The sequence below is a fragment of the Artibeus jamaicensis genome, unplaced genomic scaffold (genome assembly GCF_021234435.1).
Source record: "Artibeus jamaicensis isolate MK-2021 breed Jamaican fruit bat unplaced genomic scaffold, CSHL_Jam_final scaffold_833, whole genome shotgun sequence".
NCBI classification, from domain to species: Eukaryota; Metazoa; Chordata; class Mammalia; order Chiroptera; family Phyllostomidae; genus Artibeus; species Artibeus jamaicensis.
Window position 1 is genome coordinate 18,484,395 of NW_026522056.1, and position 56,175 is coordinate 18,540,569.

The 56,175-nt window shown below is 39.8% G+C and overlaps 2 protein-coding genes and 1 long non-coding RNA gene across 6 annotated transcripts; 2 read left to right on the forward strand and 1 right to left on the reverse strand.

The window, feature by feature from the left end:
- Window positions 1-617: 617 nt before the first annotated feature.
- Window positions 618-2,412, forward strand: LOC128626633 (uncharacterized). Its single transcript, XR_008390623.1, has 3 exons — window positions 618-830; window positions 1,405-1,549; window positions 2,353-2,412. It is a non-coding gene; the product is annotated as an uncharacterized LOC128626633 (long non-coding RNA).
- Window positions 2,413-2,424: 12 nt separating this feature from the next.
- On the reverse strand, window positions 2,425-21,212 carry CNOT7 (CCR4-NOT transcription complex subunit 7). Of its 3 annotated transcripts, none has more exons than XM_037128864.2 (7): window positions 21,125-21,212; window positions 19,452-19,663; window positions 17,478-17,671; window positions 12,715-12,876; window positions 9,783-9,927; window positions 7,366-7,476; window positions 2,425-5,818 (listed from the first exon to the last, which is right to left on the reverse strand). In XM_037128864.2, the coding sequence occupies exons 2-7, from the start codon at window positions 19,566-19,568 to the stop codon at window positions 5,690-5,692; spliced, it is 858 nt and encodes a 285-aa protein (XP_036984759.1). In that variant the 5' UTR covers window positions 19,569-19,663; window positions 21,125-21,212; the 3' UTR covers window positions 2,425-5,689. The 3 variants fall into 3 exon arrangements, with proteins under 3 accessions (XP_036984759.1, XP_036984758.1, XP_053516027.1); XM_037128863.2 differs by having other exon boundaries at window positions 20,976-21,143; XM_053660052.1 differs by lacking the exon at window positions 12,715-12,876 and having other exon boundaries at window positions 20,976-21,147.
- Window positions 21,213-21,232: 20 nt separating this feature from the next.
- Window positions 21,233-49,599, forward strand: VPS37A (VPS37A subunit of ESCRT-I). Of its 2 annotated transcripts, none has more exons than XM_053660049.1 (12): window positions 21,233-21,632; window positions 29,280-29,354; window positions 31,181-31,295; window positions 31,878-31,978; window positions 35,782-36,007; window positions 37,726-37,796; window positions 42,478-42,605; window positions 42,686-42,744; window positions 42,818-42,886; window positions 45,965-46,108; window positions 47,361-47,441; window positions 47,892-48,992. In XM_053660049.1, exons 1-11 carry the CDS (start codon window positions 21,508-21,510, stop codon window positions 47,439-47,441), a joined length of 1,194 nt encoding a protein of 397 aa, XP_053516024.1. In that variant the 5' UTR covers window positions 21,233-21,507; the 3' UTR covers window positions 47,892-48,992. The 2 variants fall into 2 exon arrangements, with proteins under 2 accessions (XP_053516024.1, XP_036984756.1); XM_037128861.2 differs by lacking the exon at window positions 47,892-48,992 and adding an exon at window positions 49,008-49,599 and having other exon boundaries at window positions 21,234-21,632.
- The last annotated feature ends 6,576 nt before the right edge of the window (window positions 49,600-56,175 follow it).

The window sequence follows — 56,175 nt, forward strand, 5'->3', positions numbered from 1 at the left end:
TTTCAAAGGAAAAGAAAAACTGCATCTAAATACAGTGACGAGACAGTCAAGGAAGTGCTGATCCACAAATTCCCTTCTGTCACGTAATAAAGTCTGGTTGATCACCTTCAGTAGTTGTCTATATGATGTCGCCTGCACACTGATGATCTGAATCTCTTTACAGATACACTTTTCCTAGTAGTCGGCCAGAGCTGGCTGCTCCCGGCAAAATTCATGCCTACAGCCTGGTTGTAACGCAGGGTTTTTTTGAGAAGTATGACCGGAATTTATGACCGGATGGGGTCACCACTAATTAGTAGTTAAATGATTCTGAGGACACTGGAAATGGGTGGTAAACTCGAGCACACTGTGATCAACAGACAAGTCTTAGAAATACGGCCGATATTTGACAAAACTATCTTCACTAGGAAAGTCAAATACAAAGGGTTTGTAAACCATATTCATTAAAATTTAAGCTAGTGACTCAGGCTCAAAAGAACCCATGAAAAACCTGGTAACCCCATTATATTATAAGCTAGCAAATTTTCCCTATATTGATATGCATGTAAACTTGCTGATTCTGAAGTGACACAGTTTACTTTAGTAAACACATATTATCAGATATTTACTTGTAAAAGTGATAGTTCTAATAGCATTATGAATTTTTTACAAAAAACCCACAAACGTACACAAACCACGTAAATGGTAAATGTAGTAAGACCACTTGCCTGTAAACCAGAATGGTGTTCAGTATAACCCTCCCACCTACCCAGGGACTACACATTGGATCGGCTAACGTTTTGTCCACACGGCACATTTGGATGATGGCTTTGCACAAGTCATATCTCTAGGTAAGATCCTTCTGTAGAAAGCCTTTACGCTCCTTTTCCACATAGCCAATTTTGAACGTATTTCCTGTCACATGTGGAAGCAGACCACATACACCTTAACTGTTTGTTTTTCTTTTTTCGGTATCCTATCTTCATATATGCTGGGGTACTGTTGGCTGTTTGCTCTGCTCCTCCATAGATCGGCCGGGTTTTCCTCCCATGTGTCGGGAGGGGGGAGTGGAATCTGCTCCCTCCTGCCTTGCCACCATCTTCAGTTTCTAATCTGTTATTCTTTTACATTGGGACCACTAGAATTTTTTTAAACCTCATCTTGGTAAAAATTCAAATTCTGACTTTCGTTGACATTTTAGCCATTTTTTTCATGTCACTTATTAAAAGCATTCAGTACATGCTGACATTAAAAGTTTTTGATTTTAAAACTAAGCACTCTGTTCCCTCACTGTATTTCCTTTGGAATTACCAAAAAAAAAAAAAAAGTTTTCCCCGAACACAGGAAATGACGTTATACTTCATAATGGTCCATGACTGGATTTGTGGTTCTCTTTGCCATGATGGATTTGTGGTTCTTTTATAGGGTTGTATCCAGTGGCCATCAGTGAAGGGATGAACTCAAGTAGGCTTGTTTCAAAGGAACTGCTATGGATCAAAATTAGGATGTATCCATCTCCCAGCGTAGGAGGCGGCTCTGGAGTGGGGTTTTTCTATCCTCAAAAGAGGAAGTAAGTACAGATCCTCTGCCATAATGCCATCTAGGTTAACTAAGGGCTCAATCTCCGACATCCTTCTAATTGTCCTTATACCAGCAAAAGATTGAATATGAGTCTGGGCACTGCCAATAGACTTGAAACCACCTGCAGCCTTTTCTCAGTGAAGTCACAGAGGGGACAAAACTGGTGACAAATGGCCCAGTGGTAGAACTCTGATGTTCTTGTTCATAGCTAGCAGTCAATATTTCTGTGTTTAGTTTACAGTTGGCCGGTGGCGGGGGACAGGTGAGACCAAGATTACTTATCGGTTGACTTATTTCTGAGTAGCGATTAAACCAAAGGGGGGCCTTTTGATAAGTGACTTTTAATTCTGGTTAAGCTACATAAAGGAGCTCATTGCTCATAAAGGACAGACAGTATGATTTCATGATTTACGTTATGTCTTCCGGGGAAGGTTTAACAGTGTACGGAGCTCAATCCTGACAATTTATTAATATTTAATAGTTCTGACAGATAAAGGTGCTTAATTACATTGAGAAAAAAACCATAATTTTCCAAAGTAGAATTCTGCTAATGCTGAATTAAAGATCTAATACCATAGAAAGCTTCACTTTTTTTAAAAATTTAGCTATGAAAGGAAGGTTATTGCCCGAGTTCAGAATTCATGTCTTTTTCTATCAGTATGTGGTCATATTAAGAGCATCTTAAAATGGGCTAATCAGACATTTGTCAGTATTAAAAAAAGGCAACCTTAGTTACATACCTAGTCCTGGTATAACATGTAAGCACATTGTAAAGCTCTTTAAAAACTACAGCTGGCACGACGGAGAGGATGGAAATGACCCACAGAAGCCGTAGAACAGCAACGGAAGGAAAGTCTGCATACATAGAGCTGAATCATGACTTTATTGACTTTCTACATGATCTTTGCAGTAGTAAGACACCAGCTAACAATGAAAATGTTAATTGCTGTTCAGAAGAAAACAAAACAAAGGAGTATGACAGAGTGAAATGGGGGCCTACCAAGCCCATACACCTTCAGTACACTGTCACGAGTGTTTACACGGGACCAGCTGTTTTCTGCTCTGTGCGTGTTTACCACCGTCAGGCGCAGCATCTCGGTGGATTCCGCTTCCGGCCGTACTGACTGGCCAGCTCCTCAACTTCTTGAAAACATGCGCACCTGTCGTCATTCCACAAAGACCATTAGTACAATGGAAACCGATTCTTCAGTCTCTTCAAACTAGGTGCTGGTTTCTCAGATAAGAGCTGGACAGTACTGACTCATCAGGGGCCAGAGAAAAACACTCAAAAGCATTTGTCTGGTTTTAGAACTGCCTGCTGATGTTGTGAACAATGGCCTCTCTCTTCCAGCAGCTGTTCTCACCGAAAGGCTGAAGTCTCCTCTAGACACCTTTCTCTGGGCCACCACCCTGAAGAAACCTGGGTGCCTCGGCATCAGCGAGCACCTTTGCTCGGCCACCTGACGGGCCCCTCGCAAGTGTCCTCTGATGGCAGCTGCATTTCCATTTTTTGTTATTGTGAAGCAATGCTGTGACGAGTTACTCCATTTTAAAATTTATAGTTCTCTTAATTGCTGCTTTCCCATGAGTTGGCAATATCGTGATGACACTTTGGCCCGGTTATGTCAACATTCGATGTGGGTTTTTTAGCGTATCATTTGATTAGATAATGCATACTTCAATGTGCCTCAACAGCACACCATTCAAAGTGCGCTTAAGACACAACGGGTATGAATCGGTAACAGAAAAATACTGTGGCACACCCCAGACGCTGTCAGGTCCTGTGCCCATGTCACCGGTTTGGGAGCATACCACGGGAAAATGGGAAACGAAGGGACGGCCACAGGCAGTTTCCGCAGCAGCTGCTCTGCTTCCCCACCACGCTGCGGCCCGTGGACACAGCCCGTGAGTGAGAGGGGCTATATTGCAACTGAACTTGGGGGCACTAAAATGTAAATATACTTTTCACATCGTAAAATATTTTCTTCCCAACAATTTTAAAACAGTAAAAAAACATTCTCGCCAACTGGCCACACAAACAGGCATTAGGCTGGTTTGGGCCTGCAGGCCTTGCTCTAGCAGATTTCAGAGAATGGTGAGCCCAGAGTTAACGGCTTAGGACACTAAAAAGGTTCAGCCCAGGGTCTTATCCACAAGCCAGATTGAGTAAAGGTTATAATGTTCCTCTTACCATTGAAGTTATAAAATATTATATTGCTTACAGACAGAAACCGAAATTGATACAGACTATGAAATTCAGCAACTATGTGTCTATTCAAAAGGCAATCTTTTATCATTTTTTGAGGTGATGATCCAAATAAAAGGACACCAATTACACATCTGCTATATTGCATCAGCTTTAAAAAGAAGCCACATTAAGTTACTCCAAGTGCATTTACTTGGCAAATCTTTCAGAATAAATGCATCCCTGGAGAGACAAATCAGTTAACACCCAGGTGAGGTATTCATGAAGAATAAGCCAACAGCGTTGAAATGCAGAAGGCTCACACTGATTTTTCAGTAATTAGTGATAATGAAGCTACTGAGTTCTGTTCAGTTGCCCAAACCTTTAAAAAAAAATCCTCCAAATAAATATTTCCAAAACAAAATTACCAGTCATCAACATATATATGAAAACATTTCTGAAGCCTTTATTTACAAAAGCTTTAAAAACAAATAATACCCTCTGTTTTGCAAATAATGTTTTGTTTAAAAAGGACCACCCAGTTACAGCACTGTAACATCATGAATAACGAATGTACAAGAACAAACCAATCTAACATTTGGAGATTTGCTAATATTACTGATTGAAGTGCAGAGAACATACATCATAACTTCTAGTCCATAATTTCCGGGTAGAATTAATGATTTCCAAAATGTCTTCCTACACATGCTCTGGTCTAGTCACATACTCTGTATGGCTAAATATTTCACAGTCTCTTTTGTCAATATATATAAAATAGATTGCAAAGATATACACAAAAAATAAACAAACATTACACTCCTCAGGTAATTTTAATATCTATATAGTAGCTGTGTGTATATTATATCAACATACACCAGCTAACACATATATTTTTGTATTTTATTGTTGTGCACCAAATCTCTCCATTCTTTATCTTTGTAACAACTATGCAAGCACGATTTTTTGTCTCCTAATTTAATTTGGTACAAAATATACCTAAAGATTTGCTATCTTTGGACTTTAATGAAATTGATTTGTGGACTCAACAACAAGAGCTCGTAAGTATGGCTATAAAATTTTTAAAAATTTAAAATAAGGGTGAACACTGATGGAAGAAGAAGAAGCAGATAAGGGAAGTATACTATCATAAAACTGCAGCTTCAACATCTCGGGAGACCAGTTTCCTGGCAGACCATAAACATCCGATCACAAACGAGGGGTGTTCCTGAAGGGTGGAGAGCGGGTCTGACAAGCTCTCCAGTCTCAGAGCAGCCGCACGTGCGCGTGACACACTGACACACGCTGGATGTGCTCGGAAGATTAAACACTACGTACAGAAACAGCAGTGGTTAAGCTCCTCAGTCATTTTTTTTGTCTTTTTTTTTGTAGTCTTGTAGAGTCACCCATTTGCACAATGCATGTGCTGTATTTCACGGGTCAAAAACAAGTAAATACTTTGTAAATTGGCAGATGGCCATTTTTCCAGCTAAGAGCAAGAAAATTTTCTGCTAAAACAGAGGATCTGAGTCAGAATCACTCTCTAAAGTGCAAAGTTGATGGTCCACAATCTCAAATAGCTAAAACTCTTACAGAATGGAAGGGACACATGAAACAGGGAAATAAATTACAGTCAGTGCTAGTTAATTTAGAAAAGGGGAAACACAAGCCAAGCTCAAGTCGGTCAAGTTTATATGATGCAGCTTTCCCACTCTGTCACACACGCCTGCGAACAAGTATATTAAGGCCAAATTTAACCTGAATGCTTTTCTAGTTGAGCTCTGAAATAGGATGGTCATACTTAGTACTGAAAGACAAAAAATAAAATGGGATATGAAAGGAAAAAAAGTACTGTCTGTTGTTCAAGAGATTCAACCAGAGATAAAACCTATATACAAGCATGTGTGCAGCCCAAATAAAATAAAAATAAAAGGACTATCTTTCATGTCATGACTGCTTGTTGGCTTCCTCTTCATATGCATTCCCTGTGCCATTCTGTACATAGGATGAACCAGAACCGAGGCCATACAAATGGCCACAATATTTGGCATCATCAATATGATCTTCAAAGAACATCTAAAAAGGAATTTTGGGGAAAAAAAAAGATAATTTTAACCAAAAGGTACCACTGGTAACGTATATTTCAGCAACGAAAGCACTGCCTGCTCATTAGCTACAACGACAGCTCTTCTCTAGGGAGCACCTTTCAGTTCAGGAGGGCTGAGGTGCTCAGGAGCACAGAGCTCAGGCAACCAAAGAGAGAGACTACAAAAAACTGTACACACATCTTCCCTTTGAACATTTAGAGCACTTTTACAAGAATCTGTAACCATGGAAAAATGGCAGACATTTCCATTCCACTAATTTAACAGTACTCATGTGTGAGGATGAATGAAAACGGCCAACAGTGGGGGGTGCAGTTTAGGTAGCGGCCTTGAGTCTCAGTGCGAGGCTAAGTTGGCTGAAACACTCAAAGCCTAAACGTGTTCTGGGCAGTAAAATCTGAACGCTCACACTCGGTTACTATCCTTGAAGGAGCCAAGACAAATAAAGGTAACAAATTAGTAGCAGAGAATACACCATTAACTGAACCATTAGGGTATGTTTTAAATGCAAAACTGAAACTCCAACAGGTTATTTAACTCTCTACTGAGGCACTGCAAAGAAGTACAAAGCATGGAAAGTATTTCCTTTCATAAACAGAGTTCAAATCACTTCTGAATCAACACTACTTGGCAAAACAACTAGTATGCTTTCTATTATAATACATTTGTACAAAGTCTTAAACTTCCAAACGATTTCTTAGCCAATTCTTTACTAAGAGGATATACTAAAAAGAATTTAGTAAATACTTCCCCCAAAAGGAGAACTTTGTTAGCCAAACTCCACTGTATTTCGTTTTTGCACAAAAAAGTGTTTTTCTTTGCATTTTACCTATAAGCAAAGCTCCAATTAAATTTTGGTTTTCCATACATAACTTCTTTACATTTGAAGAATTTATCTCTGCCTTTCACCACTTAAGGAGGGTCTGCTCAATACAATTTCTAATTCAATTACTACTTCAAATCTTACTGAACCCCTTTGGAATTCAAAAGTCTCCTGGTAAGACTTATCTACTAAAAAGCATGAGTCCTACTCTACAGATCCTCACAGCACTGAAGAATGGAATGAGCAAGTGACATTTTTACCAGCACCGTAATGCCCAAGGTAACACAAAGCCGGAGGAAACAACATACTGATGGATTCCTTGAACTGACAGGAGCAGCCCTGGTACGGTCTATGGAGAGAGGTCTGCAGTTCTCCCAATAGTAACGTACATGACTTTGGATAAAACTCACTAGCCTCTGGCCTGTTTTCTCACCTAAGAACAGTATGTTTGGACATACAAGATTGCTAAGGTAGTTTAAATTATGTATTTTAGTCTCCAAAGAAGTTATTTTTTCATTCCCTTCTGAACTATATCTCAAGACAACTTCCTTTTAAATACTTTCATTCAAGTGTAGTAAATATGACCTATATGGTCCTCTAATGATATCTTTACTTAGTGCCCCAAAACTTTGCCATGAGATTTTTAATGTTCTCAACCTAACAACTGAGAGAAAAAGGCACGGATGTCTTCATACTTCTCTCATTTTGAAAAAGGCCATTCCTGTGAGCAATGAATCAGATCCTGCCTGATGCTGCGGTCCTATCCGTTCCAGCTCTAACTGTTCAGCAACTTCCTGTAAACCACCCTAGAAGACAGAAAAATTGCCTGTCAAAAGAGAGACATTGCAATGCCTGAATTCACAAGTTATACAACTCAGACAATGACCAAAATATCAATGAGCTTTCAAATGTATAGATGGATCTTACGGAGAATGGAAAACAGTATAGAATGTGAATTGCTAATGTATTTTTGAAAGTGGGTGCAGTTTATAATTTAATAGAAAATTAGAGCTTGATTGGACAAATTTATTTTTATCATATGCTTTAAGGCACATGATAGCAAATAACTTTCCTAAAGCTATGGGGGAAGCCAAGCAGGTACAAAGTGACAGATATTAAATTAAGTATTTTAGTCAGGAGTATTTCAATGGTACCTACAGGGTAACATTATCGAGTACATGCAGTCTGTCCACTGATCAATCATTATAAAACTGACTGTAGGGAGTTGCTTTCACATTTTCTTAAGCTTCTCAGTAATCTATCTCTAAATAGTTTCATCTAAATAATTCGTGTAGAACAGGCTATTACGACTAACCAAATCTTAAGAATTCACCAAGTGATCAACTATGGGTTTGCTGGTTAAAAAGAAACACATGTTTTCGTAATTCAACTCCTTAGAAGGGTGTGCTAACAATCTGCTCAGATCAATACCGACAGGACTGAACAAGAAGGACAGTGAGAGTGGAAGGAAGGGAAAGAGAAGAGCAGATGAGGGAAGGGAGGAAGGAGTGACAGGGAGGAAGGGAAGGGTAACAATGGGGGACAACGGGAGAAGAGAAAGTACAGAAAGCAAAGCAAGATCAGGAAGAAAAACCAGGCAGAAAGACATTCCTCTTTAAATTGTTAAGGCCTCTGCTAGCAAACCAGCCCTTCCATTTATCAGGCTTAAAATAGTGCTTTGCACAGCAGTTGCTTCTGTGCTAAAAATAGCATGAGGATTAGGTGTCATTTACTGCCGCTTAGGCGAACAGAACAGGGTCATTCAGTGTGGTGGACTAGAGGTCAAAAAGCACCTTTACCAGGAGCCTAAATTTTATCACACCAGGATATACTCAGAATATCTGATATACTTAGAAATTTTCCAAAAACATATATACTAATAATTTGGTTCTCTGCTTGCAAAAACTGTCATTTTTACCAGTATCAACTTTAAAAAGCATCTTCAAAGCTACACTGAAGCATTCAGGTCTTGGATTCTCAGCATGTAATACTCTCAGGGTGCAGAAAGATACTGCGGAACAGGAAGAATATCCTACTGAAAGTTCACTGGAGTCACAGCTAAAAGTCTGCTCAAACTGTCCAGAATTCTGCTGCTCTTGGTGCTGCAAATGTTAAGTAATCTTTCCTAAAACCTTCCCAAAAGATTCTTTCTCTTACAACTTTCAGATCTGTCAAAGCTAAGTTTCCTATTGAATTCCTGAAATCTTTCTGCTTAAAAGTAACATTTTCAAAGTTTTTACTGTCTCCTAAAAGAATAACTATTTGCACTTTAAAACCCAGTGAGGAGAAAACTTGATCAAACTTGATGTAGGTTCTATGAAACCAGCACTTTACCCAGTTTCCTTTTTTTGTCACAGCTTCAACACAACTACACCTGAAACAATAAAAACACTGTACCCCTTATGGGCCTCCGCCCTCACAGGTGAATTCATTCTCAAACTAAAGGAGCACCTTCCCTTAATGAAGAAACTTCTCTTTAAAAACAATGTTCAAAAGTAACAAACTATTACATATATTAAAGTGTCAGAATGTAAGTTGCTGTCCAGATAGGGCTTTTATTTACTATGGGATTTATCACTAACAGGTCAGCATCCTTGGGCTGGAGAGGGGAAAAAAATGCTTTCGGCTACGTAATTTAATCCCCGGAACACGAGCCTAGGATTGGATCCAACAAAATAATCTCTGGTGAAGATCAGCTGCAGGAGGGACTTGCACACTACTGACTGTACTGCACACCGCCGGCCACCCTGGAGTCTGTCCTACACGGACAGATTACGTGCATGTTGGGAGTGTGTAGACTTGCACTTTTGTGCATGAGAGCCTCACAGTTTCTGTGCTGGTTTATCATTTTCAATCTGGCAAGCGATGACAAAAATCTTATCCTTGGTTTGAACTTCACTGAAAACGTATTCTGCCAATATATATTAAAACTTTGTGAAATAATTTCCTAGAAAGCATTATTTATGCAAGAAAAAATTAATGACCAGATAATATAACTGCACTTAATATAAAAGTAAAAAATACGGTCTGAATCAATATCCTAGCTTAGGACCTGCCAGTCGCTCAGTCTCATTTGTGTACTGATTACAGATAAAGCCACTGAGAACCTTACTTTGAGATTTTTGCAGCTCTTCATGAGGTACTTCACATCATAAATGACAGGAAAAAACAATCGAAGGATCTCAAAGAAGTCAAGTTCTTCTTCAGGCAAGTTAGAGTTGGTCAGGATTTTGATTAAGTAGCCAAAGTCATAACCACTATAAAAGGGTTAAAAGAATACAGAAGGACTGTAAGTACCACAGAGATGAAAAACCTTTTCTGGTACAAATTTTAAGAGAGTCACACTGTAGGCAAAAAAGGAATCGACAAAAATAAATTAATTAAAGGTGCACAAGGACAGAAAATAAACACTCACGATTACAATGGGAAAGTCATCCTCTCACACAGACCCTGTCATTCCATCCCTTGGACATCAACCTGCAAACCTCCAGCACCACCCCAAGCCCGTTGTCACTAAGCTACTTGGCTGACCTTTGTACAGAGATGATGTCTAAAAAATTCAAGTAACTACAGAAAGGAAGAAATAACAATGAATGCAAAGCTGGCCAAAACATCAAAAGGCAGCAAGAGAAACAGCATTTGGGAGGCAAAAATAATGCAAATCTTCCCATCTTTTACAAATAAAAGAGGTCACATACATAAAAAATCCAAAGAGTTAAATTCCCTGCCAAGGTATACTCACTTCCTTTACCTGACTTTATTAGTAAGTACCCTCTTCTCTCAAAGTTCTGTGCCTATCTCACGACAGCTCCCCAACAGACACTAATGGGGACGTTGCACATAAAGTGAAGGCAGCAAAGGCCAAGAACTATCTAGAGAACAAAATACAAAGCCCCTCTCAAATCAAGGCCTCCTGCAAGTCGTCTGTCATCGTCTGGCTTTCCCGCAGCTTCACAACTCCCTGCAGGCCCGCACCACAATCACACACCTCCTTTCCTGTCTACCTTTCTTCTGAGGGCCTCTTACAGATGCCCTCCCTGAAGAGCCCAGCTCCCACAGATTACTCAGACAAGTTGCTTTCTTGTACTACCCTTTAAAATGCATGTGTTGTTTTCTCTGCCAGTTTAAAGGGCGGAAATCCTATTTAAAAATATTTTTTCTTGATTGCACATGGCTGGAACTCAACATTTGATGAGATATATTATTAACTTATCTTCTGAGGAAGATAAAAATAAAATTTCCATTTAAATTTAGAATTTTATTTCTATTGGGGGTTTGGGGGTGGGTGGAGGTGGGAGAGGGTATAGGGGAGATAAATAGTAACAGAATACAATAAAAACATGTCAAGATTTTTACTTATCTAAAAGAGAAAAAAAAAAAGCTTTAGCACTACAGACCACTTAGAAATATCAAGGTATAAACAATAAACAGCAGAAACCTTTAGATTTCTGGTAACTGGCAAGAAAGTGCTCTGCTGTCGACCTAAAATATAAGCCAACGTGGCCTCTGCCTACTGCTAGTAGAAGTAAGATTATGTTGGAGTTTAGGATTTATAGATTTCTTAAATTACTAGAGATCCTAATATGAAGAAAATATTTAATGACATTTTCTAGAATAAAATCCTAACACATGGTGAGAAGTATTCAAATACAGGAGTCTGGTCTAGACTACTCTCTAGGACAACATGGACCCTTTCTGTTTTTGTTCATCGTACTACCCCCAGTGTGGAGTACACAGTATCTGCTTACAATATTTTTTGAATGCAAAACCATGTAATATATAGTAAAAGGGCAGGAGAATTCTTCCCCATTCTTTTGTATCCTTCTGATCAGGAAAGTAAAAGAAGAACTCAACATTCCTCAAATTAACAAAGACTTAAATCTCGTTTCCTGAGATTCGGGCTCAGATGGAGCGAAGAGAGGAAAGGTGACAGGTGGGAACAAGCGTGCTCAGTGTCTCCAACTCAGAAACCCGATCAGCAACGCGTCCGCATTCACAACACAAGCAGTCCTTCTCTCTGATCATTCCACAGGTCAGAGCCGAAAATGGTCAAGTATGTGGGAGACTCTTATTTAAGGGGGAAAAAAAAATTAAAAACGGTCAAGAGGACCCAGTGTAAGAACATAAACACCTGCATAATACAACACTTAAAGAAAAACGTAACAAAAGGCCCAATCAAACCATAACCAATGCCACTTTTAGTCCCTAGGATGCCAATTTAATTCGTTTTAAATAGGCCTTCTCTTTCTCTTATCCAAAGTCTATTTTTACAAATGAAACTAATTTCCTTACTGGAAATTCTCAACGATCTAGTTTTATTTTCTAATAACAAAGTATTTAAAATACAGTTTCTGAGAATTTACTTCAAGTAAAGCACTGGTTTAAATGTCATTACTGATCTGTCCAACACACCAACCCCTACCATTTTGGTTTTTTTTCTCCACAGGTGCTTATCACCATCCAATGAACCATAATACAAACATCATCATTCAGCAAAACTGTGTGCCTACTCCCACCAGAAGGTAAACTCCATGAATAGAAGGATTTTAGGGTTTTTTTGTTCGTCTCTTAATCCCTAGAATTTTATCACAGTACAAGGCATATGGTAGATAATATTTCTTAATGAATGGTTTCATTTAGGCTGGGTAATACTAAATTATCGTAGGTAACAGACTCCAAATGGCACTGCTGCTTAAGTCAAGGCCCACTTTCCTAGCCTGTACCCTTTCCGCTATGCAGTGCTCTCTCTTGTGGCCCCAAAATGGACCCCGTATTACTAGCCTTTAAATAGACAACGTTAGTTCCTTAAGAGTTAGGAGACAGCTATATGGTGGCTGACTTCTAGAACTAGGCCTGAAAGTGCTGAACCAGGGACCCACGCCAAGGGGGAAACAGCCAGGAAAGGGTAACACATATGCCATTTTCTTTTTTTGTTTACCTTTCCCATTAATTTAATTTAATTTAAGCATTTCACTCAAAACTGTTGCAGTGTGAGGCTTTCTGTGGCGAAAACACACACGCCATTGTCAATGCAATCTTTTTACCTATGAAATGATAACCATTTGACCCCTTCACAGAGGACCACTCCCGAAGTCATGAGGAGTTCTGCAAAGTACTGGGTCTCAATTCCTTCCTCTTCATGCTTTTTAAACTGGATACCAGATGTTGTTAGTAGCTCTATAGAGTCTTGGGCATACATGTCTTCCCTGGCAGGAGAAGAAGAAACACAACATTCAAAAGTGCCATACTTTAAACTGTTCTTCCCAACTTACAGCCACAACTACAATGCCACAGACGAGACAGAGCATTGGCCGGGGTTCAGTTGTTTCAATGTTTCTCACATATGGAAATAAAGTACAATTTAAGTATAAAGGCCATTATTTCAGAAAAGTGTGCACATGTTAAATAACCATACCAAACAGTCAAAAAGTGAGATTTTAATCTTAACTATGAACTGAACTTCATTAGTCTTTCAAAGTTAAACAAATTTAAGTGGGTTTGCAGGAAAGGGTCTTCTCCCCACTAGCACCACAGACTCGTCCTCCCCCAGGGCTCTCAGCCACTGTCAGCCTTAATGATAATCAAATGGCCCCAGTGTGCAGTCAACTGACCAAAATAAAGGACTCTGCTACCACAGTGATCATTTCCTCTTTTAACAACCTTACTCTTAGATTATCTCCCAAACTTCAAGCCAGGAAATCTAAATATAATGAACCAATCCTTCAAGACTTGACTTTCTAAGTACACACAGGTATCCAAAATACTGAATTAAATAAGTGATCAAAATGAAGGTATATGTTTCAGAGAATGAAAAGTATTTTATACACTGTCCATTAGACTGTTCTTTTTATTTACTCTTTAAATGGTAAGAATACTGCTCTCCATCATTTAGCAAGAGACCATCCTAACAAAAGCTTTAACAAAACTCATTAAACGGAAAGCAACATCACACTTGAACCAAAATGTATTCTTACAGTCTCCTCTCTGGAAATCAATTTGCTTCCAAATGTCTTTGAAAAATAAAACTAGCTACTGAAATATTTAAAAACAGAAAAAAAGACAATTACTGTCAAAATTCCCCCTGGAAAACCCTTTAGGAAGAATATCTGAATAAGCCCAATACAAGCTTTTTTCATTAAACAAGAGCCATCACTGGTCTTCCTGTACTAAAAGCATCTCTTACACAACCAGACTCTCATTCATCAGGCTGGGATCCTCACACAAGAGGCATGTGTTAGCAGCTGGAACCAACCCAAGGCTTACCCTTCTCCAGACTCACATTATTCTGGGCCATACGTTTGCTTTTAGTTTACTGTCTCTCTCTCTCGACCAGAATGTAAGCTTCAGGAGGGCAATCATTTTTGTCTGTTTTGTTCAATGTTGTATCATCAAACCAAAAAATATGTGAGGGGGAAAACCTCATATATGAAGTTTCTTCAAATGTCAGGGCTGCACTATTTAAGCCAGCATCTCCCAAACCGGCCCAATGATAACAAACCATCCAGAGAGCTAACCAGAAATAAAGACTCCCAGCATCTCCCAAACCCGCCCAATGATAACAAACCATCCAGAGAGCTAACCAGAAATACAGACTCCCAGCATCTCCCAAACCCGCCCAATGATAACGAACCATCCAGAGAGCTAACCAGAAATAAAGACTCCCAGCATCTCCCAAACCCGCCCAATGATAACGAACCATCCAGAGAGCTAACCAGAAATACAGACTCCCAGGTCCCACACCTAGACCCACCGAATCCAACTCTCAGGAGAGACTGGAATGACTACCTGGGGTGTTTCACGATCAAGCTGGTGACAATATATGTACACTAATTTTTTCCCTGCATAGTTCATATAGCACAGTTCAGGTAAGTTAATGTCATCTAAACTTCACTGGGCTAAATATTTTGTCATTTGTTCATGATTTGTAATACCTGTAACCAGAAGGAGAAAGCTGGGAGCCTCCAACTCTGATAAAAATGTGCACCGAGTGGTAAGGGAAGCTCCCTAACTGCCATGACTCAGTTCTGTACATCAAAAGACTGTCCCTTTTCCACGGTGACCACTGAAGTTCTGAAACCATTCCACCCTGACTTCCCCACCCTAAAAATCCTAGCAAATACAGGAAAATATTAAAATGCTAATCTCAAATAAGTCACCTAATTATTGTATACACGTTAGAACCGCTTTGGCAGCCAGGACTGGCTTCCGGATAAAATCACTCTGTTCCGAACAGCGACGAACAGTAATGTGACACTGCCCCTAACAGCCCCTAACACTGATCAACGACTGAAGTTTATGCTGACGAAATACCCAGCTGTGATAACCGAACAGAAATGAAAGCCATGTACAGATCTCTAAAAGAATTCTTCCAAAAAAGAAGTACAACACTGTCCATCTTAAATAATATCCTAAGGTCAGAAACAAACTCAACTAGGTAGGCTGAATTCAGTGAATGTATTGAAATTACCTCTACCTACAATTACAAACAGAGCCTGCCATACAAGCTCGCATTTTTAAACACGCAGGTTAGAGATTTTACAATTCAGGAATACCCTCCAAACTCAGTACACACCTGGCTCACCACCAATTTCACTTTTTTGAATTATGCTGAAAATCATGAGTAAGAGGTAAGTAAACTGTGGAATACAGATTGATGCAAGTACAGACAATTACTAAGCTTAGTATTTAATGAACTCAAACTGGTAAGAACACCAAGATCCTCCCAAATCTGCAAAGGCTGTGAGCAGCCTGCAACTCCCAGGCCAACAACTCTGCTACACCCTTTGAATCCCTGTGCACTACCTGTAACACGAGAATACGAGCCATCTTCATCCCTTCTACTGAAGGTCCTGTCCACCTCCTTCGCAAGCCACTCTCCTTAAACGAAGTCCTCCTTTCCGTTACCATGGAAGCCATAACCCCCTTATCTCTAACACAGCATTCAAATGATTCTGTAAACACCAAGAATCACTGTACTCGACAAACTGATGACTCTCTAACAAAGTCATTCTCATCCCTTCTGACCTGTCAGTGGAACCTGCCCACAGCTCTCGTCTTCCTCTCAGCTCATCAGTATCCCACTTCAGTTTTCACGGACATCTCAACCCAGATTCAGTTTGGAGATAATGTTCACACATCACATCAGTTTCCAATCATTCTAATGCTCAGACTTTAGAAATAGGGAACAGAGGGAAGAGGTGAGGGAACACTGAGTTACAACGACTGTGATTACATTTTCTCAATTCTACATCCCTGATGCCTGGCTGCTAACACATTCGTTCTATGCCCTTAATAAAAAGTGAATGTCCATCTTTTTCCAAAATATCCAACATTCTGTTCAAAGTGCTCTGTCTCCACATTAGGTAATACTGGTTTTATCTTCCAACTGACCTTTTCTACCTAAGTAGTGTTTTTCATGATATCCTTCCCCTTAAAAATCTCCCAAGACGTTAACACTGGTAGAAATGGTACAGCAAATGTACAGTAGCCCTCTCTATGAAAGAAAAATGTCTTTCAGAGATTGTAAACTTGAAGGGTCACCTCCTACTTATGTACTGAGATCACAACAGCACTTTAGTTAAAAACTATGTTCTAATAATGACCAGTTTGGAAAAAAGTAGCATGGAACAAATGAAATGATAAAGAAATAATTTTAGAAGGCATTGTTTTGGGAAGAGGATAAAAGCCACTTTCTGTATTTCAGAGCTATGGTACTTATAAAAGGTTATCATCAGTTTTAATAGAGACAAGTATTTTTTTTATTCTTTACAAGGTTCTGGAAAATACTTTTTAAAACCCAACAGAGCAAAACAGGGAGTTGGGCTACACACAATGCAATTATAAGCCATACTACTGCAATGCCGACAGAGTCCCCTGCAAAACGATCCATCCTCTTTTCTTTACATTGTGAATGCTAAGTGTCACAGTGTCCACAAAGACTGGGACGTCCATGCACTGGCACCACCACCAACTGTCTCACATCTCCTCTTCCTATTTTTCAGATCAGATGTTACATTACATTACACAAGTGCACACTGTCAAATAGAATACTGCAATATACTCTGAATGTATTAAATATTTCCCCAACTTACAGTCGGTTTGTAAACAGCCCTTGGCCCAAACAATCTACATTTCCCTAAGCTATCAAGACTACTCTTACCCTTGAGAGAGAAGGATTACAAGGAAGGAAACTGGGTTTTGACCCAGGGGTTGAGTTATTCAGATTCTGGACAACAATCTGCCCGATTCTAAACTGTTTCTGAAAGAAACACCAGGTTAAAGGACACTATTACTTCTACTACATGTTCTAAGAGGTTTTGTGAGCTGCCCTGAGAATGTAACCATTATATAACATTGCTTTGAAAGGAAAACACACCCAAGTTTCCAAGAAATACCTTATCACCTCTGACATACAATCTCATAAACTAGAGAATGACTGTTGTAAAAATCTCCTCACATGAAGCACAATTATTAAAGTGAAACTAATGTTCTAATTATTTTTTTCTATTACATATTTTCAACACCCAAGTTTTCCAAATTTCAAAAACACAGCAGTTACACTTTTCATGTAACATTTCTGAAATTCAAAGTACATGAATTTAAGAGTGTTCTTTATTCAATTTCTTTTTTTGCTAATAAAAAGAAAAAACTTAACCTTTGAAACTAGGTTTTAATTATTTCCAGGATAACTATAGTATATTTTCAGTTAGAATTTCATTCACTATACTTGAGGCAAATCAATTCCAAATTAAACTTAAAAAAAAAAAAAAAAACCCAAGAGTTTGAATTATATTTATTTCCCACTTACGTCAAATTAAATTTAAAATTAAACTGCCAAGTTGAAGTTCCTGGAGGGTATTCCCCTTGCTCATTCATAAATGTCAGTCCCAGCTGAATTATCTTTAACAGGTCTACATTACATCGCAGTAGTTGGTACTGATAGTCGGCATTGCTCCTGAACTCTCCAATGGGTCTTGCAACCACACCTGGGAACTCGGTGTCCTATAAAATAGTTTTAAAGTTCATTATTTACTAAAAACCACAGTCCACAAATTCCTAGAATAAGTAACCAATTTTTGGTAAAAATCAAAGAATCCTGTTATAGATAATATTCTACACATATTCCATTACAAAGTACCTTTTAACTAAGAAGAGCATTGCTTTTTGGAACCATAAAATGAAACTCTACAAACTTAATGAGTTTTTCTAACTTTATATACCGTATCAGTAAAAAAATTACTATGTATAAGATACACATGATAAATGCAACTGAGTATTCTTATTCCCCCCAAAAAGAAAAAATCATAAGTTGGTATTTCTCAAGGGTATGTAAAACTATTCTATTCTAATGTTAAAATCAATAATGAACTGGTCAAAAAGGGAAAAATGCATCATACTTTCCAATCACTTTTCTCAGGCAAGGTTTCTCCAAACATCAAACCCCACTAATTTCTTCAGCTAAAAGAGCACTCACTCCACACTCTAGAGAAACCCTGTCACCAAAAACCGCATGCCAGCCAATCAGGGCTGCAGAACGTCACCACACCTCTAACGCTGTCACTCCTTACCATCTGCGGAATAAGTGATCGCTAGCAATTTCTGCTGGGTTAAAAATTTTAATTCTAGCTATGAGTACGTACATCTTTATTATTAAATTAAACATTATCTATGTACACTCAAATACTCACAGTTTAACCAATCAACTTGTCTTTCTCCACAGAAGCATATTTACTTGTATTAACAATAATGAGAAAACGATACGTTAGTTTAGCATTAAAGTTCTAATTAGGAAGCCAAGAGCAATGTCTAAATACCAACTCACTACAAACAGTAAGGCCATTAAAACTTTTTATAATTCAGTCCAAGTCAATAACCACTTTACTGGAAGCTATGTGTTATGCTAGGTGCTTCTCAAAGCTAACTGGCTAGAAAACAGTAGAGAAGCTATGACAGATGTACGAGATACAGTAGCAAAAAAGCAAAATAGTTAACTAAGACAGTCTAGGCAGACTGAATAGTACAGGCAAAAGCAGAGATGCTTAATAGCAGTGTGTTCAAGGAACTCTCCTGATAATTTATAAATAAATAAAGCACTGCAGATCAACAGTGTTTCACTGGGAGAGCTGATATATTTTTTTGTTTGAGAAAGATATCAGGAGTTTCCTAGCTTACAGGAGCCCATCTGGAATGATCAGTTAGGCCTAAGTACAGCGAGAGGCTGACCTGGTACTCAGCTAGGTTCTTCCAGTGAATATAAACAAAGTCACACTTCAACATCAGACAAGGCCACTCTGTAAGCATGACTGCATATGGACAAAATCACAAACATTGTCCAAACCACAAAAATGGCCAACACCCTTCTTTCTTGGTTAATTACTGACGTGTTGCTTCTTTACAGCTTTGGGCTTACTCTTGTTTTCTCTCATTCTTAGTTAAGACGTACTAAGAAACCCTATCCTAGAATTACCCAAGCTTCCCGATAACATCCAATCCAGATCAAAGCCCTGCTTCCTTAATTCCTAGCTAAAACCACCTGACACAAGATTCCCCCTACAGTATGCATTTTCCCTCATTCCGATGAGGAATAAACCCAACTTGTCACATTATAGGTGTGTTCCCAGTGATCTATGGTTGGAGGACACACACAAAATTTTCTTTGAGTAATTAAATTAATCCCTAAAAGAAAACAAAAATCAACCACAAGGGTTGAATTCTAGACTTTCAAAATCCCTCTTCCCCTTTCATAAGCAGCATTTTAAGGATTATTTGATCATAGGCATACCATAGCAACGTAATTATATTTTCGAATAACCTGACGAATTTTCTTCATCTCTTCATCCAGGTTACAAGCCCAAACTTCACAGATTCTTTGGCTATGATCTACCGTTGCTGCTGGCATAGTGAGGGCACAAGGAGTCTAGCTGCCAAGCATCAAAATGTTATACTTGATTGAAGATTCTGTTTCATAAAATACTTTATCCTTTATTTGTATACCTGTGAAAATAAAAACCAAAATAAAATCCAGCTATACCAGAAATCAGACCTACAGAATAACTAAATTGACAGAAACCAAAGAAATTGCTTGTTTTACGTGTGCATACTAATCGTTTCTCACTAATTAAAGACTGCTCTGAATTCCAGCTCACTCTGTAAATAAAAATTGGTAAACACAGCCATTTTCAGACAAAAATGAAAAGCGAAATACCAATACCCATGTGAGATCAGATATTACTAGGATAGAAGTACTGTTTGCTTTTATTCCTTATTAACAGAACACTCAGAATCTGATTTGATTTAAAAAACCTCCTTTACTGACATCTATTTAAGACGGATTGGAGGGGACAAAACCAAACCAAGTTAAAAATCTTTCTGAGGAATAAGTTACACAGAGATCGTCTGAATGTCAACAACTGCAGGAGGGAGAAAGACATTTCTGATGGTTTCTCTCTAATTTCCTAAAAATCAGAGCAGTTTCTCTGGTTACCAAACACACGTCTCACATTTCTGGACTATAATACACTGGTTTCATGGTATACAATGGGAAAGACCAGTATTTTGATTCCTCAACAGGGAAATGCTCCTTCCCTTTTCACAGTTTGAAAAAGAAGCATAACAAAGGAATAAAAAAAAGATACTACGAACTCCCCCAACCCTTCTAAACTCAGCAGTCCCGAAAGTTACCCGATGCTCTGAGAACAGAAACCGGATCCAGGAGACCCCTCCCTCATAACCTTCCCCGCTGTGCTGCACACACACTTTGCAAACGCCCTGCAGTGGAGGACTGCCTTTCTCTACCTCTCTCTGCTGCAACTCCAAAGGCGAACAGGCATCAGAGACCTCATTATTTCAGGTAGCATCTCCGTACTGCAGGCTCCCAAAGAACCGAGAGAGCAGTACAGGAACAGTCAAGCCATAGCTAACTCTCTCCCCTGGCAGAGAGCCAGGGTGAAGGTGCTGATAACCAGTACCGGAGCCAGATTGACTCCCAAGCACTGCTGGGTGAAGGAATTCGAGGGGCGGAGGACTTAGGCCACCGCCCTCCACTCTCAATTTTCCTCCCACCACACCGAAGCCCCAGGTACAAAGCCTTTGCGTCATCATTCCGCGCCACCCGACCCCCACCCCGACAAACCCCAGTTACCATCCCCCCGCCGCCCCCCGCTCCGACCCGCTCCCCAGCTCATTGCTTCGCCAGCCGCACTCCAGCTGGCGCCATCGCGCACCCTCTCAGGTTCGCTGTCCCCAACCCCTGTCCACTTCCCCAGCCGCCCCTCCCCCCGCAGTCTGCGGCAGACGCAGGATCTACTTGTGTCACTGAGCTCGCGCTTCTCCTCCTCCTCCTCGCCATAGAGACAGCACCCAGCGGCGGTGGCGGGAGCGGCGGCGGCAGCGGACGCCCCATAGACACCTCTCGCCCAGCAAGGGGGGGGAAGGGGAGCCGGAGCTGCACCGCACCGTGCTGCGCCGTCCTGCTCGTACGTCCTGGAGGGGGGCTCTCGCTGATGACGCGCCACGCAGAGGGGGCGGGGCACGCAGGTGACGGAAGCTGGGGTTGGTGAAACGTAGGGCGGTGAGGTTGCCCGACTGCCTGGTTTGGCGTCCGGGCCTTGGAGGTAGAGGGGCGGCCCGTCCCAGGCCGCGAGTCTCCTCTCTACGGCTGCCCGCAGTCATGTCCCTCAGGACCCGAGGACTCCCAGCTGGACTTGCTTAGAGAAGACGCGGCCACCCAGCATTTGGGTCCCTTGCACGGTCGGCCGCTGGAGAATCGCCGGGCCGAGCGGCCGGGAGAAGCAGGCCACAACCGTCGTCTAGGGCCTCGGCCCGGGGACCCGTGGAGGATGAGCTGGCTCTTCCCCCTGACCAAGAGCGCCTCCTCCTCCGCAGCTGGGTCCCCCGGCGGCCTCACCAGCCTGCAACAGCAGAAGCAGCGCCTGATCGAGTCCCTCCGGAGCTCCCACTCCAGGTGACTGCTCGCTCCCTCTACGACCGGCGCAAAGAGCGGGGCGGGGAGGAGGACTGCCGGCTCCCCCCACCTGCCTTATTTGCTTAGACTGGGGCTCCACGGTCTTTCTCCCGTCTCTAACCCAAGTTCAGGATTTCCCTCTGGATCCTCCGCACCCGCTCTTGCCCCACTCAGTTCTTACAGTTCTGACCCGCTCATCGGCCCTGACACACGCTGCTGACAGTAATCTGTCTCTTAGTCTTCATCCAGTATCCCTCTCCGTGCCCTGCTTCCTCGCTATACTTTCCCTTTGGACACCTGATTGTCACTTTGGTCAAAATGTACTTGGTTAGAAAGAAATGTGAAGAGTAATACCTAAGTTTCAAAAGAGTGGAAGATTTGGGATGGGAGGAGCTGTTGGAACATCAAAGGAAAGGCAAGCTGCAGTTTTCATCAGTGAATTCTCTGGGAGTGGCAGCATCAATCCTCTTAAGTGTCTACGTTAAGGTTTACCCTGTTCCAACAGCCTTCCCTCCCTGGCAACTACCAGCCTCTCTTACTGGCAACTACATTTCTCACTGTTACTCTTGTTCCCACACTCAGCAATTGTCTTACGTTCTTCCTAATTGTTCTGTTGTCTTCATATGAGGTTTTCGTTTTCAGCCCGGTCAGATTAGAAATATTTTGCAATTCAAATTATTTCAGCTGTTTTGCTTGTTTATTGTTCCTTTTTTTATATTGAAAATATCTCTGGCCTCTAATGGTTTTCAAAAATTAGTGCGGCCGCCTTATGTTATAGTATGAATTATGCAAGTATATTTTCTTAACAGTGCCATGGCATATAATTTAATGAAAAGATGTTAATATCCTTCAGCCCTAACCTTTTTAAAATGATAAGTCCCATTGAAAAACTAATGGCCATTTTATCTGTTACTCTGTTTTTCCAAGCAAGTAAGTTGTGGTGTGGAATTGTTTTAAATTAGATAGATTGTTAAGAGAAATATTCACTGCAAAATCAGCTTGGCTAAAATGAGGCCTATTGGTGATTGAACTTCAGATGTTTCTTGGTTCTTTGTCTCAATTGTTCTGCTTGTTCAGAACTTTCAAAAGGTGAAAATTTGTGATATTTAACTGGAAAGAGTGGCGTGCTATTTGATGTAATGGTGGCTTTCCTTTTGGAAATTAAGTTCATAGAATTCTTTTTAAGTTTTTTTTCTAAAATGTATTCTGTACTTACCTGTAAGAGCTTCTCTTACAAGATATGCTTATAGAACAAGATGACTTACTTTTAACAAACATAACAAAAGTCTGTCCCGTTAGAAAGTGTCACCTTGTAAGACTATTTATATACTAAATTAGTACTACTGTTGCCAAAATACTTTTTAGAACCACACTTTTGGAATTCATTGCTTTAACACCTTTAGTATATTCTGTTAAACATTCTCACTGCTGGCAGTTTTTTATTCTTCAAGTTTGGAGTTGAATTTTTGAAATACTCCAAAGTCTCTTGCTGCTAGGGCTGGTAAATACAGGAAGCGATTGATCTGTAATGTATTGGGGAGGGGCAAATACCGCGAGATTCTAAAGCAGCTGGTAAAAAACGATCTGTCTCGATCTGTCTCTGCGGTATACTGCAGCTTAAAGATGTTTGTTTAGACAGACACTGATTGGCTATTCTGAAGGGGCACTGTGCAGAAGTTGCAATGTTTTGAATAGTATTTTAATGAATAATACAAAACGTCCAAATAAACTGCCCACCTCATTTTTCATAGCTATCTTTTCACCAAATGGAAGGTCAACAGCTCTTCCTGACAGTGAAAGTATCTGATTTTTTCTGCCTTCCTTCAGAACCCCCCACCCCCATTCTCTCATCTAAGAGAGATGAGAGAGAATCCCCCATTCTTCCAACTCTTAATCATCTTTCAACTCTTCATAATTCAAAAAAGTTTTATTTTAGGGAAGAATCTGTTTCTCTATGGGTGTGAACTTTTTTTGTTACCATAAAAATTCATCTTCCTCAGGCCTCTCTTAAAGGTTAGATGAGTTTTATGTGTATTTCCTCATCTAAGTCTTACTGATTCAGGCAGGCAAATGGGAAACTATTTAACCAAAGCATAGTAACATGTTTGTCTGCCGTGAAAATGGAAGTTGAAAGTTATGTAGACTGTACTCAAGTAATATAATCCACCTCTGAGTAACAATCATCCAGTGATCGACTTGCCACTGGTAATGCCCAACCTCTGGGCAGGAATAGAACCATTCTGTTGTCTCTCCCACTTTCTAAAGAAGCTCTCTGGAACGCACGCTGTTGTGTTCCCCATCCAAATGCACGTCCCCTGACTTCTTGGAAGAACACCTGTTTTTGTCTGGGTTCCCCATCTGCAAGGCCGGGTGCTTACTGTAGGTTGTGCCCTTTCAACCCCAGTAAGTAAATAAGGGTTGTTTACGCTCCTTACCATGCTGTCATTCCTCCTGCTAGTTACTGTGAAAGCAGGGCTCTCAGCCTACTTTTGGTGAGTGGCAGGTGGAGCAGAAGTCCGCTGGGGAGCTAGCTGTTCCCAGCCTTTCCTCAGTAATAGAGATGTCAAAATGAAATGCCTCTAATGTTTTGGATATTGTACTGTTACATGGGACATCTCGAACTGCTTGGATAGGGAAGGAAGACAGGCTGACTACTGAATGTGGTAGAGTAGAAAGCTGTAATGTCTGTGATAATATCGTGATGCTGAATTGCCCAGTTCTGGAAACTTTCTGCCTTGGGACTTCTTCCTGTACGAGATTAATAACCCCTTACTATTTAAGCCATTTTGGGCCTGATTTTTCAATTATTGTACAATAGTTGAAAATATCCCTAGTGATACCCACTAGTCCCAATATTTAAAGATTCTTCAGAAGTGAAGCAGTTAAGTATTTCCCTCCGTTTTACCTGCAATCAGAAAATATTAAAAACTGATGGTCCTTAACAGTTACCATTCTTTCTATCCTAGTTTCTTCTCTTTTAGTATCTGAAAGTTAATTATCTCACTTTATTTTTATTTTATTTCCTTAGTTCTAAAACCATAGCTATATTATAAATGGTAATTATTGTAATTAACTATGTAAATTCAAAGTTATACAAATGGTAATCATTTTTTATTACCTTTTGCTTAGGGATATCAACTATCTCAAGTGAAAGACTTCTGCATTTATTTTAATAATCAAATACACAGTAATTCTGATGGTATTTTTATTTTCAATAAGGAAGTCTAACTTGGGAATTATACTTACCAGAATTGCTTTTTGTTTCTTTTCTTACACTGGTATGAATAATAGTCTTAATGAAAGAAGCCATGTACCCAAAGGCAGGAGAATCTGATGTGTCAATAACCGGCAGGGCAAACTTGGGTGTTCACATAACCTCAGTGAGAGGACTGGCTATCTGAATTCTTCCTGCTCTGACGACTTTGGAAGGCAGCTATGCTCACCACTATACCACCAACGCCGCACGCTCTGACGACTTTGAAAGTCTGCTGGTTCCTAGAGTCTCTCAATGTGCATATTCTATTAGAGATAAAAGACAATAAATTGGAGCATCATAAGTGGAAATAAGCAAAAATTATCGACCTGAGAAAACAGCTTTCATTAGGTGAATGAAAACTTTATAACCAGACTGTCAAGGATTCCAGTTCTGGCTCAAACATATACTATGTTCTAGCAATAGGACCACTTGGCAGGCTACTCGACTTTCCCGAGCCTCCTTCTGTAGAATTTAGGAATTGTGATTTCTGCCATGTGGGACGGTTGATATTTAGTAAGTATAATCAGGTATTAGTGCATCTGGCATATAGTAATAACCATATGACAAATGACATCCTTTTCCCACTGCACTGAGTCAGTGTGCCTGTAACCTTTGCCTCTTAGCCCACATGCTCAATGCCTCTTAGCCCGAGCTTATTGGTCAGGAATCCTTCAAGTCTGCCTGTAGCTCGTGTATCTCTGGCAGGGCTACTTGTGACTTTCCATCCAGAAAACAAGTTCCTTCCGGAGAGTTTCTACACAAAGGCGATGTACCTCTTCTAAAGGAAGTTAAATATAGCACACATAACTAATCGAGAATATTATCTGGCACACAGCAGATACTCTGTAAATTGCAGTTATTTTTATTTTATATTTTAAAAACATTAGTGCCAATCTTCATCACCTTTAAAAATTGTTTTGAGATTTTTCTTTTGCTGCCAGTCCCTGAGTACCATTGTCAACATTTATAATTTGAGGTTTTTTCATTAAAGTTTCCAAAATTCCCATTTAAAAAAAAAGTCTTTATTATATAGAGCAATTTCAGATTCACAGCAAAACTGAGCAGCAGATACAGAGATTCCAATATGGCCCTTGCCACCTCCAACTTTTCTTTTAAACTAAACTAAACTCGAAAGATCTGGAAAGATTTGGTAACAGTTTCCACATAGCAACATTAGCTTTGAGCTGAAGAGGAGCTGTTCGCTTTGTGGGGCTGTGGGGGGCTCTTTTCCATTTTACTAGTTTGCAGTCGGCTCCCTGTTGTACTGCAAGCAACTGCCTTCATTCGTGTGCATTGTCTGACAATTATAGGTATTTGAGATCAAAACTTCCTCATGGAAGGAAATCTCCTTGTTGCAATAAAAAAAAAAAAAGTCCAAGAATCTGCTATGCCTTAGCCTATTGAAGCTATAGAAATCTACAAAATATCAACATTTTGAATCTATAAATGGATGTTGAGCTCATAAAAAACTTTAAAGTTATGTATACCAAACAATCTGTTATTAAGTGATTTTTAATTTGATACATTAAATCATATAGTCCATTTATAACCAGTGATTCATAGTTATAATTGTGGAGTATATGACACAGTAAAGCATGCTACCATTTAAGAAAAAGTTTCCTAAATAGTATCTTAACAGTTCCAATGCTAATTTCCCCTTTGTAGTCTCAGTCAGTACCTACCTTGAAAAGAAATGTTACCATACAGGCAGTCATTTCTCCATTGCTAGTTAAGTCCAGCCATAACTGCCTCTCCCCTCCCACCTGTGAATGAAGAAATCAATCTAACTATCTAAAAGTAGAGAATAGAGTAAACAATATACTAGAATATTATGCTAATAATATTTTAAAAATTTAAAAAGGTTGTAAAATTACACTTATTTAGAAAGGTAATTACAATAAATTACTGTGGGGAAAAGAGCAAGTTACCAAACTGTATATGTGGTGTAATTATATTTTTGTTTTAAATAAGACTGTGAATATAGAAAGATGATTAGAAGGTTATATACCAATGTGTTGGAAGTGCTTACCTGGGGCATACAAGGTCCTGAGTGATGTTTACATTCTTGTGGATGAAAAAGGGGTTCTATGTAAACTAACCCCACAGGGTAGTCTGATCATACATTCATAACTGGACAGGTCACGGTAAGTAGTCATGCCCTGGGCCTATATAACTGTTTAGTAAAAAGCTTATCTTTGCCTTAAGCAAGACCCTATCCAGTATTTTCATATTCTAGGTTAACACACCTTTGAAATACGTGTAACCACCCTCAAGAGGGGACATAATCTTAACTGTCTGTAATTCACTTCCTACCTGGCTTTCTCCCACTTCCATGTAGTCTTCCTTACGTTCCCTCCTTAATTTCAAGTGCATAAATCAAGCTGCAAAACTCATTCTCCAGCATTTGAGACCTTGCTTCCCAGTAACTCGTCAGTCTGTGCTCAAATGAGTTCTTACAACATTTTGTGAAGGTTTGGGTATTTCTTATGTTGACATTCTCTTTGCTTGTTCTATTTCAGTGAGACTGAATTATTTTTTAAATCAGTTTTTTTAAAGTTATTAAAAATAGCAAGAACTTCAAAATCACATTTGTGGTGAATATTAAGGGAATGATCCTTGGATTAAATAAGTAGGACAAATATCTCCATTTTGTCTAATGCAGCTAGTATAGGGGAGGACAAAGTTTTCCTAGACACTTAAAAGACCCTGGCAGGGTCTGAAAATTAAACTGACAGAGTCACAAGAGAAAAGCACACAGATTTTTGTCATCTAAGTTATACCTGACACAGGAGCCTTCAGAAGGAAACGAAGACCCAGAGAAACAGACCTGAGTATGTTATGCCAGATTCGGTGAGGAGGGGATCAGAGTGGTGGAGGAATATGACGAGGAGTTAAGGAGTTAAAAAAAACTGTGTCGATGACACGGTGCATTTGAGGATGCTATCAGTTTCCTAGTCCGGACGTGATCCCCAAAGAGAAACGTTCGTAAAATTTTTGTTAAATTCCAATGTTGACTCTCATCTTGAGTCTCTTGTTACTTGTTTCTTCTCTCCAGTCATAGCCCCATTCTGTGGATGTAAGGAGAGAAAGCTTATCAACATCTACAATTTCTCTAAAACTGTGTCTCAACACTTTCGAACCTTTCAGGCTACCTAAAATTTACATATTGTAGAGGCTAGGTTTTTATCAAAGGCCAAAAAATGAAGTAGTTAAAAAAATGAGGGAAAGGAGGTTTTCTACAGCTATTGGTTGAAGAAACCAAAACAACAAAAAATAAATTATTAATGTTAAATGCTACACCTCTTTCAAAGGTATTCATTCTTGAAAAAGTTTATGTCAATCATGACTCATTAATACTACTTACCATTTTTCCCTTTGGAAATGTTATGAATATTTCTTAGAATTCCATGTGAGCCCCCCAAAATTTGGCTGGCAAATTATAATTGTAATAATGTATGCCTTCTAATTAACAATAAAATAAAATTCTGAATGTAGAATGTTAAAATATAAGGGACTTAGAGTGGTTGGCAATTATGTCTAGCTGCTAGTAACAAAGACTCCCAAAATAGTGACTCACACCCAGTAAAAGTTCTCTCGCAGGAGAAGACTCAGTTTAACATTTCCAAGTCATCAAGAACCGGTGCTACTTCCTTCTATCTACTTAGCTCTCCCCGGTGCCTGCCTTCATTCTCAGGGCCACCAATGGTTCCGTGATTAACTTCAGAGCTGTCTGAAGTCCAGCCGTCAGGTCCCAGAAGAAAGGGCAAATAGACCCTCATCAGGTTTTTGTTCCTCTTTAAGATGCTTTTCTGGAAATTCTAGCCCCAGCTTCAGTTTTTCTCTGTCTTACTGGCTGACACTTAAGTCTATGGCAACAACCAGCTGCAAGAAAGACTAGAACATTGCTGCTCAGAATAAAAGCGGGCCTCTCTTTGGAAGAAGGGGGGTAATTTGGTTTTGGAAACAGCCAGCAGTCTCCATCCTGGAACTGCAGGAGACTTCTCATCCAGATGTTTTAGGTACCACCGGTTGGCAGCAGGGTTGTAGTCAGAACGCGGATATCGTGCTAATCTGTATTAACTAGAGGGTTCACGATTGCTTCTACTAATAATGAATTGGATAAAGTGATATAAGTCAATCTAACAAGTGTTATTCTTGGGCTCTGCCACAACATCACCCCTCACCGCACACTCACACAGTGGGTGTTGCAGAAGATTATCGCCTCTTATTTGATAAACCTTTCTGTGATCATTTTCCCCTCAAAATACAGGTTATATTGGCCATCTAGAATCTGGTTAAAATTAAGAACAGTTTTGTTAGGCTCTAAAAGCATTTAACGTTTGTCTTTAGTATTAATGGTTGTATAACCTCAGGTACATTTCCTCCCACAGTATAGCTGAGATACAGAAAGATGTGGAATACAGGTTGCCCTTCACCGTCAACAACCTGACAATAAACATTAATATGTGAGTAGAGTCGTACCCCACTTTTCTATGTGACATGACTAAAAAACTTGTTTTTGTTTCTTAGTTGTTCTTAGAAATAAACTCTTTAAAGTGAAGTATTTGAACTATAACTTATCAAAGTTACACAATATTGCAAAATGAACATTTTGTATATTGCTGTAAGAAAGAACTATGAAAGAGGAAATGTGATAAACAGATGTGATAATAATCGTTAATACTGTGATCAGTTTCATTAATTTGTACTCAAGGCCTAGCTGGACGTAGGCTGAAAGAGTAAGAATAATAATAAGAATCCATGAAAGGGAGCGTGCATGGAAAACCGTTCGAGGTATATTCAGCTTTACATCTGAAAGAATTTAAAATATATTAGTTTTCGGAAGCATAAGCTACATCAGTCAGAATGTTCAAGGCTGAATTTGATCTGCTGGTTATTGTTAAAGAAAAAACAAAGTCAAAAATGCAATTATGAGGTTAATTTACTAAGTTATAAAGAGAAAAGCTGGACAGTGATTGCTGAAGTACCCATTTAACTGTAAGTGCAGTTACAAGTCTTCAGTCGGAAGGAACTGAGTTCTGACCTCCGATGGCATCAGGTGGCTGCCTTCTACAGCTGGGGGGAGGTGAGGCGGCACCTGCCTGGGAGGCAGGCCCCATGGCTCATTGCGCTCCCCATCCTCGTCGCCTAGCATGGTGCCTCACATAGGGACCTTTCTAAATCCTGGAGGAGTTCAGGGGACTAAAGCATGACTGTATGACAGTGCCAAGCATTGTGCTATGTTACCTTCATACATAGCAACTTTTTGAGTCCTCACAGTAGCAAATGAGGGCAAATTATAGATACGTAAGTAGTGATCCCATAGCCAGGATACAAATCCAGATTGGTTGGGCCCCCAAGGCCATTCATTGCCTTTTTTTACCAGACTAGTTTAACATCTTCAACTCCATGAGTTAAGTAGTTGTATTTCTCTTCAAATGTCCCATGTACGGCTTTAGTAGGAGAAGCCATCAAGGACCTGGCTTTCTTCTTGACATTGGACCAACAGATAGTTTTCTGAGCCCCCAGCGGAGCAGAGAGGCAATTTAAAGGGACACATTCTTCTGAGTTTTAGAGATTTGGCAAACAGTTTCATAGCCAGTAAAATCCCATTTTTTAAGACTTTACTCCCTAGTCTTTAATTTGTAATGATTCAGAAAAGGTTGGGATTTTCACTTTTTGTGTTGAAATTTACTGTTTTATTTTTAAACCACGTGATTGACCTCAAAATTGGGAGAGATGTGTTAATTGGGACATTTAGAAAAGAGTCATAAAGAAGTAAGGCATTGTGACAGCTATAATGTTTCATTTCTAGTACTTTCATTTACTCTTTAAAAAGTCAATAGATAGTGAAATAATTTTTGGCAGCCTTTCAAAGGTAGGAAAGCCACAGGTAAAAAAAATAGTTGGCCAGACCTGTGGCCCAGTAGCTAAGCAGGTGGGTTAATATGGCCCGTCTGCTACAGGCGCCTGCTGTGATTTTCAGTGGAGATGTTTATAGTTTGGTACATTGTGTGTGAAAGCAAGTAACTGTCACGGTGTGACAAATATTCCATAATTCAGGGCACCCATGTCCCACATTAAGAAGGTTTTCTATGGAATTACTTGTATATCCTTTTGTATATTTTCAGTCATTTCAACAACCTAATAGAGCACTAATTACTGAATGATTAATCCAAATGAACATATGAAAATTTAATTTGCTTTAGCTAACTTTGTTTTAGGATTTTTACTATATAATGTAACATTTGTTGTCTTTGTTTTTGTTTTTCATCTGTTCTACCTTTACCAGATTGCTTCCTCCACAATTTCCTCAGGAAAAACCAGTGATCAGTGTTTATCCACCAATACGACATCATTTAATGGATAAACAAGGAGTATATGTTACCTCTCCATTAGTAAACAATGTATGTTTATGGTATATTTATTAACAGGTGTATTACTTTTCTACTAAATATTTTAGAAATCTAAAATGCACTTAAAATCTCAGTCTGGAATTAGTAATTTAAAAAAATTCCACTATGATAGCACTGACCCGAAGGTGGTGTTTCAGTGGTGAGGACCTGTTGGTCTTTGAACTTGGGTTCACAGCAGCTCCTCCGTAGTTGTTAGGGAGAAATACAATTCAGGTGTGAATTGAAGTTCTTGGGATACATATGTGATTGATTAACGTGAGGGATGGAACTATGTGTTCTCAGCATTTACCTTCGAACCTTCCAATTATTACAAATAGTGAAGTTGGAAATGTTTCAGCTCCATCATTGATTAAATAGACTATTAACTTGATTTATGGTGTTGATTTTACTAGAAAAAATTATAAGTTGTGGATTGCTAATATGTTTACTTGACACAACATCCTTTGCTTTTTATTTAATTCTTTACTTGCAAATGGATTTAATACTAAGTTTTAGAGTGAAGTCATGCTAGTGAGACCCTGTAATCTTTTTCTGAAAGTGATTTTGATCATCCTGTATTGCGGTTATTTTCAGTTTACAATGCACTCAGATCTCGGGAAAATTATTCAGAGTCTGTTGGATGAGTTTTGGAAGAATCCTCCAGTTTTAGCTCCTACTTCAACGGCATTTCCATAGTAAGTATATTTATAACAAACGTTTGCATATATGTAGTTTAATCAAATTAATCAAATTGTAGTTTAAAATTCAAATGATGTTAAAAAGCAGTTCTCTGTTTTCTACATCCCCATCATCATAGAAATACAGTCATACTTCTCAGAGGCAACATTCTTCTTCTTTTATCTGCTTCTCTGATTTTTATCTTCATCTTTATAATATACACATACTGCTGACTCTCCTGTTGTTTTAGACATTATCCGTTGACTTCCTATTATGATTAATGAGAACTTTAGTAATTGTTATCTTTCACAGATCTTCCTTTCTCCTTATCTTCCCAGTGAAATTATATCATGATTTTTACTTAGATTTACTTTTGGTGTTTTTATTACTGTGACTCTCTACAAATTTACTGTTGCTGAACCAAACACATGATCATAATTAACATTTCCCTGTTACAACTTTTTGCTTTTTCTGGAGTTAATTTTATTTGCATTTTTCATTGGTTCTGTTTTCTTAGATCTCTTTCAGTTTTCCTACTTAACGGTCTTTTACACTCTCCTGGGGGCACCTCCAGCTTTCACTTCTGATTGGCCGCAAAGCTGCGCCTGTGTTTTAGATTTTTTTTTTTTTTTTTTGGTCGTAGTGTCATTCCACTTCCACGTGCTAAAAATCTTTTCTGGTTCCTAAGGCTTCATAACAAATTAGCCACAAAATTGTGGGCACAATGAAAATAATAAATCCATTTGTCATGCTCTCTAGTCTTCAATTTAGGAAGGGCTCGTCAGAGCAAGCCCTTGTCTCCTCTGCTCATCACAAGTGGCTGCCGATGTCAGCAGGTGTAACTAGACATGGTCACTGGGTCCCGGGCTTCCTCATAGCGTGATGGCTGATGTTCAGTAGCGTGTGCATCCTGGGAGACAACCTATGAGAAAGTCGCAGTGAAGTAGTTGCATGAAGTCTTTCCCTTCTGCCTACATTTGATTTTCTGAGACAGTTGCAAAATCTCGGCCAGGTTCAAGGGGAGGAAAACGAGCTTTTCCTCTGATAGCGGAGTGGTATGGTTCTGCAAGAGCAGATGGGACCAGCAATAATGCTGCAAACATTTTCATAAAATACAACGTGGACGTTTGGAAGTCCATACATTTTGAGACATTTTTGTAAATCTGTAAATACTTAGTAGTTGGTACAGGTCAGTATCTAAGTTGATGTGGTTTTTTCCTCTCAGACCTGTTTATATATGACTGTTGGTGCTAAGATGTCCAATGCTATTTAGATTTTTGATCTTTGTAACATGTTTTTGTCTTTAATGTTCTGAAACGGCACGGTGATGCAACTTCTTGTTCTTTTCTCTTTCCAGAATACTTCTTGAATTTTTTGCCCAGTCCTTCTATTTAACTGTAAACAACTTTTTCTTGGTCACAAGTCAAGGCACCTTCAAAAACGCCAGGGCATCCATCTGCTTAGCTAGATTATCGGGTTGACTGGGCACATCAGCCCAGCCCTCATCTTTGCCTCTTATGTCTGTGTCCTGGAGTCACGGGCCTCACTAATATTTTTGTTTGTTTGTTCTCTTTATCTGTTCATTTTCAAAGAAATACAGAATACTTCACAAACTTGTCTGTTGTCCTTGCTCAGGAGCCACGCTCATCCTCTCTGTGCAAACCCAGTAATAGCGCTGCCAACGTGAGCACGCACAAGAGTTCTTTGTCTAAAAACTGTGTCTCCTGTCTCCTGTCTGGATGGGGCTAGATATTAACTCATTCACTCTATCTGAACATAGAAGCCAGCAGGTTTATCTGTTATTTCGAATAAGTTCTACAATAAAGCGCACATTACTAAAAAGCAGGTTTGATACATCTATACTACAAGGTCAAAATAAGGCAAATTGGTTCAGAATTATTGACAGTAATTCAAGAATAGTACAAATATTTTCTCATGCTGATCATATTGTTTTAAATAACTTATGTTATATCTACAGGTATATCACTTATATTCCTATAGATAAAAGTAAATTTTTAAGGTAAAGATGAGAGCTTCTTTGAAATAAACAAGCTCATTAGAAAACATTTCAACTTAATTTTTTAATCTATAATATAGTCATTTAGAGTAAAAATAAAAATGTATAAAGGAGTGTGAGGTGGAAAGTCACCCTGCCATTTTTATTTCCCTTGCAACTTAGTTCTTCTCATTGGTGTCCAAAGTTGTTTGTTTGGCTGTGAATGTATAGAATTCATACAAACATGAATGGCAGTCAAAATATATAGAGATTTCATGCATATATAAGGAAATACATTCATGTAGTACTGTATTCCCTCCTTTTTTGCACAAATGGTAACACACACCTCCCCCCCCCACAGTGGTCTAGCTTGGAGAGCTTTCCATGTCGGTCACCTATAAGGCACTTATTCGTGGCTTCAGAACATTTGGCTGATACCTACAGTCCCATACTGTAGTGACACAGGCTTCAGTTGCCCTGGATACTAGTTCTGGGCAATTTGGAGGTGTCCCCTTGGAGACAGTCTCAGAAGTCAGGCTCCAGATGAGTGTACAAGCTCCTTTCTGGGACTTAGAGCTGGAGAGAGGCAAGGGGAAGGTGCGAAGATGGCAGCCACCACCTACGGTCCCTGACAGCACTTTGTCAGCCCCTGGAAGTGCAGCAAACCTGAAACCTGCTCGTCAGGCCAAAGCTCCCGCACAAGCAGATAGACCTCTTCCATAGAAAGACGGGGCGGGTGGTTCTTTCTGCTGTCTGCACAGGGCCATAGGGATGGCAGTCTGCCCAGACCCATCCTGTGACTGCTGCCGTCCCACTGGACCCAGGAACCCCAGCTCCCCTGGCCCCCAGAGCCAGGCAGTGAAAAGGCGTCTCCTGCGTAGCAGCCATAAAAACAGGGTGCACCAGACCCGAGCCCTTGAAAAGCTGTTTCTCAGTTTGCTGCAGCCTTGGGGAGCTTGTGGACTCAAGTCCCCTTGGTTTTCATAGCTCAGCGACCAGATGGCTCATCTTCCAGGGCTGGTCTTAAAAGCTGTGCCCAGTGTGGGGTTCAAACCCTTGGCTCCTCAGGGAGAAATTGTGGGTTTTGAGTTCTCTCCCCATTGCGGGTTGCCCCACCCAGGGGGTGATTTATGGCAAGATTGTATCTCGTCCTTTCCAACCCACTTCAGTGTGTGCTTTTTCTTACCCGGTGTGTAGCTATCACTCAGCTTTTAGGATTTCTTTTGGAGGAAATTGTTCCACATGTAGCTCGAAGATTCAGTGTGTTCAGGATCTTCCTACATCACCATCTTGAACTAAAACCCATATTATTATCTTACAAAAACATTGTTTTCTGGTTAAATCCCAAGTACATACTTCTGTACTTCTTTTTCCAACACACGCTTGTTTTATGGGTGCATCTTGTTTTTCGTATTGTAACGTTTTTAGCAGCTCATCTGTACATTTACTTGGCCTTTACAAGTTTTAGAAAATCATTCTTGACTTTTGATAATTTTGGTCAACCTCCACTTGAGTAAATTTTCTGGATTAAATGTTATTCACCATTCTCTCTGTGAAAACATTGATTGATGCCAGTGGAATGTGCAAAGTTGAATTGTATATTGTATACTTTCTAAAACATTTTTCTTTTTCATGGGAACCAAAAATTGGGGATGGTTCATAATTTATCAACTTATATAATATTTTATTTGGTGATATAACTAGTCTTACCTGGTATAAGTGTATTCCATCTATAACTTATGACCATCGTTCGTTAGAACAGTTTAGGAACAATTTTACAAATTTACCCGTAAATTCTGATCTGATGTTTCTCTCTATCTTTAGCCTGTACAGTAACCCAGGTGGGATGCCTCCTTACGCTTCTCAGGGTTTTCCATTTCTTCCTCCATACCCCCCACAAGAGGCTAACAGGACTATCAGTTCTTTATCTGTTGCCGACACTGTTTCTTCGTCAACGACAAGTTACACAACAGCCAAACCCGCGGCTCCTTCATTTGCTGTCCTTTCAAATCTGCCGTTACCTGTTCCTACAACAGACACTTCAGCACAGGTCGGTATCTTTGGTTAGCTAAATTTCGTGTCTTTGAGACATTAATTTAAGTAACAAACACTTATTATGTGTCTCCTCGTGCCAGCCACTAAGTTAGGCACAAAAGATAACGAAGATTATTTAATCCCATTTTCAACCCAATGAACAAACTCAGAAAGTCACCAACATATAATGAAATAATTGTAAATAAGGAACATAGACTAGAGTAGAAGACATAGTCTCGAGTTATGGTGAAGGCGCATTTAAAAGAATGGTCAGTGCCCCCAGGGACCAAGGTAGAACGAGAAGGGAACATGGGAGACCCTGCCCGGTGCAGATACTAGGTGCTCAGTTAAAATGAGGCGGATGAGAGTGAGTGAATTTATGTTCTGATACATGGCGATGAATTTGTCAGAGTGACAAGTGGTTACATAAAGCACTGTGACCTCTGTGAAGAGGTAGCAGCATTAACAAAGGCATGGAGGCAGAAACTGGACCATGTGTTTATGAATCTGCTGTAGAAAGATCTCTGGTGTTCTGTCATGTAGGGCTTAGCAGAGGCTCAGGAGACAACCCTGTAGGAGAAGCAGATGGAGTAGCAGCAGCACACTGGCTGCTGCAAGCGTCCCATTAGTTTGAAACATTGTGTGGTCCCTAATTAAGCTGGTAACTTGCCATGTGGGACGTTACTGAGGTAGAGACTGATAGTCAGCATTTAATATAAAAAGGGATTTAAAACCTCCACTTTTAACCCTTAGTATCACCCAACTTTACTAGCTTTAGTGTTCGTGATCATTTAGAATATAGACCCAAGCGGACATTGTTTTCCAAAATCGCTCATTGTTCAACCCAATGAGCAATGAATGTATTAATGAATACATTCATTGAATGAATGAATGTTATGAATACATTCATTGAATGAATGAATGTTATGAATATTCATTAATTTGATGAATGAATATTCATTCATTCAATGAATTATTGATAAATATTATGAATTCAGTATTAATGAATATTGTGAACAACTACAGTTAAAAGCATAAACAAGATGACAGAAAACTTTTCATGAGTCTTCAATTTTAAAGTCTAATACTTTCAAAGATTTTATTTGTTTACTTTTAGAGAAAGGGGAAGAGAGAAAGAGGAGAGAAATATCCACTGGTTGCCTCTGCTCCCAACATGGGACCTGGCCTGCAACCCAGGCATGTGCCCTGACTGGGTAATGAACTGGCAACCTTTTGGTTCGGAGGCTAGTGCTCAATCCACTGAGCCACACCAGCCAGAGCAGGAGTCTTCCATTTTAAAGTCATCTGTATTCAAACGATGGATAGACTTTTCCTTATCTGCCCTACTGTCTCATTGAGCTTAGTTTTGTAACTATTTAGGCTTTGTCAACTTAATGTTCTCTGATATGTAATTCTTTTTGTTTAAGAGAAATGTATTAATATATTTCAGTGAAATCCACAGATAATTTGCCACACATGTACCAGATAGACTTGAGATTTATATTATAGCCTCTGTTGGCCCAAGAGACTGAACAAGGTACTCACATGACACCTGTCCCCCCATCCTCCCCTCAAAAAAGCCAGTAGCTCTATAAAGATACACTGAAAAAAAAATACAGTAAAGAAAGCAGGCAGAGTAAAGAGTAAGAACAGTGTACAGTGTGAAGATGAAGATGTGATGAAAACAATAAAAAAAAATGGCTGAAATTCAATACCATTTCAAATTTTCTTTAGATAAACCAAAATGGTTTTGGTTACAAGATGCCAGATGTCCCTGATGCGTTTCCAGAACTCTCAGAACTAAGGTAAAGAACTTGGAGAATAACATCATTTCTCACTGTCTCTTTTATTTGTAAATGCAAATCAGATCTTCATATTACTCAGTCAGTTTTATGTCTTACGGGTTGTATTTACTGAGTGACTAGTATTTATCCAGGGACTTTTCCAGGTGCGGGGGATGATACAATAATGACCAGGATAACAATGCCCTTTGTCTTGTGTGGCTTACAGTCTTGTGAAAATTATTTCTTAGTACATTATCCCTGGAGATTTCAAAAAATATCTTGGCCTACTTTAGACCTTTCCATCGTTCCATTAGTAGACAGACATTTGTACACAGAAAAATAGATTAGAGTTCTCTTAAAGTAATAGGAAGGTGATTTGATAGAGCCAAATTTTATTCAGTTTTATGGGAAATAAGTTCGTAGTATTCAAGTTTAAGGTACAATTTTTATGGAACACTTCTCTTAGACGGTCCATGAAAAAACCATATTTTGTGGCCACTCAGCTTTGGGAGACATTGCCTCTTTGCAGTCCCCGTTGAAAGTTCACAATACTCATAAAGCTCTTCTTAATGAGACTACCAGATTCCATTTAAAAATTTTTTGCAATTCTGTCTTTTTTAAAATCATATTTTACTGATTATGCTATTACAGTTGTCCCAATTTTCCCCCTTCTCCCCCCACCCAGCACCCCCCACTCCCTCAGGCAGTCCCCACACCTTCGTTCATGTCCACTGGTCATTCGTACAAGTTCTTTAGCTGCTCCATTTCCTATGCTGTACTTTGCATCCCCATGGCTGTTTTGTAACTACCTGCCTGTACTTCTTAATCCCCTCACCTCTTCACCCAGTTTCCCCCAAGTCCCCCTTCTGTCTGGCAGCTATTAAAATGTTCTCCATATCCATGACTCTGTCTTGGCTCTTCTTCTGTGCTTAGTTTGTGTTTTTAGATTCAATTGTTGATAGATACATATTTATTGCCTTTTTATTGTTCGTAGTTTTTATATTATTTTTCTTAAATAAGTTCCTGTAACATTTCATATAATAATGGCTTGGTGACAATGAACTCCTTTAGCTTTTCCTTGTCTGGGAAGCTCTTTATCTGCCAGCTCTGTGGCTCCATGTGGGGTGGGCTCAGGAAAAGAACAGTGGCCTTTGCCCTCATTCTGTCTGGTAGAAAGCTGTCCCCACGATCTCACCTTGAAGCCAGACACTTCAGTTCCTTCCCTGACCTTGGTGCCTTTCAAGCTGCTACCCTGGTGCTGGAGTTCACAGGGAGTAAGTCTGAGTAAGTCTGTGTGCCGGTTCTATAAGAGGAACTACTTGGGACTCCAGAAGTTTCTTCCAGCGACTCAATGCCCACTGGTTTTGCACCCAGAAGCTATGGGGACTTATTTCCTGGGCTGAGAGGCCTGGTGTGGGGCTGGGACTCCTTGCTCCCGAGATATCCCTGATTTTTATCCACCACGCATGGGTGTGGGACCAGGCTGTTCCATGTCTCCTCTTCTACCAGCCTGAATGGATGTGGTTTCTTTATTTCTCTAGTTGTCAGACTTACATTTAACTTGATTTTTGATGATTCTGACTGGTGGTGGTTTGTAGTTTAGTTGTAATTTTTATCTGGTTGCATGACGTGGCGAGCTGTGGTTACTATGTCGCCATCTTGACCGAAAGTCTCTTTAGACTTTGAAATATAGCCCATCAGGGTTGTGCAGCCAAACACCCATAAGAAATAGTATAGTTAAAAAAAGAAATTTAGCTTTATTTCACCCAATGTTTAACTATCATTTTAAGGGAATAGTAACTTCTTATTTTCTGCCGATGCTCATAAATTAGTGAACATTTACAGTATAAATGACATCCATGTTAAGGGTTTATAGGCATTGTAATGCTTGCTACAGCTCCACGAAGTAGCTAGTGTTACTGCTGTCACATTACAAAGGATTCTTTTTTTCTTCCTTCTTTAAAAAACTACTGTGAAAATATCAAAAATACAAAAAGGTGAACCTCTTTGCATGACTTGCTTCATATACCATTCTTCCAGCTTTACTTTTAGGAAGTTTGGGTATGGGTCATGATTATTTTAAACCAAATATCAAATATGTCATTCTTACCTACAACTTCTTCATTAAATTTCTATACCAGATAAGGACTTTATCATAATCCAATCTACATCGTAGTCATACCTAACAAAATTAATGGTAATTCTTTAATATTAATCTTATTTCCTCAGACTCTAATAATCAAATCTTTTTGTTGGTAGTTTCTTTGAATCAGGATTCAAAAGAAGGTCTACCTATTGCGTTTGCGTACTGTATCTCTTACTAAGTTTCTTTTAACGGTGCACTGTTTTTCCCCATCCTTTTATACACACAAACACCCCCACACACACTTACCACGCATATACAAATATACATAAACATAAATACATTAATATAGATTGCACACATATTATTACGTATTTGTCGAAGGATTGGTGTTTTTCCTATGGGAGCCCTCAGATCCTGTTCCCGCCTGATTGCATTCTTGTGGTGCCATTGAAGACGTTTGTCTATTTCCCATATTTCCTTCTGTTGGCGGCTATAGCTAAAGTTTTTATTAGAGTTAGATTCAGTTTCAATCACATTGTGTTGTATACCATAAGCTTACACAATGTTACATGTCAGTTATCTCATTAAAGCTGAAAAAAAGATTGAGGTTGAAATCTTTTGGCAAGTTTCCTAACATCATAATTAGTGCCTACTTCCTTGTATATTACACAAGGCCGCAGTGACGTCCAGTTGTCCTCTTTTTAGGGACATTAAGTCACGACCACGTTGACAGTGCCTGAAATCATGCTTATTCAGTACTTCATTAAGGGTTGCAAATGTGACTTCCTACTGCCAGAATTCTATGAAAAAATTTCCTAAATCGGCTATTTAGTTTTACTGAAATGTAATTGCAGGAAAGACAAGATAAATGCTTGATTTTTTTCCTCTGTTACCAATTTTCACAGTCATGAGTTGTTGCATAAGCAATCTCCAAAGGTTCTGATAGGCGAGGGTTTTTTTTGTTTGTTTTTGTAGATGTTCTTGTGTTACTAAGAACTCATACATTTTAAAAAGTGTATTTGATTGTTTCAGTCCATTGCAGTCATTATTCTTTGTGGTAAAAGTCCTATCTTTAATCAATAGGAAACTCTTCAAGTTGGCTTCTGTATCTTTCTGGCAAAACAAAGATTCCATGGGCTCACTCTGAACATTTCTTTTCCCTGACCTGAAGTCAGCCATTTCTCTGAAAGCTACTTATTCTTTTTCAAAATAACAATACCAGCCAAAAGATGCCAGAATTACTCTTACACTTTCTTTGGGAAATCAGTCTGGCAGAAGGGTGCTCAGAGCAGTTGGTGGAAGCCAGAGTACGCTCTAAGTGGGAGAGAGGGTCTCAAAGAAAGGAGGCGGAGACTTCCAGAGGAGGCGGGGTCCAAGGGAACAAGATCTGACTTCCTAACCCAGAGTTTACTGATGCGACTCACTGGAGTAGCAGCTCTTTGGGACTTGTGTTACGGATTGTGGGTCGTTACGCTGCCAATGTATCTGCGGTTTGAAGATTGTGGTTTTAATGGCAAACTCTAAATTAAATTGAGGTAAATTCTCTGCAGTCTTAGTTTTTGAGCTGTGCTTGTAGGAACTCAATAAATGTTTGTTGGAATCATTTATTCATTTAGTCACTCATTTATATGTTCAATAAATGTATACTGATGTCAAAAAACATCAATCCCAATATTATTACTGTGAATACCAAATGCAGGATAAGATTTTGATGATTAGTTTTTGTTTTTACACTTCTTTTGTCTTTAGGTTATACCACACCAGAGATGTGTAGCCAAATACTATTTTTTAAAAGTCTCTTCAAATAATATTTTTCTGGATGATTATGTAACGTAAGAGAAAAAAGTTTGCTTTGAATTTTAGAGACAACTTTTTCCTTTAATCTTGACTTCTAATCATACCTTGCTTTTACATGGATTTGTAGTCAAAACTAAAAGGTATATTTAGAAAAGTTTAGATTCCATTCTTACCCAGCTGCCTCTTTGACCCTGTGGATACTAAGGTGTGATTTGTTTTAGTCTTCTAAGCTTAAATGTGCAACACATATACTGATCTTTTATTGTGACAACCACATGGGCTAAACTCGGGAGGTTGAATCCTGGCCAGTGTGGCTCATTTGGTTGGAGCATCGTCTTATAGACTGAAAGGCAGAAGTTTGATTCCCAGTAAGGGCGCATATCCAGGTTCAGGCTGGGGGTTCAGTCCCCTGTTGGGGTGCATGTAAGCATTATCTGATTGATATTTCTCTCACATGGATGTTCCCCCCTCCACCCTCTGCCCCCCCCCCCATTCCCCACTCCCTCTCTATCTTCCTTCCTCTGTAAAAGCAATGAAAAAATGTCCTGGAGCAAGGGTAACAGAAGCTTAGAGTTTGACCTCATATGGCTGTTCACGCACCCCGGTCTTCATAGTCCTGTAGGGATTTGACAATACATTCAGACTACTTTATGTTCTGTGATATTTTATTTGTTTTTAAGGTTATAATTTCTCATGTGTGTATGCATAGTGCAAAAAATCATTTCGAACCCTATCAGCTGAAGAAAAGTGAAAAGTCATGAGTGTTTGTCATGATGCAGAACTGATGACGCTCGTTAACACATTTCCGTCTGTTTCCAGTGTGTCCCAGCTTACGGACATGAACGAGCAGGAGGGGGTTTTACTGGAGCAGTTCCTGACTTTGCCGCAGCTGAAACAAGTTGTGAGTGACAAGGACGACCTAGTGAAAAGTATTGAGGAGCTGGCAAGTACGTCTTCCCTTGTTTCTTAACTTGCTTAAGAAACGTGTTCTTTTTACCTAGAAATAAAACAGAAATTTACCTTACAGGAAAAAACTTGCTTTTGGAGCCCAGCTTGGAAGCCAAAAGGCAAACTGTTCTAGATAAGGTGAGTTCTCCTTTTGAAGAAATCCGTGTAATTGAAACATAGGAGGAAACAACCTGTTTGCTTTCTCTTTCAGTACGAGCTGCTCACACAAATGAAGTCGGCCTTTGAAAAGAAGATGCAGAGGCAGCACGAGCTCAGCGAGGTAAGGCGGCGGCGCCTTCCCGCACGGGAGCGCCTTAATCTGCACGTGTGCCGGCCACCTGCTCACTGTCATTCGTACCAGGAAGCACGTGTGAGGAGTCTACCTCTGTAGGGCACGGCACCTCAATGCTCGTGAACAGCCCTCAGTTACCAGGTGTTGTAGGTCTTTTGTGTTCATGCAAGAGCTTCTTTGGTTCCAAAACAGAAGAGTATTAAAAGCCCCTTAAATAACTTTTCAGGGAAAGTTATTATAGAGCTGGTTTAACTCTTGGAATAAAATGTGGCAACAAAAAGACTTTAACTTTAGACTCACTTGTAAGCTTCTGTATAGATACCTTAAAAGAAAAGTGAGCAGCTAGAAAAAATACGTAAATGTATAATTCACCACAAATAATAAATTTAATGCTAGAAACCTGGTTACATGAAAAATCACAAGCATTTTTAAAACTCCACTCAGTTTTGAAAAACAATCTGTAAAAATAAAAGAATAGAGAATGTCATCTGTATGTCATATCAGTAACATCATAGTTAACAATATTCTATTTCCTTTAAAACCGGGGTTTCTGGAATGTAAATCCAATGTAATAAAACAACAGGAAAAAATGATGGTAAAATAGAATATAAATTCTAGATTTCAGATGTGGTCATTCTTTAGAATTAAAAAAATAACAGCTAACATTGAGCAATTATTATGTGTTTTGCACTGCACTAAACAGTTGACATATTGTCCATTATTCTCCCCAGACCTCTGAGGTGTAGGTATTACTGTATTTCTGTTTTACAGATGAACCGTGGAGAAGGATAATAAATAACCCCCCTGAGTTCTGATAAATGGAAAGTATCAGAGTCAGGAATCAGACAGTCCTCCCTCCTCTTAACCCAAAACTCGGAGAGGCCATTGCAACCCTCCTAGATGCACATAGGAGCTTGGTAGATGCTGAGGAAGCTTTCACAGCAGTCAGCATCATTCCTTGTCTAAACTCTCCGCAAAGTTAGGAAACTTCGCCAAATAGCCCAAAAGAACACTTGAGTAAATGAAGTAATGTGTAATATTCATGGACTGAAAGATTTAATATTATAAAGATTCCATTCTCTCCAAACCTAAAAATTTAATCTCCTTACAATAAAAAATCCCAAGGGTGTGTTTTTTTAAAAATTTTCACTGATTTATTCTGAAGTTTATTGGAAACACCAAATGGGTAAACATAGGCAGGAGAACTTGAACAAAAAACGATGAGGACGACTTCCCTTTCCCAATATCAAAGTACGCAGTAAAACTGCATCGTTTAGACAGTAGTTTTATAGGAAGAGAGAAACAGTTCTATGGAACAGACTCGTGGGTTTATGGGAAATTGGAAACAACTGAGAATTTAATAAATATACTTGGCCCTCCATTTAGGAGAAAGATTCCTACATCATACTATCACAGTAACATACTCTGCAGGGGCGTCCAACCTGTGGCCTGCAGGCCACGTGTGGCCCAGGATGGCTATGAATGGGGCCCAACAAAAAACCTTAAAGTTACTTAAAACCTTTTTTTTTGCACCAGTTTTTATTAGTGTTTGTGTATTGAATGTGTGGCCCAAGACAACTCTTCCAGTGTGACCCAGAGACACCAAAAGGTTGGACACTTCTGCTAGAGTATTTAACTAGAAACCGTAAAATTATGAAAGGCAACTGTCTCCTAGGATTTTTTTGAAAAGGTTTATGTAGGAAAAACCCTTTGTAGGCAGGAGCATAAAAGAAAGAATTGATATGTTTAAAAGTTTAATAAATTTAAAACTTGTTATATTGAAGATCATAAAATCAAAACTGAAGAAAAGGGAACAAATACTTCTCACACATATGACAAATATTAATGCCAATGGTTCATAAATATCCCTTACAAATAGGCAAAAGAACAGGAAATTCACAAAAAGAGAGATATGAATGTCCAGTGAGTATTTTGAGATAACAGTTACTCTGCCTTCTGGACCACTTACATAAAAATTATTTGAAGTGATTCTTGAAATGCTAAAAAAAAATTTTAAATCATGGTTCCTAAGCTCTCGTCCAGATGTTTGCAGATGAGGACTCTGCTTCTCTCTGAAGTGTGGAGACCACTTCGCTAGACTCCTGATGCCAGGCACCCAGGAACCTGTCCTTTTTTATCCCCCCTGTACCCAGCACCTGGTGCTTCACACGTAGTAGGTGCTCAATAAATGGCATAATGAACAAGTAAATGTAAGCATTTAAATAGGTGCTCAGCCTTCTGATAATAATAAGCAAAATCACAGCATCTTGTGAGCCAAACTGGTAAAGGTCGATAACCATTGTTGGCAAGAGTGTTAAGAAGGTGGTGCCTTCCTGTACATTCCTGTGCGTGATGGATGATAATGAGTTTACTGCCTCACACCCACTGAGGGGACTGTTATTAAAAATAGATTTAGTTCCTATATTTAGTTCTTAGATTCATTTTGAATTAATTTTTGCACAAGGAAAGGTAGGGGTTCGGCTTTATTCAACATGTGGATACCCGGTTCATCCAGTACCAGTGGACGAAGGCTTCCTTCCCTGCTGAACGGCCTTGGCACACATTATGAAAATACTTGGCCATGTATCTGAATAGCTACTGCTTTATCTTTCCATTTTTTTATGTCATCTTCAGTTTCTTTCAGCAGCGTTTTGTAGTTTTCACCTCTTCGGCTAAATTCAGTCCCATTGCTTTTGTCATATTTTGTTCAGCCCACATTCAAAGGGAGGAAGATTACACGGGGGCAGAGAATACCAGGAGCTGGGTTCCCTGGGGACTGCCCCAGAGGGTGCCCACCGCAGCGACCTGAATACTGCATTCCAGGAGAGGACAGTGATTTGCCCGGTTTCTTTCATTTAATAGTTTGCAGCCCGCGGATTGGTTTCTCTTGTGTCAGGTGTCCCCGTGTGTCCCAAAGCAGAGGGCCTGGTGGAGGCAGATTTTTCCAAAAGAGCCTAAATGGCGCCTATAGTGAACCGCTTCTCCCTGCCTCTGCCTCGTTTCTGTCTCTCTAAGGACTTTTCCTGGTCGTTATAGAGTAATATAGCACCTGATTTTTTTTTCCAGAGCTGTAGTGCGAGTGCCCTACAGGCGAGATTAAAAGTAGCTGCACACGAAGCCGAGGAAGAATCCGATAACATTGCGGAAGACTTCTTGGAGGGAAAGACTGAAGTAGACGATTTTCTGAGTAGCTTCATGGAGAAGAGAACAGTATGTAACACTCCGCAGTTGAGGACAAGGGGCAGCGTAATATCAAATTGAGTGTGTTCACGAGTAAAGGAATGTTAGCACGTCCTGGGCCGCAGTTCTGAGTGCCGTGAAAGGAAACCAAAGAGCCTCTGTTGAGGACGATAGCAGCGTCCCACTGTCACTTGAACTCTGCTTGTTGTGAGTACGCAAGCAGGTAAACCAAGTAACAGGCCTGTTTCAGAAGCGATAGCGAAGGCCCCACGTGGGCGCCAGTGTGGCCTTAGTGGCTGTAGTGTGCTCCGAGCAACCTGCCTCACAGGTCACTTTAAGGGAGAGGAAGCCATGGAGGTTAATTTTTTAAACATTATTAAGAACATTCTGGAATAGTTTCTGTTTGATGATTATTTTCATTATATTTAGATAAAAATCAAAAAGTCTACTTAGCAGTATTGTGCCCTTTGTCGGAGTCCCACATATTTACCTGGTTCCTCTGAAACCTCACCTTCTAGCCCCGGCCAGTGGGGCTCAGTTGGTTAGAGGAGAGCCCTGTAACTGACCCTCTGGGGGTTCAGTTCCTGGTTAAGGCATAAGGCCTGGGTTGCGAGTTCAGTTCCTGGTCCGGGCTCATACGGGAGGCAACCAGTCGATGCTTCTCTCTGGCATCGATGTTTCTCTCCCTTTCTCCCTCCCTCCCTCCCTCTCTAGAAGCAGGGAAAAATGTCCTCCAGCGAGGGTAAATAATATTAATACATAAAAATAACCCTTTGTCACTACACTTGTAAAACGTATGTGCTATATATACACATGCCTGTTCTGTTCAGGAAGGCGGGGCAGGTTTTATCCCCAGTTTCACGAAAGAAAATGGGAGTTCGGGGACGCTAACAACTATGGTTATAGCACTAGTGTAAGTGGCATCAACATTTCATCGATTGTTCCTTCGTGCTGTACAGCTGTACCTTGGAGTTTTGATTTGTTAACTTCCCTGGTTAACAGTGTTAGGATTTATTTTTGTATTTTTAAAATACAGATATTTGATATTACATAATTGGAACTAATATAAAGCATCGGTTTGTTTTATATTCTAGAAGTGTATATAGGTAAAGGTTATCTGCCAAAATTAATTTTTAGTCCTTAAATTCTGAACTGCCTTAAACATTCAAAACTGAAGTGTAAACAGGTTTAAAGAGTCTCACTTAGAATTCTTCTGTAATGTGGGGCGTAGTAGACAGATTGTGGGAGAAGTGACTGGTATTCGAAATGATTTACCCTCTAGATTTGCCACTGCAGAAGAGCCAAGGAAGAGAAGCTGCAGCAGGCGATAGCGACGCATGGCCAGCTCCACGCTCCGCTGTAGGTGAGTTGCGTGCCAGACGGTTCTCGTCTCGAGGCTGCTGCGTGGCTGCCCGGAGTTACTCTCAGGAGCCTGTCCGCCTGCTCTGAGTGCAATGTCGTCGTTGCAGCTCTCGTGCTGTGTAATGTGTAGCGTATTTTCCCTCACATCTGGAGCATAATGTTAGATTATAAGCGTATAGCCAGTAGAAACCTTTTGGGTATTTTCTTAGTGTGATGTTGGCTTAAATGAAATGTTTTTCTGCAACATCAATAGCTATTTATGTATTGTGAACTATAATGAGTTCCTTTCTCTCGGCTAGTTTGTGGCATATACTATGTCCTCAGTAGTCTTCTTTGTCATTTCTTCCTTTAAAATGAACTTCCAGTCTGTCTCTCTTCCATCTCACGCCAGGGTTATTCCCGTAATGCCCTCGCCAGCCCCCTGACCTCAGGGTCTCTCCTCCCTGCACAGGACTGACAGGCGGACCTTCCGGCAGCCCCACCCGATGCCCTGGTTTCTCTGCTCTAGAACCTGCGCTGGGCCCCTACCGATGGCAGCACCATGTTGTTCTCTCTGGGTTTAGGTCTTCCGTAATCCGACACCTGCTTGAGATTATCCATTCTGACTTCCCATATTTTTCCCGATGTCTCATGTGTCACGTTCTTTTGTCTACCCCACGTTTCTGTTCATGGTTTTTCTTGATCTCAAGACAGTCTTCCCTTCCCTCTCCATCCGTCTCATTCAGGGAGTGATTCGGCTGTAAGAACTAATTCCCACCCCAACAAGCTTTAAGTAAAAAGCTGTGTTACTGGGTAACGCCGGGATACAGACCAAGCCAAACACAAGAAAGTAGAGCTCAGTCACCTGGGAGAGAAAACACGACTAGCGGCTGCAGTGGTCAAGGCTGCTTCTCTGTCTCTCACACCCTTTCCCGGACGGCTGGTTTCTCAGTTCTGCATCTGCTTTTCCTCTTCGGAGGGCCTTTCTTTACAGCGCCGCATCTGCTTCGGCCGTCGCTGCCCACAGCCTGATCTTAGCAGTTCAGGCAGCCAGAGGAGACTGACACGGGGCTCCCTGCAAGTCCCTGGGGAGGGGCCGGCCTGGACTGGGGGTGTCCGTCCTGACTCGGCAGTTCGGCTTCCTCTGCCCACTCGACTGGGCTGAAGGAGTGGACTTTGAGAAGGGAGCGCAGGGAGGTCCCTAAAATGGGGAGCGGACTACGGGGAAGGAAGGAACAGGCACTTCTGTCTCCAGTTAAAGTCGTCTGCCCCTGCTCTCAGTCTCGTTGTGTTTAAGATTAGTGCCAGTGTCGAACTGTTTATATCTTACTTTACAGATCACACTGTCAGTCCCTGAGGGTACAGGTTGATTTGGAGTATTCAGTGTGTGTCTCTCAACGGGGCGAGAAGAAAATGGGCACTGAGTCACTGCTTGTTGATGTGAACATGCTAGAACTCTTTCCCCTCCTCTTTTCCCTCATGGTCACGTTACCCTTTTGTAAGTCAGTCTTAATGGGAGGAGGATGGAAAGGGATGCAAATTTACTATCTTAAATGAACTCTTAGGGTTTTTTAAATTTTCTTTCCAGATTTTCCTGAAAACATGAACTGCCAAGAGAGGAATGGGACACATAACTAAGCACATTTATATTTATGATTTGCAAATTGGCATTCATCACAGCAGCTGAATTCATCAATACACTGTACAGACTGTATACAGAACTGAGAGTGGTTTTGTACAGATCAGAATGATTGCTATGATCTTGACTTTGAGAAATTTTTCTGCACTATTTGCACTAAAAATGTTTATTTATTATGGATAAATCCTATCATATTTAAGTGTCACTGCTGTTCCTCTCTTATTATTGATGGAATAATTCTGCATGTAATTTAGCTAGTTTTCATATTTTATAAAATGACTTCATTTAAATTTGTATTTTTAATTTGAATCTGCCTCATTTCTTTATCAAAAATAGCCTGTTTCCTCTCAACTTTTTATGAAGAAAATCACTTTTCAGACTGTAGAAAGATTCTTTATTTTTTCTCATTCTTTCTGGATAACCAAATTTTCAAAAACAGTATCTTTTAGATATTCCTAGTGTCAGTAAACATTAAACCTGCCAATGTGCCATCTCAAGAAATTAACTTTTAATATGTATAATAAATCAAAAGAATAAACCAGCTGCTTTTATATCTTGTTTTATTTTTAAAATTAAAGATGCACTTAAGAAGCAATACAGGCAAATAAATATTTCACCCACTGGAAAAATACTTGCCATTCATCCGTCCAACGTCAACTTTCATGCTGACTTTTAATGTAAAGTATGTGATGTGGCGGGATAAAGGTGGGCCAGGTCACTAACGTTGAAGTTCAAGATCTTCTTCGTCAGTGAACAGTTAACCTGGACCTACAAAAAAAATCAGTGAAATTTTCTGATCTTTATTGTGTTAGCTTTTCATAACAGAAAAGCTATACTAATAAATAAAATTAATATTTGACATTTAGAAAGTTAGGTTTTTTTTTTTAAGATTTTTATTTATTTATCTTTAGAGGGGAAGGAAAGGAGAGAGGGAGAGAAATATCAATGCATGGTTGCCTCTCGCGTGTCCCCTTTGGGGACCTGGCCCACAACCCAGGCATGTGCTGATTAGGAATTGAACCAGCGACCCTTCGGTTCCCAGCCTGTGCTCAGTCCACTGAGCCACACCAGCCAGGGCCTTCTCTGGATTTCTAGATGAGTGAGGTAAGTGTTTCAGGTCTGTGCTGAGTCTCCTGGGTACTCAGGAACTTTCCTTACTGCACCAGCCAGCAGAGCGTCAGCCTTCCCTGCAGTCATTTGCAGTGGACAGAGGACACAGCAGACCTGACTTTCTGTAGACAGGTAGCTTTTGTACAAACAGGTAGACCCTAGAACAAGACACCAGAGGTCCAGAGGCGTTCTGAAAGGACGTCAGTTCATTTGATCTACTAATTTTATTAAGCACCTACTTCAATGAGGCATTGTGGAAATACTATATAACTGTAGGTTTAAGTGCTTTATCTATCTTCCCCTCAGCAGGAAAAAAAAATTGTGTATAATCTCTTCAATCACGTAAGTAATTTGTCTCAATGTTTTGTTCTCTAAACTTGAACTATTTCAGTTTTATTCTGTACCAGTTAAGATAGCTTGGTTTCTCCTTCCAAAGTTAATTTATTGGATAACCTCCTTACAACCCAGTTATTAAAAAGAGGAGTTTCATCGACACTGTCTGCCTTTAACACACAGACACATCAGTTCCAATACAGGTTATGTCGGTCGCCCGGAGGGGGGGGGGGTCTGCGTTTGAATACATCTGCGTGAATTTTGGCTCTGTTATTACAACAGGAGTTAAGTGACTTTTCTTACAATTTCATATCTGTATGAGATATGAAGCAGTGTCAGAGAGGGGGCAATGCCTGACCAGGCCGAGATTCTGATTTTACTTTAACATATAATAAAAGGCGAGATGGCAGTCGGAATGGTGGAAGCTTAGGAGTGACTAGATTTTTCCGAGTAGGAGATTGTCATGGGTAGACATGTAGAGACTAATATATCAAAATAGAAGAAAGTTCTCTAAGTAAGTGAGATACTTAAGATATGTTTCAAAGTTGGAGTATTTTCTAGGAATAAACGAGGAAATTCATATCGGAGTAGAGGTAAGTTTGATCATAATTTATATGCTTAAAGGACAGCTCAGATTAATTTTTAAGGAAAGAAAATAATTGTGTGCTTTTAAAGAACAGAAACGTGTTAGAGTTTTCCTTCTCTTTGCCTTCCTGTATTCTAAAAATGCTCCTTTATCGATTGCTGGATTGTGATCAAAATTCTTGCCTACTTCATATCACTAAATTTACCTGAATACAATGAAAGACTAAGCCACTTAAGCTCTAAATATTACTAGTTAAGTAATTTGCCTTGGTTAGTTTCACATTGGTTTATTCCCTATGTTTTAAACCAACAGCCCTAAGTAAAACACTTCCTGATTGATGTTTCATGTAAAACAAGAATGTACTGTTAGAGATTTCAGTCTTGTCAAATTGGCTGTATTCCTTCCAGTCCTGTGAAACCACAGCAAAGTTTAACAAGCAATAAATGTAACCTTTTATATAAATTTCAATATTAGGTTTACTCCTAATAAGTAGTCTAAATGAATATATATGTAAATTATGTTTGGTAAGATGTTTGAAAGTCTGAAAAACAGTCTATGTGTCTGATGTGAAAAACATCACATTAAAGAATTAAATTTTAAAATATCAAATACTTATCCTATTTATTTTTCAAAATAAACGCATAGTTCTGTTTGGTAGATTTATGGTGTCATTCTTTAAAAATGTATTATTATGTATTAACTTTTGTCGATGGACACTGCCATATGGAAGGAATTAAAGTCGGTCCTCAGTCTTAGGCAAAGAGGCTTCTAGGAGTTGGTAACTACAGGAAACTCATGAAGTTAATTATGTTGTGTTAATGCAGAAGCCATTACCACTGTATCCTAAGTATTTACCATTCACAAGGTATTCCCTACACCCCACAATGTATTGCAGGAAAAGAATAAACATTCCCTGTACTTAATTTGGAACCGCTCAGTAAAGCATGCTCAAATTTCATATTCCAAAACAATTATACTTGTTTTATTTACATGGACAGAGTATTTTATATTAGGAATTTCTAACATATTAAAGTTCTATATTTTTAAGTATAATGAACATAATTACAATCATCTGTGTTATTTCATATATGGATATTTTTATACTGCTACTCCCCCTCCAGATCTTTCATACTAAAGATTTCAGCATGGAGAGGATCAAAAAACCGTTTGTTCTCAGCCTTGTAGCTCTACTGCCCTTTCATTTTCCCCAGTTTTATTAAGATATAATAGACATACATCACTGTATAACTTGAAGGTACACACAGCCTGATAGTTTGACTTACATATATCGTGATTACCGCATTAAGTTTATTTATTATCTGTCATTTCGTAGGTACAGTAAAAAAAGACAAAGATTGCTTCCCTTGTGATGAGAATTCCTAGGATTTACTCTGTTAACAATTCCCACATATGTCATACAGCAGGGTTAGTTAGCTGTAGTCCCCATGCTGTGTACCGCATCCCTAGTGCTTATTTATCTTGTAACTGGGATTTGGTGCCTTTGGCCACCTTTCTCCAATTCCTTCTTCCCCAACCCCCACCTCTGCTAACCACAAATTTGGGGGGAGTTCCTTTTAAATCCTACATCTGAGGTCATATAGTATTTAGCATTTGTCTTTCTTCGTCTGCTATATTTCATTTAGCACAGTGTACTCAAGGTCCATCCACACTGTCACAAATGGCAGTATTTCCTCATTTTTTATGTCTGAGTAGTATTTCACTGTGTGTGTGTGTGTGTGTGTGTGTGTGTGTGTGTGTGTGTGTGTGTGTGTAAAATATACAATAGTGTTATCCTTTTGTCTGTCAATGGACACTTACATTTTTTCCACGTCTCGGGTAATATAAGTAATGCTGCTATGAACACGGGGTGCTGCCGATACCGTTTTGAGTTCAGTGATTTTGTTTCCTTTGAATGTGCACCCAAGATGGAGCTGCGCAGTCATACGGATCCAGCACCTCTATTGTTAATTTTCTAAGGGTTCTAGTCTTAAGTTTTCGAAGATTCCCTATACTGTTTCCCACAGTGGCTGTCCCAGTTTATATTCTCATCAGTAGCACACATGGTTCTCTTGTCTCCACGTTCTTGCTAACATTTACTTCATGTCTTTTTGATGATGTCCATCCCAATAGATGCGAGTTGGTATCATATGTATCATTAGTTTTGATTTGCATTTCCATAATGACTAGTGATGCTGAGCATCGTTTCATCTAACTGTTAGCCCTTCACATATCTTATTTGGAAAAATGGCTTTTACAGCATGCTTTTAAGGGCTTTTGCCCATTTTTTAATTAGATTACATGTTTGTTTTTTTGCTATTGAATAGTATGACTTTAGTATGTATTTTGGATATGAACTCCTTATCGCCTACATAAATTTGTTCCCATTCCGTAGGTTGGCTTTTCATTTTGTTGTCTTTTGCTCTGCAGAAGCTTTTCAGTTTGATGTAGCCCCACTTGTTCATTTTGGCTTTTGTTGCTAATTTTTTAGGTGTCATCTCCAAAAAATCATTGCCAAGACTAATGTCAAGGAGCCTTTTTTCTATGATTTTATGCCAGTACCGTATTGTTTGGATTACTATAGCTTTATGATAAAGCTCAAAATCAGGAAGTGTGATTTCGAGCAAGTGGGATACCTCCTTTGTTATTTCTCAGGATTACTTTGGCAATTTAGGGCCTTTTGTGGGTCTACATAAGTTTTAGATTGTTTTTCCTACTATAGAAAAATGTCACTGGAATCTTGATAGAGGTTGCATTGAATCTACAGATGCCTTTGGTAATGCGGACATTTTAACAATATTTCTTTCAATCCATATTTATTTGTAATTTGTATTGTCTTTGATTTCTTTCATCAGTATACTGTTGTTTCAGAGAAAAAATCTTCAGTGTCCTTGGTTAAGTTTATTTCTAAGTATTTATTTTGATGCACTTATAAATGAGATTGTTTTTCTTTTTCATCTAAGTCTTTGGTAGTGTATACCAATGCTGCTGACTTTTATGTTAATTTTGTGTCCTGCAGTTTTACTGGATTTTACTGAATTAGGTCTAACAGGGTTTGGGGGAATTTTTTGGTTGAGTCGTCAAGTGTTTTTTCTATGCATAAAATTGAGTCATCTGCAGATAGAGACAATCTTCCTTGTCAGTTTTGATGGCTTCTATTACTTCTGCGGGAATGCTCTGTGGAGAATTCCAGTACTGAGGTTGACCGTAAGTAAGTTCACACACCCTTGTCTTACTTTTCATCTTCAAGGAAAAGCTTTAACCCTTTCACCCCGGAGTGGAGTAGCTGCAGCAGGCGTGTCCTGTAAGGCCTTTGTTTTGTTGTGGTGCCTCCCCTCTGTACCTGATTTGCTGAGAGTTTTTAATTGTGGGCGGATGTTGAGTTTTGTCAAATGCTTTTTTTGTGTGTCTTTGAGATGCTATGATTTTTTTGTTTTATTTGACTGAGTGATAATATCATATTGATTGATTTCTGTATGAAACATCCTTGCATCCCAGGTATAAATCCCACTTGATCACGGTGAATGAATCTTGTGCGCTGCTGAACTGGGTTTACTCGTACTTTATTGAGAATTTTTGCATCTATATTCCTCAGGGATATTGGCCTGGAGAAGATTTGGGGGGGGTTTTTTGGTAGTGTCTTTTTCTGTCTTTGGTATTAGGATAAGGCCTCATAAAATTTGATAGTGTTTGATAGTGTTCTTCCTCTTTAGTTTTTTTTGGAAGACTTTGAAAAGGATTGGCATCATGTTTTCATTAAATGTTTGCTAAAAATTCACCACTGGGAGCCATCTGGTCCTGGGCTTATCACCATTTACTGGTAATTATTCTATTCAGACTTTCTATTTCTTCACTTAGTCTTGGTAGTTTGTATGTTCCTAAAAATTTTCCCATTTCTTTTAGGTGGCTCAGTTTATTGGCATGTGGTTTTGACTCAAGCCAACCCACACCCCAAGTTCACTGGCTGAACTGGACCGCCAGCTTGGCTCTGAGAGCAGTTGGCTGTGTGCACACACCCCTCAGCTCAAGAGTTGCTGGGTAGCACAAATTCCAGCTGTTCTCACCTGCCCTTCTTGTCAGATGGGGCCAAGGGCCCGCTCTCTGCAGTGAGTGGGGCTGTCTCACTGGCTCCTACCTGGCAGGACTGACAGGGACCATTGCAGACAACTCCAGAATTTTCCCAAACAGACTTTCTGGTCAGGAGGGACCAGGAGCCTTGATCTGCACCAGGTGGGGGTAGGGCTCAGCTCTTCCACCCAGGCAGGCGTAGACCAGACCCTGGGGCCACACTCCTCCTTTGGCAGAAGGAATTCCCCCATCACACTGTGCCACCGACCTGACTGTGCAGAGGAGCAAAGCTGCTGGGTGGGACGACCACTCAGGTTCTGAAGGTAGGAATTCTCCAAAACCCAGGTGCTGATCATTGGAAGCCCCTCCTCACTTCAATGCCTCCCTCAGACTCCAGTGGTGCAGCCCACAGATTCCCCTGCGATCCCTGTGGGGTCAAACCACAGTAGGGCCCCCTCTAACAACCCACCAAACCAGAGAGGTTGGATGTCGGCCTGGACGCTCTGTTCCCACTGGAGGGACTGGAGGCTCAGGGGAGACCTCGGTGTGGTGCTGTGCCAGCCGTGGGGAGAGGCAGCGTGGGCAGCTTGCGGCCACCCCACTTACCCTTCTGGTGTAGTCGCCTGGGTCTCTGTGGTGCAGGGGGTGCCTCAGCCTCACCCTCACTCTCCGGCTCTGGGACTCCCTCAGAGGTACCTGCTGGTAAATAGGTGTTAGTTCTCCTGAAGGGGGTGGAGTCAGGAGTGACCTGTGTTGCCATCTTGGGGACATCACTTCTCTCTGCCTTCTCTTTATTTTGTTTCTGTTTCAGCAAAATGTAATATATCATCCTATTTTTTAAATTTACACATTCAAAATACTGATGTAGATTGCACCTAATAATTGAAAACTATACAGTATGAATGTTAATTTTTCTTTGTCCAACAAGGCAACTTCTCTCCACTAATTTTCTTCAGATCAAAAAATCACCCAGTAAAGTCCCGTTTTTTTTAATCAACAGGGGAATGATTCTGCTTCAAATGT

Bases quoted from the DNA above. Each gene is read 5' to 3' on its own strand.
- CNOT7 (XM_037128864.2), bottom strand. From the start codon at position 19,568: ATGCCAGCAGCAACGGTAGATCATAGCCAAAGAATCTGTGAAGTTTGG. The intron at 9,928-12,714 runs GTAAAAAGATTG...ACCCTTTTATAG, and splicing joins AAATGGTTATCATTTCATAG to TGGTTATGACTTTGGCTACT. The intron at 5,819-7,365 runs GTATGAAGACAT...ATTCCTTTTTAG, and splicing joins CCTTTTTCAAAATGAGAGAA to ATGTTCTTTGAAGATCATAT.
- VPS37A (XM_053660049.1), top strand. From the start codon at position 21,508: ATGAGCTGGCTCTTCCCCCTGACCAAGAGCGCCTCCTCCTCCGCAGCT. The intron at 21,633-29,279 runs GTGACTGCTCGC...TTCCTCCCACAG, and splicing joins CTCCGGAGCTCCCACTCCAG to TATAGCTGAGATACAGAAAG. The intron at 29,355-31,180 runs GTGAGTAGAGTC...TACCTTTACCAG, and splicing joins CTGACAATAAACATTAATAT to ATTGCTTCCTCCACAATTTC.